General features: G+C 36.1%; 1 protein-coding gene across 1 annotated transcript; it reads left to right on the top strand.

Moving 5' to 3' along the window:
- Positions 1 to 39,909: 39,909 nt before the first annotated feature.
- LOC141649136 (uncharacterized) lies at positions 39,910 to 41,850 on the top strand. Its single transcript, XM_074457832.1, has 4 exons — positions 39,910 to 40,293; positions 40,379 to 40,590; positions 40,632 to 40,822; positions 41,834 to 41,850. Exons 1-4 carry the CDS (start codon positions 39,910 to 39,912, stop codon positions 41,848 to 41,850), a joined length of 804 nt encoding a protein of 267 aa, XP_074313933.1.
- The last annotated feature ends 30,239 nt before the right edge of the window (positions 41,851 to 72,089 follow it).

Below are 72,089 nucleotides of genomic sequence, written 5' to 3'. Positions count from 1 at the left end.
CGTTAAAGTGAACATGGATTAACATTGTATTTGCTCATAGTTACTTACATGAGGTGACGTCTCGAAGTGACTAGAGTGTGATGCGATTGATGGCAAGTTCAAGTGCCATAGAGTCATATGAGATGACTAGTCGATCACATAGGCAAACTGTTAGGAACATTTTGTCGGGCCTAATGACCGCTTATAGAGTTCTGGCAAATTTATATAGCCTGGTCGTGGCGAGAGCTGCTATAGTATTCTAATGAGTCGATTCTTTTGACTAAAGACTATTCACCTAAGATGGCACAGTTTCAGATTAACTTTGATTTGTGTTACTACGACCTTCGTAAATGGGGTCAAATGGGCATATTTTGGGTTATGATGGCTGTGGCTAGTCGAAGGGAATGAGTGCGATAGGAATTGTCCAGCCCTAGTCAGGGTTATAACAATATCTCAGGGCCACTCGAGGAGTAATGAACTGGAAATGCGTGGCCACGCTCGGAAGGTATCTATGATAGATAAATCCGGTCAATCAGTTATTCTCCAGATCGAGGAAACCACTCTTGATATGATCACTTGCAAGTACGACCTGAAAGACACCTTGCATTGAGTGGGAGATAGTAATAGGACAAGAGAATTGGTGACGCACACTTGTCGAGGACAAGTGGGAGATTGTTGGAATATGTGTCCTCCGACAATAATGCGATCACGACTGTTGATCATGATGATCACATGTTTAAATCTCATTATAAAGAATACAATTGGGAAGTAATATTTTTACTATCAACTGGTCAACATATATCGGTAATGATTGGCTGACTAGAGTTTGACATTACAGTCGTGCGACGGTGGTGATCAGTTGATCCCCTAGGTCATACCTATAGGGCAACACTCTTAATTGATCATTTAATTAATCGTATAATATTACGAGTTAATTAAATTACTTGAAAATTGACGGACGATTTTGGAAGTAAAATTTACGTATCACATTGAATTTGATTAAAATGAGATACGGTCTGAGTAATTGAATTGTATCATTACTCGGATGAAATTATTGTTTAAAGAAACAATTGAAATAGAATGAATTATTATAAATACAATTTATTGTGATTTATAAATTGGTAAAATATTTTGGTACAAGTAATTATGAATTACTAAGTCGATTTTTGTATATGACGTATTTCTATTAATACGTTGATTTTTAATATGTTAAAAATACATAACAAATTTATGTAACATATGACATGTGACATATTGACAAATTTGACAAAAAATAAAATGGGTTCCATTTTATGTAAGTGCCGAAATAAGGAGGAGGTTTAGGCTAATATTGTGTTTGATTAAGTTAATGGTAAACAAAATGATTACCTACCAAACTAGCCATCCAACCCTAATGCTCATTGTAAAGAACAATTTATGCATGCATTGGCTCCCTTGTGCCCCTTCTCCCACCCGGTTTTCTAGAGACAAAAACCACTTGGTTTTCCTCTCCTTTTTACCTTATACTCAATAATGTTATTGATTATTCATTCATTCATTCATCTCATCAAATATTTTTAGAGAGATAAAAATATTTTAATCTTCCTCTTCTCCTCTCCTAACCGGTTTTAGAGAGATAAAAACCAAATTATTTTTGGTCATTTTTCTACAAGATTAATATTGTACTAGTATCTATAATATTAATTTTAATTAAGAGTAAGCTTTGGCTATAAATCCTTGGGAGAGATCCTACACTTGGGTCTTTGTTCATCCAAAAGGAAAGCTCAAGAACAAGAGAGAAAGGTGATCTCTCTTGTGCCCATATTAACCAAATTTCCAATGTAAGACAATGATTTCTCCTTTATATTGTTCATTAGTTTGCATGCATAAGATCATTTGTTAATTTTATGACAAATTAAATTATAACATATATGAATATGTAAGTATATAGATCTACTTTTCCTTCAACTACAAGTATGGAGGAAAAGGAAATATTAACACTTGTCTTTTTAATCATACTTGTAAATAATTTTAACAAGATATGAGCATTTATATAGTGACCTCTACCCAACTATTATAAATGATTTCAAGATCCAAATTCATATTAACTTGGGCACAGTGTAGCCGATTCATCCCTTATCAATATAACTCGGTGGATTAACTCTTTAATCGATTCTACTTTTAGAACTCTTGGTCGATAAAATTACATTAACATTTATCTTTAGCCCAAAACACATCCGATAATGGTCGAGAATACTTTTGTTGAGTTCAACCCGAATTTTGAATAAATGTGTCCATGATCCAAATCCACATCAACTTGGGCACGGTGTAGCCGATTCATCCCTTATCAACATGAATTCGGTGGATAGACATTTATCACCCACTTCCCCTACGTAACAAGGTTTGTACCCCGGTGTGGCCGAGCGCACTCCCTCACGAAATAGGTTTTCATGGTTTCTACTTTTTGGTAAGGCTAAGTCTCAATTGTTTATTTTAGCGAGAGGTCATGTCAATTTATTATCTATCACGTTTTAAGTGAACTAAAGCGGTGCACTACGATAATTGTAATTGACACGGTCGATAAACTCGATTTAAAATGCATGTTTAGTTATGGCGATTTAGCGATCCATGCAACATATAAATAAAATGCAAAGCATAAAAAAATCCTAGTATGGCCTTCCTAAAATAGTAAATCTAATAAACTATTACAAATTCGGAAATCAACTCCTTTGGTCCCTTGAACTTCGGTCTTAGCACACACTTCAAGGCAACACTTTCTTTGATGGATTGCCTTCTCGAATGGCACCGTCTTCAAGGAACTCCGGAATAATAAATTACAAAATGAATTACATAATTTCCTATTATACATTTGTAATAAAAATAAAAATAAATCTATTAAGTTACAAAATGGTGATACGAGATCACAATAATTACAACCGAATCGATATTCCCATACATTTCGGGTAATATCAATTACAACTAAGGCCATACTAAGTAAAATTACATAATTCAAAAATTACATAAAATTAAAATATGACAATCATAAATAAAATGCAGCATTATAATATGTATAAACATGCTAGATTTTATGCTAAATCACCTTTTAAGAGCCAATATCGTATATTAATCGGTTTTTACGGATTTGCGTGATTTAACTTATTAAAATCACAATAATTACATAAATTCATATTTATGTACAAGTTAATTACCCTAACAATCTTAGGACTCAAAATTAGTCTCCACTAATATTTTGACAATAATTAAACTTGATTTCTTAATATTGTTCATAAATGGACCCAAAAATACAAAATTATGCTATAAACTTCAAATTAAATTATAAAAATTTCAAATAAATTCGAAATTTGGAACTTAAACTCATGAACATTCTGGAAAAATACCATGACACTCATAATGTTCAAAACTTAGGTTAAAAATTTCGAAAATTTATCGAGAAAAACAATGTTGCGGTTTATCGGATTTAACAATTATGACCATAAAATACGAGAAAAATTTTTTTTTTATCAACTTTTCACTTTTAGATCTGAAATATATGATAAAATGCAACATGTGACTTTTTGCTTTTAGTCATGAAGTATGTTATAGCATTATTACTAATTATAGTCACTATTTATGTGATATTTCATCAAAAATTCATAAATCATGCATAAAGACTTCATTATAGCCAAATATTTTACACACATCTTTTAAAATTGCATGTGACAACATACTAAATTTCCATGACCAGATTCTAAATATAACTCATATTAACCTATTTACCCATTTAAATACGATTTTAATTTGAAAAATCCATATTTGGAGCAAAACAACGCATTTTATCATGAACATTTACAGGCCATCAGTAGATAATATATGTGAAAACATATTCAAAAACCATTGAAAAATTCGAAGTTTAGCTATTTTTCGTCCAAAAATGACATTTTAATCATAAAAATCACATTTTAATGCCAATATTATATAAAATGAACAATAAAATCCATAAATAAACCAAAATGTCCTAAAAATCACTTAGGACCAGAAATTTTTAACATGCAAAGTTATTTTAAGGTTTATCTTCATAAATCCAAATTAATTAGTTTTGTATGTTAATCTTATAACTCGGAAAAACTATAAATCGATTTGCATGCAAACAACCTAAGGCTCATGATACCGCTTGTTAGATTCATTAATCTCATTCATTTACATATTCATATATGAATAGATTTATTTAGTCATAAAATAAATACAAGATCTTATGCATGCAAACTTAAACAAGATAAGAGAAGAAATCGTCTATCTTACATTGGGATTTCGGATTAAAAGGGCACCAACAAATTCACCTATTTGTTAGTTCTTGAGCTTCCTTATAATGGATGAACAAAAGGTCCAAAATAGAACATCTCCCAAAAGTATATACCCAGAGAAATCCCTTAATAACTTATATAATTATGAACTAGTAAAAATATAAGTTTTACTTAAAATATGACACAAAATATTAATTTTGTTCTCTTGTAATTTTCGGCCAAGAGAGGAAGGATTTTGAGAGATTTTTATTTCTCTAAGTTTTCACAAATGTAGACAGAATTAATATTTCTTACACTAGAAATATAATAGGTAGAAGTAGTATGAATAATAGAGGAAAAAACACTATAATTCCCTCTTAGAAAACCGGTGGGGAGGGGTCGTGGTGAGCCAATGCATGGTGCTCATTTTCTTCCCAAGAAAATAGGCTTGCATGGCTACAATTAGGTAACTAATCATTTTGTTTTCCACTTAAAATAATTAACACAATTTAAACCTTATACTCCCTCTTATTTTCGGCACATATGACATAAAATGGAAGGTCCATTTTATTTTGTCATTTGTCAATTGTAACATATGTGACATGTTACTTGACTTATGAAATTGTATCACAACTGTCGATCATGATGATCACATGTTTAAATCTCATTTTAAGAATACATGTGGGATGTAATATTTTACAGTCAACTGGTCCACACATATCGGTAATGATTGGCTGTCTAGAGTTTGACATTACTGTCGTGCGACGGTGGTGATCAGTTGATCCCCTTAGGTCATACCTATAGGAAAATACCCTTAATTGATTATTTAATTAATCGTATGTCGATACGAGTTAATTAAATTGCTTAAAATTGACGGATGATTTGTGAGTGAGATTAACGTATCTTATCATAATTCGATTAAATTAGATACGGTCTAAGTAATCGAATTGTTTTATTACTTAGATAAAATTTTTGTTTACGAAACAAATTGAAATTGAATGAATAATTTATTATAAATACAAGACGTTGTAATTTATAATTTGATAAACCGTTTTGGTACAAGTAATTACGAATTACTAGTCGATTTTGTATATGACATATTTTATGAGTATGTTGATTTTTAATATGTTAAAAATACATGATCGCATTATTGTAGGAGGACACATATTCCAACAATCACCCACTTGTTCTCGACAAGTGTGCGTCACCAATTCTCTTGTCCTATTACTATCTCCCACTCAATGCAAGGTGTCTTTCAGGTCGTACTTGAAAGTGATCATATCGAGAGTGGTTTCCTCGATCTGGAGAATAACTGATTGACCGGAATTATCTACCGTAGATACCTTCCGAGCGTGGCCACATATTTCCAGTTCATTACTCCTCGAGTGGCCCTGAGATACTGTTATAACCCTGACAAGATGTGGACAATTCCTATCGCACTTATTCCCTTCGACTAGCCACAGCCATCATAACCCAAAATATACCCATTTGACCCCATTTACGAAGGTCGTAGTAACATAAATCAAAGTTAATCTGAAACTGTGCCACCTTACGCGAACAGTCTTTAGTCAAAAGAATCGACTCATTAGAATACTATAGTAGCTCTCGCCACGACCATGCTATATAAATTTGCCAGAATTCTATAAGCGGTCATTAGCCCGACAAAATGTTCCTAACAGTCTGCCTATGTGATCGAATAGTCATTCTCATATGACTTTATGGCACTTGAACTTGACATCAATCGCATCACACTCTAGTCACTTTGAGACATCACCTCATACAAGTGACTATGGGCGATTACTATGTCAATTTAGTTCACTTTATTGGGGTTCAATCTTGTCTCCAAAACCCATTTGAATATGACAAAGTAATGGAAAAATAAAAGACAAATGTGATTATGCATATGATCAAATAAAAGAACTCTTTTATTTCATATCAAAATCTAACATAAAACTGGCATGCGTTTAAGTCCCATGGACGCAACATGTCCTGTGGGATTTATCTGTATGCATCCCTTTAAATTCAAGGATTATAACGAATAATAAAGCGATGATTACGAGTCATAAAACTAAATTGCATAAACAAAACGTAAAGGATTAAGAAATAACCTTCGGTCCTAGGTTTTATGGCCTATGAACAATATCGCGATGATATTCTCCTATCAGTTGCACCCAAGATGATATGAGATATGCACTTGTTCTTTTGCTAGAATCGATCCCCAAATCAACAGATTAATTTTAGGGTTTTTGTGTTTTTCCGATGAGAGGAGAGGCAAGGATTAGGTTAGAATGAATTAGGGTAGAAAAATCATCTCTCCTTTCTCTTTAGTAAAACCGAAAAAAGAGAATGTAAATCGAGATCTTATTCTTTCCTTCATTCGGCCCATCAACCGAAATTAATAAGGAGTTTTAATTCCTTATTTTCGGTTTCCAAAAATGTAAAATGTGTTAAATATAAATTGTCATCTAGTGAGGATCGAACCCATGACCTCTTGGTTTGACTACCCTCACTATTACCACTATGACACATTCATCTTGTTGATATTAAATATAACCGATTACATTTAATTACGAATTAACATATTAATTCGTCCAAGCTAACATTACATACATTTAATTAAATATAACTTATTATATTCAATTTACGAATTGACAGTTAATTCGTCTCAATTAATATTATTTAATCTTCATTAAATAATTGTCTCATCAACACATTGACTAACTGTTTAGTCATATAAGGCATCAATGTGATTACATTTCCATAACCACATCTCTCAAACACATCCTATAGGTGTGACCTTTAGGGACCAGTTGATCACCGCCATCTGTATGATAATAACGTCAAACTTTTTAGCAAGCCAACCGTTATTAGGTAATCGTTAATCAACTGATTAAAATACGAAGTATACCCTTGTGAACCTGTAAGAGATTTACAAATGTTATCACACTAATTTGTGGAGGACACAAGCTCCAACAAACTCCCACTTGTCCACACAAGTGTATGTGCGATCACCGATTCTCATATCCTAAAATTTCTCCCACTCAATGTAAAACAATTTGCAAAATCTGTATTCACAAAGGTCGTATTTTACAAGTGATCTGTATCAAGAGTGGTTTCCCCGACTAGAGAGTAACTTAACTGATAAACGAATCATCATTCGAGCATGGCCATGCATTTCAGTTACAACTCCTCGAGTGGCCCTGAGAAATAACTATACCTGATAAGGGTTGGATATTTTCCTCAACTCGAATCCTGCAGATGTAAGTACGATGAAATGACCCGAAAAAAATCTACTTAGCCTCCGATTCGGCAGACCGTGAGAAAGAAACCAAAGTCACCCAAAAAGGCCTTAATCTCAAGAGACAGTCGATAGTCAAAAGAATCGACTCTAGGAACACAATGGATGTCCTATCCACGACCTGGCACCGAATGTTTTAAACATTTAGGACTCCATTACGTTGTCACAAAAATTTGTCCTACGAGGTATCGTTATAATCTCGCATTTGTGATCGATCAGTCAACAGTTTGACTTATGGCTCGTTGAACCCACCATCAATCGACTGCACAATATAATAGCCGGAGTTATCAGCTCACATGGGCGATTACGGACCAAACAAATATAATGTAATTCATTCACTTTGTGGCGTTCAATATTGTCGAAGATAAATCCACATGAAAAACAAAATATTATAATAAAACGATGAAGTTATAAATAGTATATGAAAAAGATAATGTATCAAATCCATAATCAAGTACTACAACTCAGGAACACGTTTAATTCCCATGGAAATAACGTGCCCTACATGCTTATCATAATTCAACGGTTTAGTGAGAGGATCCGCGATGTTATCATCCGTCGCAATCTTGTCTATCACTATCTCCTCTTGCTCCACGTAATCACGGATCAGGTGAGCTTTCCAATGTACATGTCTAGATTTGTTGCTAGACTTTGGCTCCTTAGCCTGGAAGATGGCATCTCTATTGTCACAATAGATGGTGATCGGGTCTCGAACTAGGAACTATCCTAAGTCCTTGTAAGAATTGACACATCCATATCGCTTCCTTAGCTGCTTCCGAAGCGGCATAGTACTCAAATTCAGTAGTAGAATCTGCTACAACACTCTGTTTGGAACTCTTCCAGCTGACCACAGCACCATTAAGAGTGAAGACGAACCCGGACTGAGATTTTGAGTCATCTCGATCCGTTTGGAAGCTAGCATCTGCGTAACCGATTGCGCATAGCTTAGTATCGCCTCCATAAGTCAATACCCAATCCTTAGTCCTCCGTAGGTACTTGAGGATGTTTTTAACAGCTATCCAGTGTGTTTAACCTGGAGTCTTTTGGTACCGACTCGTCATACTCAATGCATATGCCTCTTCTTGGAGTTGGTCATACTGAACTTCTCAAGAATCTTATCCAAATAAGACTCCTGACTAAGTGATAACGTCCGTCGTGATCTATCTCGGTAGATACAGATTCCCAAAATGCGTTGTGCCTCAACCAGATCTTTCATCTGGAAATGGTTCTTCAACCATTCTTTAACCGAAGATAGGAGAGGAATGTCATTCTCAATCAAGAGTATGTCATCGACATACAATATCAAGAATACAATCTTGCTCCCACTCAACTTGATATATAAGCATGGTTCTTCGACCGATCGAGTGAAACCATACTCTTTTATCACATGGTCGAAACGATGATTCCAACTCCGAGAAGCTTGCTTAAGTCCATAAATGGAGCGCTTAAGCTTGCATACTTTCTTAGGATGTTCAGGATCTATGAAACCTTCGGGTTGCACCATGTACAACTCTTCCTCCAAATAACCGTTTAAGAAGGCGGTTTTCACATCCATTTGCCAAATTTCATAATCATGAAAAGCGGCAATCGCTAAGATTATCCGAATGGAACGTAGCATGACTAGAGGTGCAAAAATCTCATCATAATGCAATCTGTGCACTTGAGTGAAACCTTTTGCCACTAGTCGTGCCTTATAGGTATCTAGTTGCGCGTCTACAGAACGCTTTATTTTGTAAAGCCACTTGCACTGTAGAGTTTTTACCTTATTAGGTAAATCAACTAGATCCCATACGTCATTCTCATACATGAAGTCTATGTCGGATTCCATGGCTTCGAGCCATAGCTTTGAGTCGGAACAGGCCATAACACCTTTATAGGTAGCGGGTTCATTACTCTCTAGGAGTAAAACGTCATTCTCCTCGACCATACCAATGTATCTGTCCGGAGGATGAGAGACTCTACCCGACCTCCTAGGTTGCTCAGGAATATTAACAGTATCATCAGTTGGAGGAACAACTTCCTCCATCCGTTCCTCGGTTGTTGGTTATGGAATATCTGACAGCTCGAAGGTTCTATTACTCGTCTTGTTGTCGAGAAATTCTTTCTCTAAGAACGTCGCACTAGCCGCAACAAAAACTCGATGTTCGGTAGGCGAATAGAAGTAATGACCAAATGTTCCTTTTGGATAACCTATAAAGTATGTCTTGACCGATCGCGTGCCGAGCTTATCCTCGTGTCTCCACTTGACATAAGCCTCGAAGCCCCAAACCCGAATAAAGGACAAGTTAGGAACCGTTCCCTTCCACATTTCATATGGAATCTTGTCGACAGCTTTAGTCGGACTTCGGTTAAGTATAAGAGCAGCTGACAAAAGAGCAAAACCCCTTAATGAATCAGGCACTACCGTGTGACTCATCATGGATCGAACCATATCAAGTAAGGTTCGATTTATCCGTTCGGATACACCATTTAATTGAGGTGTTCCAGGTGGAGTTAACCGTAGAACGATTCCACAGTCTTTAAGGTGTTGATCAAACTCATTTGAAAGATATTCGCCACCCCGATCTGAACGGAGTGCTTTAACCTTTCTACCCAGTTGGTTTTCAACCCTGTTCTGGTATTCCTTGAATTTTTCAAAGGACTCACTTTTATGCTTCATTAAGTAGACATATCCGTATCTACTCAAATCGTCCGTGAAAGTGATAAAATATCTATAGCCATCTCTAGCGGTAATTGACATAGGTCCACAAACATCAGTATGTATGAGTCTTAATAGGTCACTAGCGCGCATTCCAACACCTTTGAAGGAAATTCGAGTCATTTTGCCAATGAGACATGATTCACACGTGCCATATGTAGAAAATTCGAATGCGGGAATAGTCCCATTATCGACGAGTTTCTTTACACGTTTCTCATTTATGTGTCCCATTCGACAATGCCATAGATAGGTTTGATCTTTGTCACCAACCTTTAATTTCTTATTATTCACGTGTAATACTTCCGTGGTTTTATCTAAGATGTAAATTCCATTCATGGAAACTGCTTTGCCATAAATCATTTCATTAAAAAGAAAATTCAGCTATTATCCTTTATAGATAATGCAAAACCGTCTATCTCGAGTACGAAAATAGAAATAATGTTCTTAGATAAACTGGGTACATAGTAACAGTTATATAAAAATAACTCAAAACCACTAGGGAGTTGGATTACATATGTTCCCTTCGAGACTGCAGCAACTCGTGCTCCATTCCCGACTCGCAGGTCCACATCACCTTTTTCGAGAGGTATGATGTTCTTTAGGCCCTGCAAATGATTACACAGATGAGAACCACAACCAGTATCAAGTACCCAAGTTCCGAAACTTGCATGGTTAATCTCAATCATATGAATATAAGATGGCATACCAACAGGAACGACGCGTCCTGCTTTGATGTCCTCACGGTACACGGGACAGTTCCTCCTCTAATGTCCAGTCTTGTGACAATGGTGGCACTCAATGTCACCGCCCTTGCTCTTTGCCTTGCCCTGTGAGCCACTAGTCTCACTAGGCGCACTCTTACCGTTTCCTGGCTTTTTAAACTTTGGCTTACCTACAGCTAGGTTGCCATGAGCCTTGCCCTTACCTTTACCCTTGTTGGAAATCGTGAGAACATCCTGCTTCATGCTCCCACTCAATTTCATATCCTTCTCGGTCTATACGAGAAGGGAGTGTAGCTCATGAGGACTCTTTTTCAAGTCATTCATGTAGTAGTTCGCCCTGAAAAGGGCAAAACCATCGTGAAAAGAATGAAGCATTCGGTCAATGACAATGCTCTCACTGATTTTACAATTGAGTGCCTCTAGATTCTCGACATTCTCAATCATGTGAAAAATGTGTGGGCTAACCGGTTGGCCCTTCTGGAGTTTCGCATCAAAGAAGCGACAGGTATGCTCATATGTAACGATTCTCGGTGCTTTTGAGAACTCGTTAGTGAGCGTGGTGAAAATCTTGTTCGCACCTTGAGCAATGAAGCGTCTCTGCAAATTGGTTTCCATTGCAAAGATGATTACGTTCTTTATCGCACCCGCTTCCATAACGAAGTCACTATAAGCGAGTGACTCGTTGACTCCTCCATTGGGGCATGGGTTTACCGATATTGGCTCAGTTAAGTACCTGAGCTTACCGTCGAATGGCGGATTCCGTAGTCTTTGCCTCCCGATCCGCAAAGTTGGACCCGTTGTTTTTCAGACGTGTGAACTGATTCATTTGGTCCATGAATATTTTCAGCCAGGACTCGCGTCCAAGTGTGGCACTAGGCATTTGGATTGTGTTATTTCCAGACATTTTGTTGTAACAGTAAAATAAACGTGTTCTACACTGCGAAAAGAAGAATAAAAATAATAAGCATGTGCATCGTTTATATTTTTACGTCTAATGAACTACTGTCATAACGCGAAGACTCAAAACATTTATACAATTGACCTCCCTCAAGAATTATATAAATGATCCCAAGACTCAATTCTCTGTAAATTGATACGCTAACCTTTTAGCTAATTCTACCGTTAGAATTCTTGGTCGATAAATTTCTGTAAATTCTATCTTTAGTCCATCATAATCACGAGAAACTCTTTGGACTATAATGTTGAGATAAACTAAGTCAACACAAACTACTTACCCAACGTAGAAGGGGTCATATTATGCCTACCGACGAAGAAGGGATTCATAGTTGTTTGCCCTTATAAAGACTAATCTCAATTTCCGTTTTAGAAGAAGATCCCATCAACTTTATTTTAATTCATTTTAAGTGAACTAATATCTAGCATGCGTGAATGAATAAACTAAGATGATGGCTTAATAAACATGTGACATCTGTATGTCTATGAAAACTAACATACAACCTATATGTGTCAATTTTCATGCATTTTAGTAGTAGGTGGTTTGGTTTTAGGCGGAAAATGATGCAAAAACTATCATGTGAATGAAAAGCAATAGGAATGAAAAAAATGTAAAAACAATAAAAGTCCTAGTGTGGCCTATCCTATCAAAAAGAACATAAAATACAAGTTTGGAATCCATCCTCGGACCCGAGAAGCTTGTCTTGATGTTCCATCTTGATCCGTGTAGCGGGAGTGAGCTCCAATCTCCATCTTTAGTCTTCTTTGAAATTACACTAAATAAATTTACATAATAAACCTATTTATTACATTCTAATTTCAAAACCCAAAACTAAAGGAAAAATAAAGGAGATTCGAGATCTCATAATTACATAAAAAATCATGTTTCCTTCATTACGAAAACATAATTTGACTAAGGCCACACTAAGTATTACAAATTACAACCGATTGCAAAAAAATACCTAAATAAATTCATTCAACGATTCATTCAACAAAAATAAAAGCATCAACTAAAAAAATTAAACATGCAAGACATAATTCTTAATTATGTAGATTAATTTTCCAAACCACCTATTTAAAAACAAATTAAGTGACAATTCCTCAATTAATCACATTAATTTCAATCTTAATTCACATTAAACTTGTAATATGAATTTAATCCATCAATATTTTAAACTGCTTTAAAATAATTAGGTATCTTAAAATTGTGAACCGTTTCACAACAATTAATCATACATTGTAAAGGTAATGTATAATTAATATTGGCCAAAACAAACAAAAAACAAAATCCCTTTTTTTTTCTATATGTCTCGGCTAAACCAAGGAAAAACAAAACAAGCCTTTTTTTTCGGCAATAACAGCAAAAACAAAAAAAAAACAGCCCTTTTCTTATTTTGTACATGGTTTTATCTGTAAAAACCGAAACAAGACAAATTTTTTTTTTTTTTAAAACCTGTCCTCTGTGAACAGTAACCACGTGAACAGTAACAGGAAAAAAAAAAATCTTTTCTCGGATGCTTTTCAAATCGGCATAAACAAAAACAGCCGCAAAAAAAACTTTAATCGGTTTTTCAGGAGAAACCGAAAGAAAAAAAAAACAGAAAATAATTTTTTTTTTTTAAAAAAAAATACTGTTCATCCCTGAACAGTAACGGAAACGAAAAAAAAAATTCCACGGCTCAAAAAAGATCCAGCCGATTATATTTTTTTTTCGCAAACCCTAATTAGTGTTTACAAACAATTTTATGAAAATCATCAAAATTAAAATTCGTGGCCTTGGCTCTGATACCACTTGTGGGATTTATCTGTATGCATCCCTTTAAATTCAAGGATTATAACGAATAATAAAGCGATGATTACGAGTCATAAAACTAAATTGCATAAACAAAACGTAAAGGATTAAGAAATAACCTTCGGTCCTAGGTTTTATGGCCTATGAACAATATCGCGATGATATTCTCCTATCAGTTGCACCCAAGATGATATGAGATATGCACTTGTGCTTTTGCTAGAATCGATCCCCAAATCAACAGATTAATTTTAGGGTTTTTGTGTTTTTCCGATGAGAGGAGAGGCAAGGATTAGGTTAGAATGAATTAGGGTAGAAAAATCATCTCTCCTTTCTCTTTAATAAAACCGAAAAAAAGAGAAGGTAAATCGAGATCTTATTATTTCCTTCATTCGGCCCATCAACCGAAATTAATAAGGAGTTTTAATTCCTTATTTTCGGTTTCCAAAAATGTAAAATGTGTTAAATATAAATTGTCATCTAGTGAGGATCGAACCCATGACCTCTTGGTTTGAGTACCCTCACTATTACCACTATGACACATTCATCTTGTTGATATTAAATATAACCGATTACATTTAATTACGAATTAACATATTAATTCATCCAAGCTAACATTACATACATTTAATTAAATATAACTTATTATATTCAATTTACGAATTGACAGTTAATTCGTCTCAATTAATATTATTTAATCTTCATTAAATAATTGTCTCATCAACACATTGACTAACTGTTTAGTCATATAACGCATCAATGTGATTACATTTCCATAACCACATCTCTCAAACACATCCTATAGGTGTGACCTTTAGGGACCAGTTGATCACCGCCATCTGTATGATAATAACGTCAAACTTTCTAGCAAGCCAACCGTTATTAGGGAATCGTTAATCAACTGATTAAAATACGAAGTATACCCTTGTGAACCTGTAAGAGATTTACAAATGTTATCACACTAATTTGTGGAGGACACAAGCTCCAACATGTCCATCATGCTTAGCCTGCGATAAAGGCTTGGTGAGCGGATCAGCTATGTTATCATCCGTCCCAACCTTACAAATCGCAATTTCCTTTCTTTCAATGAAATCTCTAATTACATGATATTTTCTAAGTACATGTCTAGATCTATTACTAGACTTTGGCTCTTTGGCTTGGAAGATCGTCCCACTATTATCACAATAGAGAGTGATGGGATCAATTGTGGTAGGTACTACTCTTAGACCTTCCGTGAATTGCCTGATCCATACAGCTTCCTTGGCAGCTTCTGATGCTGCAATGTACTCAGCCTCCATTGTTGAATCCGCAGTCACAGCTTCCTTGAAGCTTCTCCGGCTAACAGTACCACCATTGAGCATGAAAACAAAACCAGCTTGTGATTTCATGTCATCTCTACCTGTTTGAAAACTTGAGTCCGTGTAACCATTAACACGGATCTCGGTGTCACCTCCAAACACTAAGATAGAATCCTTAGTTCTTCTCAAGTACTTAAGGATGTTCTTGACGACTATCCAGTGACTCTCACCTGGATTTCCTTGATATCTACTCATCATGCTCAAGGCATACGAGACATCAGGACGTGTGCATTTCATGACGTACATGATTGATCCAACATCGGAAGCATAAGAGATCAACTTCATGCGTTCAACATCATGGGGTTCGGTGGGCGATTGAGACTTGCTCAATATTGTCCCACTCACCATAGGTACCAATCCCCTTTTGGATTTGTCCATGCTGAAACGTCGAAGAATCTTATCAACATAAGATTCTTGACTCAGTGTCAATATCCTCTTGAATCTATCTCTATGGATCCGGATACCTAATATGCGTTGTGCCTCTCCTAAATCCTTCATTTGGAAGTGGTTACCTAACCACTTCTTAACCGAAGACAACATTGGAATATCATTTCCAATGAGTAGTATGTCATCGACATACAAGATTAGGAACACAACATTGATCCCACTAAATTTCATCTATAAACATGGTTTCTCAACACTTCGAGTGAAACCATTCTCTTTTATCACATGATCGAATCGATGATTCCAACTTCTTGATGCTTCCTTAAGTACATAAATGGATCTCTTAAGTTTGCATACTTTGTTAGGATTTTTAGAATCAACAAAACCTTCGCGTTGTATCATGTACACCTCCTCTTCTAAATGCCCATTTAGAAAAGCGGTTTTGACATCCATTTGCCATATTTCATAATCATGAAATGCGAAAATCGCTAACAAAATCCGTATGGATCTTAGCATGTCTACAGGGGTGAAGGTTTCATCATAATGAAGACCTTGGACTTGGGTAAATCCTTTTGCCACTAGCCTAGCTTTGTAGACATTATCATGTCCTTCTATGCCATTCTTGACCTTGAAAATCCATTTGCATTGTAGAGGTCTTGCCCCTTTAGGCAAATCCACTAAGTTCCAAACTTGGTTTTCATGAATAGAATCCATCTCGGACTTCATGGCTTCAAGCCATAAGGAGGAATTTGGACTAGAGATTGCGGCTTTGTAGGTGGCGGGCTCGTCACTTTCTAAAAGCAACACATCGAGTGTTCCATCTTCTTCGATAAGTCCCACATATCATCGGGATGGCGAATAACTCGGCACATTCTTCTAAGTGGAGGAGGGACAACCGCGCTAGACGACGAAGGAACATCTTCTTGCGTCTCTACCTCGGTTTGTGGCTCTTGAACTTCCTCAAGTTCAAAATTTCTCCCACTCTGTCTCTTAGAAATAAATTCGCTTTCTAAGAAGACAGCCTTGCAAGACACAAACACTTTGTTTTTTTGAGGTTTGTAGAAGTAATATCCTCGAGAGGTCACGGGGTAACCTACAAAGATGCATTTTTCGGATCTTGGGGCAAGTTTGTTGTCGGTCTTTGCCTTGACGTAAGCATCACATCCCCAAATCTTCATATAGGATATATTAGGAACCCTTCCCGTCCACATCTCATATGGAGTCTTTTCGGTTGTCTTTGTGGGACTATTATTCAAAGATCTAATTGCGGTTTGAATCGCAAATCCCCAAAACGAGTTTGGTAGCTTGGTTTGACTCATCATTGATCGAACCATATCAAGTAGGGTTCGATTTCTCCTTTCGGCAACACCATTGATTTGTGGTGTTCCGGGTGGAGAAAGTTGTGATATTATGCCACAACCTTTCAAGTGTGAATCGAATTCATGGCTAAGGTATTCTCCACCACGATCGGATCGTAGTGCTTTTATCCTTTTGTTCAATTGGTTCTCTACTTCATTTTGAAATTCCTTGAATTTCTCAAAAGCTTCACTCTTATGCTTCATTAAATAGATATACCCATATCTACTCAAGTCGTCGGTGAAGGTTATGAAGTAGTCATAATTTCCACGAGCGGTGATACTCATTGGTCCACACACATCGGTATGTATAAGTCCCAATAGTTCACTAGCTCGTGTTCCATTACCGCTAAAAGGATTACGAGTCATCTTGCCAAGAAGGCAATATTCGCATGTTCCATATGTTTGATAATCAAATAGTGTAATCACATTAGTCGAAATTAATCTTTTGATGCGATTCTCGTTTATGTGACCTAATCGACAATGCCAAATGAACGATTCATTTGGATCAATTGATTTGAGTTTCTTTGATTGAATGTTGTAGATGTCATTAGTTGGATTCAAGGTTTCTAAAATGTAAATGCCATTAACGGAAGGAGCTTGGCCTATAACCAAGTCGTTCCTTGAAATAATACAACGATTGTTTTTAATGACAAAACAAAAACCGACCATGTCTAACATGGCAATAGAAATAATGTTTTTAGAAAGTGTAGGCACATAAAAACAATTATGTAAATACAACTCAAATCCATTAGGCAAAGCTAATACATAAGTCCTCTTGGATTCGGCCGCTACTCGAGCTCCATTTCCAAGGCGTAGATCAACATCTCCTTTGCTAAGCCTCTTCACGTCTCTTAACCCCTGTAAATGATTACAAAGGTGAGAACCACAACCGGTATCCAGTACCCATGTCGTAGTGGAAGTATAATTTACATCAATAACATAAATTTCCTTAGGAATTTTACCTCTTAGAACGATGATTCCTTCCCTTATATTTCACAAATATATAGGACAATTCCTAAGCCAATGTCCCATGTCATAGCAATAATGGCATTCATCTTCAACTTGCTTGAAGTTTTTCCCTTTCTTTCCCTTCTTCTTGAACCTTTTGCCCTTAGAAGCAAGAGCTTGATTTCTTGAGCTCCCACTAGTTTTGGCATCTTTCTCTTCCAAAAGATAAAGATCCTTTAGATTTTATGAGGCGGTCTTCCTGAGACCGGCTCACAAGAGATCTTGTAGTAGTAGGTGGTCTAGAAGAAGTGATGAAGTTTATGTTTCCATCCGAACCTATCCCAAAATGAAGTTATCTACTAGTGTCAAAATCATTGTTGAAGCAAACGTCGTCAAAAACATTGTGGCAAGACTCAATAGTTATCGGTGTAGTAGCGTTTGATGGATTCATTGTAATGAACTACAAGTATGGAGGAAAAAGAAATATTAACATTTGTCTTTTTAATCATACTTGTAAGCAATTTTAACAAGATATGAGCATTTATATAGTGACCTCTACCCAACTATTATAAATGATTCCAAGATCCAAATTCATATTAACTTTGGCACGGTGTAGCCGATTCATCCCTTATCAATATAACTCGGTGGATTAACTCTTTAATCGATTATACTTTTAGAACTCTTGGTCGATAAAATTACATTAACATTTATCTTTAGCCCAAAACACATCCGACAATGGTCGAGAATACTTTTGTTGAGTTCAACCCAAATTTCGAATAAATGTGTCCATGATCCAAATCCACATCAACTTGGGCACGGTGTAGCCGAGCGCACTCCCTCACGAAATAGGTTTTCATGGTTTCTACTTTTTGGTAAGGCTAAGTCTCAATTGTTTATTTTAGCGGAGGTCATGTCAATTTATTATCTATCACGTTTTAAGTGAACTAAAGCGGTGAACTACGATAATTGTAATTGACACGGTCGATAAACTCGATTTAAAATGCATGTTTAGTTATGGCGATTTAGCGATGCATGCAACATATAAATAAAATGCAAAGCATAAAAAAATCCTAGTATGGCCTTCCTAAAATAGTAAATCTAATAAACTATTACAAATTCGAAAACCAACTCCTTTGGTCCCTTGAACTTCGGTCTTGACACGCACTTCAAGGCAATACTTTCTTTGATGGATCTCCTTCTCGAATGGCACCGTCTTCAAGGAACTCCGGAATAATAAATTACAAAATGAATTACATAATTTCCTATTATACATTTATAATAAAAATAAAAATAAATCTATTAAATTACAAAACGGTGATACGAGATCACAATAATTAAAACCGAATCGATATTCCCATACATTTCGGGTAATACCAATTAAAACTAAGGCCATACTAAATAAAATTACATAATTCAAAAATTACATAAAATTAAAATATGACAATCATAAATAAAATGCAGCATTATAATATGTATAAACATGCTATATTTTGTGCTAAATCGCCTTTTAAGAGCCAATATCGTATATTAATCGGTTTTTACGGATTTGCGTGATTTAACTTATTAAAATCACAATAATTATATAAATTCATATTTATGTACAAGTTAATTACCCTAACCATATTAGGACTCAAAATTAGTCTCCACTAACATTTTGACAATAATTAAACTTGATTTCTTAATATTGTTCATAAATGGACCCAAAAATACAAAATTATGCTATAAACTTCAAATTAAATTATAAAAATTTCAAATAAATTCGAAATTTGAAATTTAAACTCATGAACATTATGGAAAAATACCATGACACTCATAATGTTCAAATTTTAGGTTAAAAATTTCGAAAATTTATCGAGAAAAACAATGTTGCGGTTTATCGGATTTAACAATTATGACCATAAAATATGAGAAAAATTTTTTTTATCAACTTTTCACTTTTAGATCTGAAATATATGATAAAATGCAACATGTGACGTTTTTTCTTTAGTCATGAAGTATGTTATAGCATTATTACTAATTATAGTCACTATTTATGTGATTTTTCATCAAAAATTCATAAATCATGCATAAAGACTTTATTATAGCCAAATTTTTTACACACATCTTGTAAAATTGCATGTGACAACATACTAAATTTCCATGACCATATTCTAAATATAACTCATATTAACCTATTTAGCCATTTAAATACGATTTTAACTTGAAAAATCCATTTCGAGCAAAACAACGCATTTTATCATAAAAATTTACAGGCCATCAGTAGATAATATATATGAAAACATATCCAAAAACCACTGAAAAATTCGAAGTTTAGCTATTTTTCGTCCAAAAATGACATTTTAATCATAAAAATCACATTTTAATGCCAATATTATATAAAATGAACAATAAAATCCATAAATAAACCAAAATGTCCTAAAAATCACTTAGGACCAGAAACTTTTAACATGCAAAGTTATTTTAAGGTTTATCTTCATAAATCCAAATTAATTAGTTTTGTATGTTAATCTTATAACTCGGAAAAACTATAAATCGATTTGCATGCAAACAACCTAAGGCTCATGATACCGCTTGTTAGATTCATTAATCTCATTAATTACATATTCATATATGAATAGATTTATTTAGTCATAAAATAAATACAAGATCTTATTCATGCAAACTTAAACAAGATAAGAGAAGAAATCGTCTATCTTACATTGGGATTTCGGATTAAAAGGGCGCCAACAAATTCACCTATTTGTTAGTTCTTGAGCTTCCTTATAATGGATGAACAAAAGGTCCAAAATAGAACATCTCCCAAAAGTATATACCCAGAGAAATCCCTTAGCAACTTATATAATTATGAACTAGTAAAAATATAAGTTTTACTTAAAATATGACACAAAATATTAATTTTGTTCTCTTGTAGTTTTCGGCCAAGAGAGGAAGGATTTTGAGAGATTTCTATTTCTCTAAGTTTTCACAAATGTAGACAGAATTAATATTTCTTACACTAGAAATATAATAGCTAGAAGTAGTATGAATAATAGAGGAAAAAACTCTATAATTCCCTCTTAGAAAACCGGTGGGGAGGGGTGGTGGTGAGCCAATGCATGGTGCTCATTTTCTTCCCAAGAAAATAGGCTTGCATGGCTACAATTAGGTAGCTAATCATTTTGTTTTCCACTTAAAATAATTAACACAATTTAAACTTTATACTCCCTCTTATTTTCGGCACATATGACATAAAATGGAAGGTCCATTTTATTTTGTCATTTGTCAATTGTAACATATGTGACATGTTACTTGACTTATGAAATTGTAATGTATTTTTAACATATTAAAAATCAACATACTCATAAAATATGTCATATACAAAATCGACTAGTAATTCGTAATTACTTGTACCAAAACGGTTTATCAAACTATAAATTACGTCGTCTTGTATTTATAATAAATTATTCATTCAATTTCAATTTCAATTTGTTTCGTAAACAATAATTTTATCTAAGTAATAAAACAATTCGATTACTTAGACCGTATCTAATTTAATCGAATTATGATAAGATACGTTAATCTCACGCACAAATCATCCGTCAATTTTAAGCAATTTAATTAACTCGTATCGGCATACGATTAATTAAATAATCAATTAAGGGTATTTCCCTATAGGTATGACCTAAGGAGATCAACTGATCACCACCGTCGCACGACAGTAATGTCAAACTCTAGTCAGCCAATCATTACCAATATGTGTGGACCAGTTGACTGTAAAATATTACATCCCACATGTATTCTTAAAATGAGATTTAAACATGTGATCATCATGATCGATAGTTGTGATCGCATTATTGTCGGAGGACACATATTCCAACAAGGGGAAACCAACATGGGGGATGATCCATGCTTAATTTAATATGTTTTCATAATTTATTTGCTTACTTGTTGTGATCTCAACTTATGCACATGTTATGTTTGATGAAAGGCGAGCCTATGAATCCTTGCATTTTTTACCCATCACTTACCTTTTCAATGAGACTTGTAAGATATAAACCAGCTCGAGTCTCATTAGACCATGCATATAGTTGAGTATGGAGGATTACGTCGACTTGTAGGTGTTGTACAATCTAATCGATTCGGCTCCGGGACCCAAAGCTTCCTAGGATTGTAAGATATAAACCAACTCGATCCTATCACAACAATAATTACTTTCTTATAATTTGAGAATATGTTTGTATGATCAATTCCCATGAATCCCCTATGACCCCATGATACCCTAGTGCTTTTAATCAATTGTTTACATCCCATTTTAGTCATCTTGCTTGTTTACTTTAATTGTTATTTAGTTTAGTGATCTTCTTATCTCAACCCAAATTGTGACACCCCTAGACACCGCTACTTGCAATCGAAAATCCTACATCAATACCCGTCCCTTGGGATCCGACCTTTACTTGCCTCTTTACTAATAGTAGAGTTGTTTGTGAAGTTATAAATATTTTTTTGGTCTAGGTGCTCCTAACGACAAGTAACCGAAATCTAAGATCAAAGCGGACCGACCAATATTACACGGAATTACAGATACTAACCTTATGAATATTATTCATACCATTACTCATGAGGTCAGAACCTCACACAAACATTTACACATCATGGATCCATAATCGAATCTAACTAGCCAATCCTGATCATGTAAGTTATCACCTGATAAAGGTTACATCCCTCCCGTGCTTAACTCGCATGCCCCTCCTATCACATTCTCCTATTCGCATAACTACCACTTCCTGACAAATGTAACCATTCCATTAATACTCAACTACTAGCACCCGTCTCTTATAACCACATTTCATACCCCTCACAACCATACATATCAATCCGTCCTCTATAAAAATCAACCTCTTTAGAATGGCTATCTTTCCAATTTATCATCACCCTTAACCACTAGTGACAACACCACAACACCATCACTGTTCGATATATCAAACCTCTTACACTCACCTATAGAATATAACGGTTCCTATTTTCGGTTAACATCCCAAATAACGGACATCAAATCCATCAACAAAAATTACCTCAACCTTCATTCCAATTCTATCCTTAATTGCATCGTCACCCAACTCACCACCAAAATCTCATATCGTGCAAATACTTTACCAACTTTTACTTTCCTTAATTCCTCGAAGCTCATGGCTAACATGTTGTCCTGAAACTCCTATATAACCATTAAATCACACCCTCTCATGATGCTATCGTACATCTCTATGATTCCTTACTTTCATGCTCCTTAACTCCAGTCAACGTTCTTTCAGCTTATTTTCATCCCTCTTTCCCCTTTTCACTCATTAATACTAATTAATAATTCATCTCCTTCCTCCTTCTACCTACCTCTTTAGTAATCCGTTTACCTTCCCGTTGCTCCACAACTCAAATTCCACTAATTCATATCAATATCTTCTTATTCTTTCTTATCACTAATCCCCTCTCATCATGCAACTCACTCACACTTGTCACCATTAAGTCCACACAACCAATGATTACTCTTCAATTAGTTGTATCTTCCTTTTGTATCCCTAGAAAACCAAAAATTCACCTCATACCATTAATTGACCAAAGAATTACACACTAGGCTCTTCTCTTAATAATCCAAATACTCAAACTCGGTCACTATCTACACATCGCGGCATAACTCGATCTCACTATACACCATTCATTTCTATCCCTCTGTAATGACCTTCCATCACATATATCCTTAACCAACACAATCCTAACCGTCTCCCTCCATAAATCCTTACACTTCCCAATTTGCCACTATTCGCATCCCTCATCTCAATCTTTGCACTCTCACGTTTCTTTACACTTACATCACCCTTGCCCATATACACTTACTTTTATATTACTCAACACGCGACTATATCACTCACCACATCTCCCAAAACATGCTCCCTGCCTCGATAAGCTCATCAATCTTCCCTTTCCTTTTCCACTATCCCTTACAACCACATATAACTCATGTCCTCGATCCCTACCCAACACATATCCTTCTTAAGCCGGCATTCTCCACATCATAGCATCTCGTAACTTACGTATCAAGGCTGTCACATATGCAAAAGAATGCTTTAAGACCCAAAACATATGTGTGAACATAACCTACTACTCAAAACATATGTTATAACGTAGCTTCCGATTCAAAACAACCGCCCTAAGAGGTACTCGGTCGAGTGCATGACATACTCGGCCGAGCACAGAACACTCGGTTGAGTAATGAGACTACTCGGCCGAGTTCACGACTCTAGAAGCTGAATAAAATTATCACAGAAAGATTACTCGGCCGAATATGGGTTACTCGGTCGAGTATGAAAGATACTTGGCCGAGTAGGGCCTACTCGGTCGAGTACCGGCACAGTTCTCAGCAACGTCAAGTTTTCGTAAAACAGTCATATCTCACTCATTACTTGGTCATTTTGAGGGGTGACATATCGTTAGAATCGTAAGAGGACAAGCTATCATCTCCAATTGGAATTACAGCAATATGATTTCTAAACTAGAATTATGACAGTTTTAAGACAGCCCTTCCATAATTGGTTTTCATACAAATCAATTTTTTTCTTAACAAAACAACTTGAACACGAATAAGGCAACAATAACAACTCAATACTTCTAAAAACCAGTACATAGGTGAACTTTTATCATACCCATACGTAAATTAAACACAACATTCATATATATAGATGCATGACCTTAATCACATGCTACTACCAACAAACCAAACATTAACATCATCATGATCATATAGACATACCCTACATCACATTACATATACTCCAATCACTTCTATTCAACCCAAAGATATACTTTATCCAATATATACTTAAAGGTACAAGTACAACACACATTACTCCAAACATATAACAACTCCCAAGACACCTCCATGTTGACCGGCTAGAAATTGTAAGGGCCTCAATGCGACTTCGGGACGTCTCCCAAGTCTTTGCAGTAGCTCCAAACAACTCTCCACGGGTTCATTTTATTTCGACTCCCTATGTTCATTTGGTTTATTGGTTTTAGGTTCCTGCGTCGCTCTGATACCACTTTGTAACACCCCCACATACTAATGTGCCTTACCAAGGACCACCTTAGCATGAGAGACTGTTACCATATCGGTTGCCCGAGGTTAGTATATCAAAAGAAACCATTCCACAACATTTATTAAAGTATATAAGTTAAAGTTTACAAGTTCCAAAACCAAATCCAAAACAAATGTTCACTAGTACTCAAACAACTGAATCTAAAATAGCTAATCTTGTGACAGCGGAAGCTAGACTCGAAGTGATGACTCCCCTTCTCGTCCCTATAGCTAAAGACCATCACCACCTGTCACAATATGCGCACCATACCCGAATAGATCACCACAGATTTTACAAAACAACAATGGGGTCAATTCACTTCATAATCAAAATAAGACAAAGTACGATAAAGATAAACAGTTGTTCCACAATCCACGTCCAACTCCCAATCACATCTCATAAGTGACTACGCACTAAAGTATGTAGCCCTGCCAGTAGGGGGCCGCAGCCTTGCTCACCTAAGCCCCCGCTCATCAACGAGCGATAACCCTGTTCATTAATGTGCACATCGACTCCTGTGGCGGGTTTCACAGAGGGCGAATCAAGGGCGTGAAGCCACTTCCGCAAGTGACTCCACTCAGCCGAGGACGCACCTCGCGAACATCATCAACCATCTCAACTCTAACACCTAAAGTACGATACACCAACGACAATCAATCACAATATCAATCAAATCGATTAATCACAACAATGCACTAAATCAATTATATAGCAAACTGAGTAGCGAAACCCTACCTTAGCACAATCTGCAACGAAACAATAAAGCAAGCTAGAACAACTCCTCTAAGAAATCTCCTCCTAACAATAACCATACAATTCCAATTACAAATATGCCAAAATCCCCTTTCCCCCAAATCACAAAACTAGGGCAAACCTTAAAAGACAAATTGACAAAACTCATAGAACTAGAGGCTTACCGACACAATCAACGCATAATAAGGATGAACAAGACTCACGTGAAATCCACGAACTTGAGAGAGATTTGAGATGATTAGAGTTACGTTGAAATTTTAGGTCTTGGTAAAAGTGATTAAGAAATTGAAAATCCCGTTTATATAACTCTAATCCTCTCTAAATCAAACCGCGGAAATAAACACCGTCAGACCGGATACTCGGTCGAGTATAGAGTACACTGGGTCGAGTATCCCTCGGGCGAGTATTCCTGGACAGTAGCCATTTTCGGCCGAGTAAGCCATTTTCGGGCAAGTAACAGACTTAGAAAAACGTAGTATTACATGTGGGGGTGTTACAATAGCCGCGTTGACGTTGGTCTTTAACCAACCAGGCGGGAGGGGGGGAAGCAACTACTGGTGTAGCATAAGACAACATGAGGGGGGGGGGGGAGGGTGATGAGGAAAGGGTGCAAGAGGGGCTACGGTCAGTAGCACACACCCAAGCTGAAGCTTGGTAAGAAACTGAGTCAAAGAATTGACGTGGGTGAAGGGGGGCAGCAGACGAGAATGTAAGGTCGCAGCGTCTCTGCCAGAGACGCTAAATTTGGAAGGAAAAGAGAGTGTTCCAGGTAGTGTTAGTGGTTGTACAATAATAGAAAATCCATTGATTAAGGTCAGAAGTGAAGAAGTCATGGCTCACGCTAGGGATAGACCATACGCTATTCAGTGAGGGAAGGACTAAGGCAGAGAGAGCAAGAAGGAGAGGGTAAAATGTTTTTATGAAAGAGGGACACCTTGTGGGGGATTGTTTTTCCCACCAAACTAACCATATAAACACTCTAATTTTAGGCTGAGAAGGGACATCCCACAACCATGACAAGTCAGAGGTGGGGGGCCTGAGAGCGGGATAGGGTCACAGAGAGAGTGGTAGGTTTCGCCTAAAGAGAACTTGCTCTTAGGAGCAAGGGAGGTGGTGAGAACATCCGGGCGGGGACCACTTTTCGTTAATAATGATGGAACTAAGTTTAGCATCGGTAGAGGGAGCGGTAAGGGCTCCAGAAATAACACCCCTAAGAGGTCCAAGACTAAGCCACAAAATTTGATAACAAAAAGAGTAGGGTCGTAAATACTAGAATTAAACTACCAAATTAACAATTTATAAGCCAAACTAAACTCTAGACTACTCTAATTGATAAAGTAATATAGTACAAGTATGGGTCGAACCCAGGAGAAGGATGTTGAACTAAGACTCGACTTTTAAACTCTTAAATAATAATTAAGACTCTAACTAGTAATTAAAACTCACTAATCAACATTATAAACACACAATGGTTATCAACAATGTCAAACAATAGATGAACATAGACAAAAGAGAGTTGAGTTGATTGATAACATGAATGTAAAACAAAGTTGCAGTCTTTTCTATTAAGGCACTATGACAAACAATTGGTATGAAAGAAAATTCAATATTAAAGAGAACTTGGTGTAACTTCTTCTTAGTAACCAATAATTAGCAAAGCTTGACCCTTTTTACTCTCTTAAAATTATCTACCCAATACTACCATCTCAAGATGTTGATACATGTAAAATAAACCATCTACATGAACCCTTCAAACTTAGTGATGAGTCATATTTATATAAATTTATATGGTTCCCCTTAGTTACTTTTGATACGGTTTTTGTGCTAGTTGATAGTAATTACATGCCTTTTATGCTAGAATGTCGATACTTTCGCTATTTGGTATTTAATACAGGAATGATGCATTTGTGGAGCAAGGGAATGGAATGAGCACCACGGAGTGGGCATGAAGGAATTCACGGAGCATGGCATGAGAATCTAGAAGAATAAAGAAAGAGAAGTGAAGAAGACAACACGAAGAAAAGAGCTGAAACAGGAAAGATACTCGATCAAGCCCAAGTGAACTCGATCAACTGGGAATGTACTCGATCCAGTGCACCCATGCTCGATCGAGTACATACTATTTTCAGGGTTTTCCCGCAATTTCCTTAAGTCGGTTATGTTTTACTATAAATACCTAATTCATATCCAATTCCTATTTACATCTATTTACGCTTTATTTTACCTAGCTACGTATATTTTACCCTAGAAAACTCTCTAAAAACTCTTAGGTTAGTTTTATTATTATTGTTTTCGGATATAAGCATTCCTCTATTATGGTACTCTTTAATCTCTCATTAGTTATTAATTCAAGTTCCCGCTTATATAATTATTTCATCGTTCATCATATTATGTCTTTAACTATGCCTTTCATTCATCTTATTATTGTTATTCCCTATAGTATGCGTAGCTAAACCTCTAATCTATGGTGAATGGGGACCTAGGTTGTTAGAAGGGAGATTAATTAATGAATTGATAGTTAAATTTCTTATTCGTTGTTCTTCAGTTTATTCTTCTAATTAGTTAATTACTGGCCAGGGTTAATTGACTAGTATAGCGAATTGAGACTTTCACTGACTGGGTTAGAATCAATACGGGCTGCGATAACTTAATAGAGATAATTTAATGATAGCGACTGCATGTTAAATTAGATCTAAAGGGAATATAGAATCGACCGATCATATAACCTTAAACAACGTAATTAACTCTGTTAATGAATTAAATCTGACCCCCGGATGACTACCTAGTGAACTTGATCCCTAGACTCTTTAATATTATTGAATTTGTCGTATCTACTTTAGTGCAATTAGTTTTAGCAAACCAAACAAACAAATTCTTCAAGAAATTGGTTACCTTTAAGACGAACTTAAATATTAGCAAATAGAACAATTAACTCGCTTCCCTGTGGATTCGACCCTTTCTTGCCACTAGCTACCAGTTAGTAGTAATTTAGGATTTATTTTGATAGGCCAACGACTAAAAATAACCTTATCACTTAGACAACAATTCATTAAACCATGAAAAGAGACTAAGCATGAGCATTAAGATTTAACCAAAAGATGAAGGTAGAATCAATTCCTCACAAGATTAAACCATACAAATGAGAAAAAGACATAAACTTTTCTATTTGTTATATGAATCCTTTAAACCAAATCAACATACAACAAATTTGCTTCAAACAATCCTAGATAGATTAAACCACTTCTCTAGGATTTGCAATAGTTGAACAACAATAAGCATGGATGGCCAACCCAAACATAAACTCATTCAATGTATGAAATTGAGCATAAGGAAAGAGTATAAGATAAATTAAGAGAGATTAGAAGGTCTTACAATACCAAAGTTGGAAACTTTGAAGAAAATTACACCAAGTAAGAAGAACTTAGCCAACCATAGTCATCTTATAACCCAATTTTTGTGGAAAGATTACAATGAAAATGGAATGATTAAGGTCTAATTATTACAAAATTAAAAACAAAGCACAAGATATAATGTTCTTCAAAGCTTGGGGTATTTATATTTTTGCACAAGAATCTAGGTTAAACCGTCTCACAAAAAACCCAATTGCGGAAAATTAGGCCCGTGTTTCATTAAAAATGCGCAGGCTCTGGGGAAAGGCGCAGGCTGCGCCCGACACGGGAGTCCTTCTTCAGAATTTGATATTAACCTTGATACTTTGCTTCCCCGTCTTCACTTGAACATGCTTGGTTAGTTGAATTTCATGTCTCGGTTAGTGCAAAATGAAATCTCCATCTCGACTCATTGATATAAAAGCTTGAATTTGCCTTGTGAGATGTGTAAACCAAGAGAAAGCTCAATGTGACCAAACTACAAGCAAATGAAATTGGTCTGTGATGTCAAATATTAGTGCAAAAAATTGGCCTCACAACTCGAATAAACAACCTAATTTGACACAATTGACACGAAATATTTGACTCTATAAAATACCCCCACACTTAAACCTTTGCTCGTCCCAAGCAAAACCCGAAACAAGCAATTTGCATGAGTCCATGGGTGTAAATGATCACTCTTCCCTTACCTCTTCCTTCTTATATCTCCCTCTCACAAATCCACCGATTACATGAGAAAATCTAGACTCAATTTTTGACACTCACTCTCCTCTCACACCCCCTACTTATGTCACCCTCATTACAAGACACTACATACCTCCAACTCTGACTCATCAAAATCACAACCACCTTTCTTGTATCACCGAGTAAGAAATGGCCACTCTCACCTTATTCCAAGGTGATAGCAAAGTGGCCTATATAACCTCCTCACACATCATCAATTCACCTCCTTACAGCACCCCCTTCTCACTCCATTCAAAGTAAGATTATGTTGCTTGGTTGGCCAAACACCGCAAAGAATCACAACCAAGCAACCGACACAATTCCACCAATTTGGAGGAAAGTTTTGTGACTCAAAAAGAAATTAAAACCTAATCTAACCTCCTTCCAAGACCCTCCTTATCGCTCCCTTCTTATCCCTCCATCTTTTAGGTATTTGTTTCAATTTTTCATATTTTTTCTTTCTTTTTCAATTTTTTTTTGATTTTTTTGGTGAAAATCCCTCATTTTGCTTAAGGTGCCCTTTCAGGTTTTCACCTTTGCTTTCCTTTACTCTCATGGTGTTTTGCTTCTATATTTTTCATTTTGCCCGGAATGTCCTTTTAGGTTTTCATTACGTCCTCGACCACCTTCCCATTTTTGCCTAGGTGCCCACCCTTGTGGGTTTTCACCTAGTCGAGATTTTCATTTTTTTTTTGTGCATCAAAAGGAACTATATACATATATTACAATGATAAATCCTCCCCCACACTTGTTTTCCACATTGTCCTCAATGTGGAGGAGGTGCCAACTTCATCTTCATTAGTTTTAGGACCCCGTGCCACCGCCATGCTCGTATGTCACCTTGCTTCTCCTTCTCCTTTCACGGTTCTCCCTGTTGGAGTAAGTGTCTTCAAAAATAGTGCGATCACATTATTAAATCTCATAATAGGAATACATAAGGGATGATTCAATATATTGTCAACTGATCAACATTAATCGGTAACGATTGGCTGACTAGAGTTTGACGTCACTGTCGTTTGACGGTGATGATCAGTTGATCCCTTAAGGTCACACCTATAGGACAATTCCCTTAACTGATAAGTTAATTGATTGTATATCGATACAGATTAATTAATTCCTTAAATTGAACAAATTTCATTTGTGAGTGAGAATTTTATCTCTTATTGTAATATGATTAAATAAGATTCAATTTAGTAATTAAAATGTTATATTACTAAAATTGATTAATGTTTATGAAACAATTGAGATAAGAACAATTAGTTAATCATAATTACAAAATATTGTAGATTATATTAACTAGACTTAATGAGACCCATTTTATATACATGTAATTGTTAATTACTTGTTAATTTGTTAAAAGTAATTTATTTGATTTAAAATGATATTTAATTTGTTAAATATGCATTAAAATGTCTAATGACATGTTAAATGTCACATGACCTACAATATTATATTTGACAAATTACAAAGATAAAATAGAAGTCTATTTTATGTAAGGGAGCCGGTTTTATGGGTAGGGATTTAGGTTTGTGTGTAGTTGATTATTTTAATTGTTAAACATAATCATTACACATAATTACCTAAAACCTAGTATATTGTTTTGGTAAACCAAAAAACAATAGCATTCCCTTTCCCATCCTATGACAACCGACCACCCCCTCTCCCCTTTAATAAGAGAATAAGTTCTCTTATTTTTGATTATGCTTATGTTCAAAAATCTCAACCTCTCTCTTCATAAAATAGTTTTATGTCCATAATTTGTTTCTTAATCTAATATTCATAATCACTTACTAGTATAGTAATATAAATTAATATTAGATCTAATTTTAAGGTTACTAATATATATTATCTAGTTAATAATTATATTAGTGTTATGGGGTTGTCTTGGGTGCTATTAAGAGGAGTGTTTCTATACTTGAAACTTGAAGATCTTGGAGGATCATCCTAATACTTTTAGCTCAATAACAAGGCTAGGAAGGAGTCCTACCTTGTGCCCAATAAACCGGTCCACTATTTTGTAAGGATAAATCCATTTTCTCCTTATTTCATTTATTTACATATTGCATGCACTAGATCTTGTAAGTCTAAATTAACAAGTAATTTAGAGATTAATTAGAAGAGTCTAATTAAAGGTTAAAGAACCTAACAAGTTGTATCATAGCTTTGTTTTTGCATGCAAATCGTTTTATAAGTTTTTTACGAGTTATTAGATGACTAAAATGAAAACGGGAAATTTGTGTCAATATAGGATATACACGAAATTTTTCTTGCATGTATACATTCTGGTCCTAAAATATTTTAGGTCATTTTAGATGATTTATGGAATTTTTATTGCTCACTTTTATCATTATTGGATAATAATAACATTTTAATGAGGAAAATGGTTGTTTATTAACTAAAAATAGTTAGACTTCGAATCTGGCCACGAAATTTTAATATGATCTCACATGCATATTTTACTCCTTGTATGTAAAATAGAAGTTAATGTGATTAATTTGCATGATTTATGATTTTAATGGTTAAAATGGAGTAAACCGAGATTATATAAGCTAAAAATAGCTAAAACACTACGCCAAATAAGACATCCAATAACGGTCAAATAATGCAAATTACCGTTTTTAAATAGAAACACGGGACTGTTATTGCAACGACGGTTGTTAAATATATACCACGGTTGTACAAATAACACGCGACCGTTATATAACATCAAGAACCGTTATAAAATCTTTTAAGAAACCGTTGTTAAATCTTAAGAACGGTTTCAAATCCGTTATCGTAGTTTACTATTGACAACGTCTTATCGTTCTAAAACCGTTGTTAAATATTATATATGATAACGCTTTATTGCGTGCAAAACCGTTGTTATATTCATTTGTTGACAACGGTATGTAACCGTTATCTATTTATATTGATGAAATTTTGTCAACGGTTCTGCTTAAATAAACCGTTGTAAAAGTTTTGAACTCGACAACGGTTATCGTTCGTTATCTTATATTTTTGGCGGTTTGAATGGGAGGGAAAATATGTCAACGGTGATGTATCTAAATAAAACCGTTGTCAAATAATTGTTTGCAACGGGTTGTTTTTAACCGTTATCGTTTTTAAATTTTTTTTTTTTTTAAAAATGATTTTAACTTTGTTCAAAGAAATTCTTTGAAATGCTATTTTTTCAAATTCTTTTTGAAAAATAGCATTCCAAAGCAAGCCAGTTGTGCGGTGCAAAAATTCAATCCTGTATCAAAATATTACACCCCGCAATCAATTAAACCCAGTTTAAAAACAGTACAAACAGGATGATCAACAGCCAAAACACAACTGCTATTGAGAAAACAAAAGAAACCAATACACAATAATGGATCTATATATAAACACTCGTACATAAAGCATGAGAAAACTATTGAGACCTCACTAATGAAATAACATAACTGGCCCACATATTTCTCATCTGATTGATGTCCTCTAGCGAATATTTCGGGGCTTTGTTAAGTATTTGTGGAAACTAAAATTCAAAATATACTTATAATCAAAATAGATATAATACATGGAAATATACAGAATTGAACTCAATTTACGTCTGAAATAGTTTTTAAATCACACTAACCCGTATCGGAATGGTAGATAGTTTTCTGTTGATAACCTCCCGCATGGACTGACAAACGTAAAAGGCGCATTGTTTGTCGTCTGGTGCTTTAGGAGACTATTATATAAATCACACACAAATCAGCTGAATTAGATAATCAACCTCTCGCATAAACATTAATTAAATGATACGAGTAATTATTAAGAATACACTTACTAATGGCGTGATAAAATTGGGAACAGCGTCGCTTTCATATTTCCCAAGTGGACATAATCTTTTTTTTTGCTTCAAAAACACTAAATCATAAATATACACACATGCCATTATTATTTGCATATATATGTTTCAAGTCATACAATAACAAATGACATTATTGAAGGTTGTAAACTTACTCAGTTATCATCCTTACACAATTGTCAGAGGGTTTGCCTTCGCGAGAGTCAATCCAAGATAATCTTTTTTTGTTTCCACTTGGATTGCCAGTAGTACCCAATGCTTCCTATTCAATTTGGGACATTGAACTGTTAGTTCATTTACACGCATTTAAGCATGTTAATAATAAATTTATAGAACCGTGATTCATTACAATAATCACGTACTATACATACATATTCTCATTGTAGGGGGCAAGCCATAGTTTTTTGGACGACATCAACCGACGAGCGATACTATTGATTTGTTCTTCGTATGAAATTCTGTGCACAGAGAACGCCTTAGGCCTCAAGAATCAGTAGGCGTGAAATGGGAACTTCCACTCAGCGATCTGATTATTCAGGTACCTATTACGCCACATGGAATAAAAAATGTTATTGTAATTGATAATTTTAACAAACATCATTATTCGTAAATGGAAATGACTAAATAGTTTTATTAATAAAACTTACTTCATCCAAATCAAAATGTGAACAGCACCTAAATTGTCAAGGTTGACAAATTCCATCAGTTGCTTCGGTCCAAGATTTACTATATCACCGCGCCCATAATTTCCTCTTCAATGTTAATCATGACTACATCCCCTCTAGGTGATTTCTTTACAGCCAGGTTGTGCAAAGTCATCAGCGAAGCAGTTTTCATTTTTTTTCTTATATTCACACGATTCATAATAAGAATCATAAGCAAGCTTGACTGCAAAAACATCCGTTGACGTAGTAGTAATTGCTTTAGCTGTTGCCATGGCTTTGCTTAACTTCTGCAAATGTACTTATGATGTATTAATATTCGTACCTTAATACATTTAAAGAATAAGTAATAATTAACATCTGCGTATAGGTACCTCGGGGATGACAACATTGATCAGGTTGTTAGGCCATTGCACATAAGAGCTCAGGGCTTCTTTCTAATAAGTGATCTCCTCATTAGGAAATGGTACTTTTACTTCCCCATACTCGTCTTTATATAATTGGGACACTTCCACTTTACTGCAATTGTGACGAAGGGGTATACCATGAACCTTAACTTGTTGAAGCCGGTCGTAAGCGAACACGTATCCCCTGGCAACAACAACTTTTTGTTTCCCCTGTAAATAGAACATGCGACAAGCCACCTTGAAATCGCCCTTCACGACAGCTTTTATCAATTAGTACACATACATTCACTACCTTTAATAAATTTCATAAGTAAAAAACGTGTACTGAGATGAATAATTATAAACTAGCAGCTATTACCTTTTTCGGTGTAGAGAAGAACGTCCGATCATCAACTACATCAATCTCTTCCTGTGTCACGGCCTTCCTAGCTTCCTCTTCCTCTTCAACTGCCTGATATCGATCCTCGATACCCACCCGAGTTTCCTTTGGCATTTCCTTCTCCCTTGCCATGTCCTCCCCGGCTTCCTTCTGTACATTAACACTTGTCCATATAACACGTACTGATTTTCCAAATCATATAACACATTGTATATATACAAGACATAAATATTATTACCTCTTTTTCCTCCTCCTCCTCCTCCTCCTCCTCCTCCTCCTCCTCCTCTGCTTCCTTTATGACTTCTTGAACCATATCCAACTCTTTTTCTGATGGCTTTTCCCCAGTTTCCAACATTCTCATCATCAACCTGGCTATTTTATGTAGCTGTATAGTAGAAATTAATGTCAGCATATATAGTTATAAATTATGTTGGTTCAAATACAGTATTTATAGATTACCTTCTTGGAATTATCACCACTTCGAGTAGTTTTCCCAAAATACTTAGTGATACCAACATGCGTCGATACTCCTCTCACATGACCTGGATGCTCTGCTTTGCCGATTGCCCTAACAAGAATGTCATCACGTTCTTCAGGCCTCCATTTTCCTTCATGTACCTCCTTCTCACAAATCCTCTAAATACAAATAAAACCATTAAACAACACACAATTATATAACTCCGACTACCAGTGGTAGAAGTGACATATTTATTCAAACTTATAATTTTCTCTTTGATGTCCTTATCATATTCAGTTTCCGTCTTTCCATTCTTAGGAGTGTGACCTTCCACCCAAACGTCGTGATGACTGAATTTTCCAAGCTTTGCCTACAATTCATTCATCACATTAATATCCTCTCAAAATATGTATGATTACTATGAACATATATAACATTCATCACCTAATAGTATAATACTATAAGAATTATGTACTTACAAATTTATTCCTAATCAATCTATAACCACCTCGGGAGCCGTAAAAGACGGTCTTTTTCTTTGAAATGTTCGCCTTGTTCCTCTCACTCATAGCCTTCATCGAATAAATTGTATCAAGAAACGTAAGCATAACCAAACACTAAACTAAGTATACTTCTTTACTTATTATTATTATTATTATTATTATTATTATTATTATTATTATTATTATTATTATTATAATTATAATAATAATAATAATAATAATAATTATTATTATTATTATTATTATTATTATTATTATTATTATTATTATTATTATTATTATTATTATTATTATTATTATTATTATTATTATTATTATTATTATTATTATTATTATTATTAGGGTAGAGTTCCTGAGAACCGGCTTATCGTGAGAACCGTGAGAACAGCTCTCAACCGTCCATCAAATAAGACAGACGGCTGAGATTAGACGCGCGCTTCTCATAGAATTTCACGGAAAACAAAAAATAAGACTGTACATGTCAGCAATATCAAGCCTACGTAACAAAATCAAACCACACGAAACAAAATCAATCAATTTCATCATTAATCCTTCCTTAATTTGTAAATTTTTGTCTTTCGATATCAAATTTAGTGATCTAAAATCGTTTATTCATCATCAATTGCCGTGTTCGAAGCGCAAATCAGAGTCAATTTGTTCAAACTTTTGCATTCATCAGCTATTCAGTTATTTCAAGATCAAAAATTTGTAAGGAAAATCGGAATTGATTTCGTCATTCATCTGGAATTATTGTTTTCTACAGTCAATATTGAGGTATGTTCATTCAATGTTATTTAATTCATTTCTGAATCGTTGTTGAATTGATTTTATGATGATGTTAAAGTTGAATTTAATCAAATTCAACTTAATTTCGGATTTGATTAAATTTAGTGTTAAATTAGGGTTTATAGTTTGTTTGTTTGATTTTAGGAGGATGATAAATGCAAATGTACTTTGTGGTGAGAAAAAATGTACTAAAAATAATGAGAAAGGAAAAGTGTGCAATTTGAAGTAACTGAAAAGTAATTTTGCATGTAAAAATAATGTGTTGTGTTGTGTTGTACACGTTTCATAAGGAAATGTCCAATCAGTCTTAGTGAAATGTGCATTATATATAATAAGGATGTGCAAGTAATTATTACCTTTTGCAAGTGGTCTTGCAACTGTTCAATATGTCAAATGACGGTTTGTAACTTGCTTAAGTGGTGAAAAGACACAACTATTCACATTAATTTGAATATTAATTCTAAATGTACATTATATTAATTATAAAAAAACATGTTCCATCAAATAAATTGTCCACTATCTATATTCATAATTTGCATTTTCTGATAATTAGGTGCAACTAAAATATCATTAAGCACTGTTTGGAAAATGTACATTATATTATATTTAAAGGTACATTAAATTATTTAAAAAAGAACATGGAACATTATTTGGAAAATAAATGTGCTTTCAGTTTAATTCAAATGTCCATTACGTATTTTTATAGTGTGCATATACTGTTTTATGCAAGAGATTTAAGTAACATAGATAACTTCACCCAATTTATTAATTACCATGATTATGTTTGTGGCAGTTGAAAAGACACAACTGTTCACAGAATTTAATCTCTTATACTCAATTAATCCACTATATAAACCCAAGAGTACACAACCACTTTTCCATCCTACCTTCATTTCTAAAACCTTTTCCAATAACCAAACCTTTTAATCTCTTCAGAAAAGTACTTAATTTTCTTAAAAAAAAACAATGGACTACTCAAAATGCACGATAGTTCCCTACAAGAATGATGCTTACAAACAAAATTTCATGGACCATTATAGGGAATGGAAAGTAAGTCAGTTTTTTCAAACTGGTTTGATGGAGATGACATTCCTGTGGTGATGGATGTACCATCTCACAGTCGTCCTTTACATCCTTTCCTTACTAATGAGGCATTCCTCTGGATTTTTTTAAATCAACTTGGGAGGGAAGAAAAGAGAAACATGGCCATGGTGTGCAAGGGCTGGTCAAAGTGGTTCCTTATAGGGACGGAGCCAGAGGTAAAGGAGAGGGATTATTACCGAGGCGCGGTTCATGGAAATGAAAATGGTGTAATAACTATCATAAAGAATTATTGGCTCCTTGAAAGATTCTGCATCTGCACGACTATGTCTAGTCGTGCAGAAATAATTAGACATCACAAAAGACAAGAACGACAATTTTTAAAGCAAAGAGAAGAGGAATATGAAATTGAGGAACAGTCTGGGGATGAGGGTTATTATGACTCCGACCGTTAGATTAGTTTAGAAATATGTTGTGTTATCTTATGTTTATTGTTATTAGGTATTATCTTGTGTTTTTTTTTTTTTCAGTATAAGCCTTAGTAGGCTTTACCATTTTGAAAGCCTGAAATGGCTTTTGTAAATATTTTTCTAATATTAATGAAATAATATTATGACTATTTCTTTGTTTAATGTCATTAGCATTCAATACATTATATATATGCTTTATCAAAATGGACAACAATATTTCCTATGAACATTAGCAGTAAAATAAATGTTCCTTTAAAGGCATGATAATGGACATTCGCAGAAATACATTATATATGAACCTTTATTTGTACGAAATAAATTGCCAATCTTTGTAGAGCATATTAGAATGGGATTACTGCATTATTGATGCAATAATATTTAATATACTTACTTACTTAACTACTGTTGAAGCAGACAATGAGTACAAGTGATGCAACTACGTCTTCTTCTATAAATAACAGCTTTAAAACACCAAGGACAAGAATTGAAACATTAAATGCACTCCAGTACATTCCATTCTGTCAAGAGGAAAAGAAACCTAGAGTAGGACAAGTATTCAAACGCTAGAATCAAAGAGAGTTATTCTACAAAGAATATTGTACAATCTGTGGGTTTACGCCAAGACTTGCAACAACAAAAAGGATTAAAGGCAATGAGTTACCAAACAGTTTTGCATTAAGGAATGTTGTCTGCAATAGGCAAGGTGTAAAGGAAAGTAGGAAAAGGAAGAGGACTGATACTGATACTCATACTGCTGAGAATGATGCAGAATCTGATGTGACAGACATAAGCCGTGTGAGGCCAATTACAAGAATTGACTGTCGTGCATTAGTGCAGTTTAAATACCAAGCAAATGGAACTTATATTGTTACCAGATTGGATGAAGCGCATAACCATCCACTTGCTTCGCCTGAATCTACAATATTCTTGAAAGGAAACCGAAAAATGACAGAGGTACAGAAGCAATTTGTCACAAAGGTAAAGGTGCTAAAACTAGGTGGTGTGAAAGCCTACAGAGGTTGGAAGGAGATGTGTGGAGGTTACGACAACATTGGGGCTACTGAGGTTGGTTTCAAAAACTTTGTCAGGGACATAAAAACCTACATTGGTAATTTTGATGCACAAATGTTTGTTGAAAATCTTATTGGGAGAAAAGACACATGCAGTTCATTTTACTTTGATTTTATAGTAGATGAAAACAAGTGCCTGGCTGGAGTGTTTTGGGCAGATCCAATCTGCATAAAGAACTACATGCTGTTCGGTGAGGTTTTATCCGCAGATGCTACATATGGAACAAACAAGTACGATATGGTGTTTGTGCCTTTCACAGGAGTTGATCACCACAAAAGGTGCATAACGTTTGGAGTCAAGTTGATAGGTGATGAAAGTATTGAGTGTTATACATGGTTGTTCAAGACATTTTTGGAAGCAATGGGCGGGTGCCAGCCGAGAATTATAATTACTGATCGGGACAAATCAATGAAGTCGGTAGTCCCGTAGTGTTTAAGGAGTCAACACACGAGATCGTGCATGTGACACATAATGAAGAAACTAAGAGAGAAAGTCGGTTATCAACTGTTTCAAGATGAGGATTTTTTGGACCAGGCTCAATAGGTGTGTTTGGAACAACCAACTTGAGCCTGATGAATTCGAAGAACAATGGGGGAAGATAATGACCGATTATCAACTTGTAGAACACGAGTGGTTTTCGATTTGTACGATCTCGGGGAACAAGTGGATCCCCGCCTATTTTAAAGATGTTTCCATGTCTGGCTTGATGAGGGTTACTTCTAGGTCTGAGAGTGAAAACAGTTTCTTTGACAGGTTCCTCACACCTCATTTGACCCTTGTTGAGTTTTGGGTGTGCTATGAGAGTGCCTTGGAAGCACAAAGACACCAGCAGTCCAAATTGAACAGTGACAACAAACACTCTGAAATCCCACGGAAAACAAAGTCAAACCTTGAAGTCCATGCTTCTGAAATGTACTCGCACAACATTTTCAAAGATTTCCAAACAGAATTGGTTGCAGCTTTGTCTGATTGCCGTTTTAAAGATGTAGAGAATATTGATGAGACAAAAATATATATTCTAACAGACTTGCAGATGCTAAATAAGTCATGAAACGTAGCATATTCACCAGATAACATGGAGATTACTTGTTCCTGTTCGATGTTTCAGAGAATGGGCTTGTTGTGCAGGCACTGCCTTTGGATTCTACACAACCAAGATTTTCGAAAAAATACCGAACAAAGTACATAATGCAAAGATGGACAAAAGTGCAATGAGTAAGCCTGTCTTTGATAAAGATGGCAAATCGATAGATGTCTCTCAAAAGTTTTCTCGACCGGAAAAGTTTGAGTCTTGAGTGGGCAAGAGGTTTATTCTTGTGTCAGCGTAGCTGAGTGTGATGATAACGACATAAAGCTTTTGATTGAAAAACTGAGAGATATTAGATTGGATATGATTAGTAACAGAAGTGTACCAGCAAAGAAGAAAGACAAGATTGAAGAAATAGAAATGTACGTGGGCTGCAAAATACCTCAGAAGTTGGTGATTCATGTTCCTAAAAAATCTAAAAACAAGGGTAAGACCAAGGGCAAGAGAATTGAATCACAAATGTTAAAAGCCCTAAAGATGAGAGGAAAAGAGAAGAGGTACTGCAAAACATGTGGCCGCCAAGGACACAACTCTAGGACTTGCAAAGAAACAAACCATCTGACAGGTATGTATATTTTGGTTTCTTGTTAAAGCATATTACATTAATGTTAAATAATTATTAAATTATACAAGCATAGCGCATAGTGTTTACCTTCCAAAATCATCAATCTTATATGGAGGCACATAAGCTCTTTGTGCAATGAACATTATGGTTGTTCTGAAGGCACAGATGAGAATTTCAGCAATGTATATTTGGTTAACATTAAATCAATTATCAATTTAGTTGTTCATTTTGGCCATTTTCTCCTTATAAAATCTGATATTTAATTTACATTTTGTTGCATATTCACCAAACACTACCATGAAGATGACGACGATAAAGGAGATGAATCTGATGAGGTGGAGGACGACGATGAAGAAGATGAATCTGATAACGAAGTGGAAGGTGCAAATTTTTGATTCAAGGATAGACATCCATAATATACACTACGAGAACATTCTTAAAGGCTTGTATGCACAATTCGATTTTACTGCCAAAGTACATTACTCTTATAGGGAAAGTATATTACATTTGTATTAAAAGATCATTATTGTTGTTCTGCAAGGAACATTCTTAAAGGTTTGTATGTACATTACTCTTATAGCCAAAGTACATTACTCTTATAGCCAAAGTATATTACATTTGTATTATAGGTTCATTATTGTTGTTCTGCAAGGAACATTCTTAAAGGCTTGTATGTAAATTACTCTTATAGCCAAAGTACATTACCCTTATAGCCAAAGTATATTACATTTGTATTAAAGGATCATTATTGTTGTTCTGCAAGGAACATTCTTAAAGGCTTGTATGTACATTACTCTTATAGCCAAAGTACATTACTCTTATAGTCAAAGTATATTACATTTGTATTAAAGATTCATTATTGTTGTTCTGTAGGGACATCATCAACTTGATTGGAATTGTTTTCCCAGAGTACAATAATTTTAAGGCGTTTTGCACAATAAACATTATTGTTGTTCAGCAAGAACATAATAAACTTTATTAAAATTTGTTTCCGGAATATAACACTCTCTTGAATTAAAATTTTTTCAAACTTCAGGTTGTACGACTCGCAGCTTCCTCAATATATGTTACATTACTCACACACATGTCACAAACGAAACTAAAAAAAGTTTTTACAGCTTCAATTCAGCATCTTCCTCATATTCATCGTCATATTCTTCCCATGGCAGTGGGTTTGAACGGAAATCCATTGCCTTCTTTAGTATAGCATCAAAACATACATTGCCTTCTGTTGAAATCATATATGAAATGTATTTCTTCCGCAGAATCAGTAGGGGAGCATCCTAGCAAAATAAAGAAAATAAGGGGTTAGAACATGTACAAATGTGTACTGAATTATGTATTAAAAATAATTGTATTACTTCTGAAACTCACATCGCCTTTTTTAAGCCCACAGGTCCAATTTAGATTACCCTTAAATGTCTCCATATATCTCATAACGTAAACACCACAATCAGTCTTGTTAGTGTTGTTTCTCCACTTCATCTTTGCAAGAATAGGCTGCAGTTTTTTAATGCGATCAACTTTTACCTTTGAAACACCGATGTCTTTCAAGTATTCTGCTAGAACATTACGGCGGCGGAGAAGGGGGGGAAGAAAACATTAGGACATTAATAATTATGAGGTACAATATCACAAAAATAAGAAAATTAAGACAGACACAAAATTTTTGGGGAAGGTACACTCTATGTAAAGTCATTGTACATTCACAATAATGAATAAGAACAAAGATGATGTAGTCTTTGTTAAGCAAAAGAGAGCATAGAATCTTACAAAAGACAGTGGTCTATCGTGGAAAAATTCTTCTGGTTTTCCGTCACGATGCACATTATCAATGATGATGAACTTATACTTGTTGTTGTCAATGACTAGTAAATGGTAATGCCTTTTATATATAATCGGGAAGAAGAATCAGAGATTTTAAAAGATTTAATTAGGCAACAAGCAAATTAAATATAACATGCAGAAAGAGTGTATATTGTCAATGCTAACCAAATCAATTCTATCTGGGTTAACCGAGAATTGGGTAAACTCTTCTTTCATTATATCCTTAATCACGATAAAATTTTCAACAAAGTGTCCAGTTCTCCATGAAGCATCATCTCAGATGCAAGACAAGTAAAGTTTTTGATGTTAATCAAGGGAAAAAACATTACAAAATTTACTTGTTGAAATAAGTTTATATAAATATTTGACTTACGATTACACAAAATGTGGTGAAAAACAATCGATAAGGCTCGGAAGAGTTTCTTCTAGATTCCTTGGCATTCAAAAGTTTTGCCCAACAATCGATCACATCACTCGTTAAATATTTAAATTGTCGTAGCGTTGCCATTTCAATACGCCGAAGAGAAATTTCACCCACATGCACAAGAAGTTCCCAGGTTCAGGACTACCAGTATTAACTCAAAACAGGATACAGAACATATTAAATTTAAATATTGTACATTAGTAGAGAGATATATATATATACCTGGCTAAATCGGTATGTTTTCCTTTACAATACGACACATAATCAGCAATGCAATTCTGAAACTCAGTAAGAGGAGTAATAATACATGTATTTGTGCTTAGTAAATTACGATTTGCAAGGTTGCTCAGAGACTCTGGTTGACTTCTTTCATGTTCATGAACATTTTCATTGTTGATGACTTCTGATCCGGTCGAGGTCGTCACTCATCCAATCAAACACATTTATAATACTCAACAAACAACTAGTTAGCGGTAAGTCGAAGTCGATCCATGGGACGGTGTGCTTTGGGTTCTAAGTCTATCTATCTCAATTTATGCTTGTGTCACAATTTGGTTGGGTTTGTAGTTGTGTCTATACTAATGCAAGCAATAAGGTAAAACAAGCAATAAAAGGAAGGATGTAAACAAATGATTAAAAGTGCTAGGATATCATGGGGTCATGGGGGATTCATGGTGTTGATCATACAAACATGTTTACAAAGTTGCAAGCAATTAATGTTGTGGAGAAACCGAGTTGGGTTATATCTTACGGTTCTTAGGAAGAGTTGGGTCCCGGAGCCGAATCGATTAGATTGTACAACACCTACAAATCGACTTACTTTCCTCCTAATCAACTTTTATGCATGGTCTAACAAGACTCGAGTTGGTTTATATCTTACAAGTCAAGTTGAGTAGATAAGAGATAGTAAAAATGCAAGGATTCATAGGCTTAGCATTTCATCAAACATAACATGTGCATAAAGTTGACATCACAACAAGCAAGCAATTTAATCATGTGAACATATTAGATTAAGCATTAATCAATCCCATGTTGGTTTCCCCTAACTACCCATTAATCCTAGCTAAGAGACTACTCACTCATGATCAAGTTTAACATGTTAATAAGGTTGTCAATCATACTAACAAAGCCAAACATGATGAACAAGTAAGAAAGATTAACAATAATTAAAACAAGGATTAAGAGAAATATACCTATGGAGATTCCAATAATAATAAAGCAAAGAATAATAGAAGAAACTTGATTGATTGATGAAGGGTTGTCAATCCTCCAATAATAACCCAATAATTTTCAATTACCCAAAAGTAACAAACTTGAATAATAAACTTGAACAATAGTTATGGAGAGATTAATGTGTAATTTGTGGAAAGATTAAAGAGTAATTTATTCTAATCTACTCCTAATCTAATCTAAGAAAGCTTGATAAGAGATCCTCTAATAAAAACTTGATTCTAATCTAATAAAACTTGATGGTTTGATTATTACAAATGGGGTATTTATAGTGGAAATTAGGTGGATGCATTAGGGTTAACTAAGGCTAAAATAGTAATTACACTTTTTAGATTGAGCAGGGAGGAGCCGGTATTTTTCGAAGGAAGGGCTTCTTTCTTTGTAGCTTGGAGAAGACGAAATTGCGCTGTACAGGAATCCGTGCGTTTTGGAGTCGGGACGGGCGGATTCTGAAGATGCAATCCGGGCGGATTTGGGATTCTAAAGATGCAATCCGGGCGGATTTGGGAGAAGACGGGCGGATTCTAAGATGCAATCCGGGCGGATTTGGGAGAAGACGGGCGGATTCTGAAGATGCAATCCGGGCGGATTTGGGAGAAGACGCACGGATTGTAGTTCACGTAGAAAGGAAAAGTTTCCTGTCCAGGAATACGCTCGTCCCGAGGGAAATATGGGCGTCCTGGGCTTCAACCCGAGCGGGTTGAATTTGACCCGAGCGGGTTGAGCTGTATCTTGAGCTCGGATTTTAAAACGGACGTCATTTTCTCATCCGGACTCCTATTAGAGTGATTCAAAAGCCTAGATCACTTGTTTTTTCGACGCCGTTCCATCTAGTATACTTTCAGAGCCAAAGGAGCAACCCTTGGTTTGGTTTTTGAGCGATTTCTTCTTGTAATGCCTTCCCTCTCGTCATTCTTACTTTTAACCCTTTGATCCTTCTATATACACTTTATTCCTACATCTTTGGTCATCATTCTTGCCTCCTCTTCATACTAGTCCATCTAATATCATCAATAAGCTTCCAAATATGCACGAAAGACGGGAATTTCCGCCTTATTATCTCCTTTTCTACAAAACATATGAAATGCGATAGAAAAGCAAATAGGAAGGTTTTGACGGATAAAATGGCCATAGAATGTTGTAATAGTATGCAAAATAGGCTCAATTAGGGGACTAAATGTGCGCAAATAATGTTCACATCAACTTCGCCCTTGGTAGTGTCACCACTGTCAACCAGATTATGCTCATTTATACTGTTGTCGTTTGTATTACTCACATCTCTCATGTTCTTATTCTTCTCTCAAGCATCATAGCCATTTGGTATAATATTCCCTTCTGTACAACCTACCTCCATTGTTCTCTTCTTAACCCTAACAGTCTCATTGTTGTCAGGGACACCAATATCATCGATACTCTTCTCTTTCTTTCCAACTACCTCATCTTCAATCTTCTCATCCCCAACAGTCTCATCACCCTCGTAGAATTCTTCATCAGACGAATCCAGTTTCTTTGGGAAGGGCTTCTCTTGATACTGCTTCACCTTTGTTAAAACGTCATCACAAACAATGTTGCACTTGGATGAAACCAAAGTGCAAAGATATTTGATTCTCAATATTCGAAGTCCATCCATCTACAAAAGTTAAAATATCTTGAGGATAGGTAACTTATAAATAAGAATGTGCTTTTAATACTTTAAGAAAGATAATTTAATTAAACCAAAAGTACATTTACAATTATTGGATATAAATTGTTTAGAAACTTACGTTGTTTTTTGTCAACCCACAAGTCCAAGATCTTGACCTCCTTGTAGACGTTTCCATGTGTTTCATTGTGTAAATACCACAGTCAACAACATTTTGATGGTTTCTCCAAGGCATTTTCAATACAGCAGGCTCCATTGCTCTTACTCTTTCCTTCAAATCACCAATGTCATTGAAATATTCTGCCAAAGCATTACGCTGCATGGAAAAATTCAGATCAAACTGTCTAGAGAGACCGTGCAAAAAATATGACATTGTAAAAGAAAAAATAACCAATGAAAGGCAACTGAACAATTACCATATTCCAAGGTTTGTTTCCATAACGAGTTTTTGAGGTTTCATCATGCTGTTGATTATCAAGAATGACAAACTTGTTTTTCTCCATATTGAATACGAACAGGTAAAAATGCTTGTCGGATATTATTGGGAAAAAAAACTGTTTTATATAAGAAAAGATTAGAAGATACAACAGACATAAAATTTGTTACGAGAGTAAATTAGCAGTAGAAAACACTTTGTATTGACTATATATATTGTTTGAGCTAACCATATCAACTTTTGTCACATCAATAATCCCAGCATGATTTAACACATTTCTAAAATGCCTATTGAATACTTCCAATTCTCTTTCAAATTTGAATTCTTTCCTTTGCCCTTAAAATGCTTGCTGCACACACACAACATAATATTCTTCTATTAATATACACTTGTATAACATAAAATTATTGTAATATAGAATGAAATAAAATTTTACATACAAATACGAGGGTTGAAGCAAAGAATCGACGTGGTGCTGAAGATTTTCTTTCAAGTTCATTGAAATTCAAGTAAGCTGACCAACAATCAACCACAACATCTGCTATATACCGAGGTGGTTTTAGAGATGCAAAAAGATACCGGGTACCCACGACATTCTTAAACTCAAAGAGCTTCTCACTGGTTCAGACGTTACACAAAACAAGTCAGTTAATTACACATATGTACATTATCTTTATTAATAATGCACATAATACCCAAACGAAATGTACAGAATGATTAAATAAAAGAAACATAATGAGTAGAATAAAATATACCTAGCAAGAACAGTGCCTTTTCCCTTGGTGTAGTAGACGTAGTCAGCAATACAGTGCTGAAACTTAGATGGCTCTGTACATGGGTCAGTGTCTCCTCTTAGTAAATCAAGTTCAGTACTAATATCTAAGCTTGGATTGGGATTGGTTGCCTTGGGTTCTTCACTATAATCTTCAGATAACATGCTACATACAAGGGTATTTATAAGATTATCCGTATTGGCTTCTTCCTCATTTTCTACGTCACTATCAACATAAAGATGCTTCGAATCATTTCATTCATTTTTGTCATCATCTTTCTTGTTGTCTTCATTCCCATTTTCACACTCCCCTTCTGACACCTCTTTCTTGTTGTCACACTCCCCTTCTGACACCTCTTTCTTGTTGTCTTCATTCCCATTTTCAACCTTGTTATGTTCATTCACATTGTAAACTAATTCACCTTCTTTTCTCAATGCACAAGGCTTCTGGAGTAGTTGAAATGTATCAAATTAAAGAACAATACACTTAAGCACCAAGTTAACATAATATAACAAAAAATATGATCAACATATTTACCTTTTTGTATGTATAAAAAATCGGCCTCTTTAATGACATGCTTTCAACCTGAATACTATTTTTTAAAGTTATGTTTACATTATTCAAAGCTTCAACAACCAAAAGATGATTACTAACATCAGTCTCAAAGAAGCAGAACAAAGATCGGAATATCAAAGCAACATTAATACCAACAGAACTTTCACTATCAATGAGTCACTCATTTGACAAATTGAGTAAACTAAATGCATGATCACGAGCTTCCGAGCAGTCTGTTCTCCTTAATTATTGATGCTCCTTTTTCTAACTTAGCCTTAACAGATGATATGTTCTGAGCTAAACTAGTTATACATTTAGCAAGATCAAGAATATACTCCTCCGTGTAGTCCTTTGTTTGATAGACAGATTCGACACCTGTATTGTCAACCACCTCCTCCATTGGTGCTTCCAACTTACCATTTCCAAACATACCGCTTTTCATCTCATCCTTCTCTCTCGATGATATCAAACTACTAGTCCAACCTACCAACGTATAATAATCTCTTTCAACTTTTCATTCCACATGAACAACGCGATCAACATAGATGAGCTGCAAAAAAAAAAAATTTAATTACAAGAGAATGAAAACGTACCTTCCAATGTTAAATTAATTTATGAACTTCAAATATATTTTTTGGGACTTTTTGCCTCCAAAAACAACAGTGGCCCGCCGAAGTGAGTCTCCTTTTCCACCCACTCAATCTTGCTTTCTTGCAAACTTTTTAACAAAAAGGAACACCAATTGTAATCTTTGATTTCATCAACGATTTTAAAACGTGATGATTAACCAAAGGCTTTTGCGTGTTTCTCATTAGCAAAGAAACAGCAAACACAACAAAGTTAACCTTGAATTCATCACCACCATGATCATGATTTATCAACCAATTCTCAAGCGTTTTGAGTGGAACTTGTCCATCTTTTATACCAAATTGTTGTTTCCATTTGCCATAAAACTCTTGAAACTCTTCTGATTTAGTATGAGTTTTGGATAATTCAACTGTTTTAGGGCCTATTGGAAATCCAAATGTTGATCTTACATCAGAAACCTTCAAGTACAACTTCTCACCATCAAGAAGATCGATACAGTTTTGGTATGGGTTATACTTTGCTTAATTAACCAAGACCCAAGCTTTAAAGGAATGGAACGAACTCTTAACCAAAACAGCCCACTAAATCCAATCTCTTCTAGCGCGCACCACTGTTCGTATGACAAACGTTCAACTACCTCAACTACTCCTGTAGGAGACATTCTCGTATATGCACTTTTAAACGAAGAGAAATCAAACTTCTGCTTACACTTGGAACCCAATACCATCTTATTACTTGCTTTACCCTTTTGAGGACTTTCTTTCTTTGCAGTAACAATTTGTTTATTAACAGAAACAATTTGTTTCTTAACTGCAAGATCATCGTCACTTTCTTCATTTATCTTCTTTGCGAAAGATTGTATAGACTTAGATTTACTTTTAATAGTAGCTGATTTACGCTTTCTTGTAAATGGAGCACACTCATTTTTACCATTAGTGGAACTTTCAGTTGGTGGAAAAATAAAAGTAACTTTTCTCCGCTTTTCAGATTTTTTATCTTCCTGCTCCATAGTCTGTAATAATAAAATGAAATTACAAAACAAGTAGAGATAATCATCAGTTATCTAATTTTAGGAAATGTACATTAATCACAAATATAATATTCGTTTAGATGATTCAGAACAATTTCTATATTAATAACAAACGGCACAATAATTTAAGCTGAATGTACATTATATTATTACCTTCAATTAAAAACCCAAAAATTCACAAGTAGAGATAATTAGCAGTTACCTAATTTTACGAAATGTACATTAATAACAAATATAATGTTCTTTATATATTTCAGAACAGTTCCTATATTAAAAACAAACGGCACATTATTTTAAGCTGAATGTATTATATTATTACATTCAATTGAAAATATAAAATTGACAAGTAGAAATAATCACCAGTTACCTAATTTTAGGAAATGTACATTAGTCACAAAGATAATGTACTTTTCGATGATTCGGAAAGATTTCTATATTAAAAACAATACGCACATTAATTTAAAGCTGTATGAACAATATATATTATTTCCTTCAATTAAAAATTCAAAATTAACAGAAACTAGAAAGTAAATGTTAAAAGAATACTTCAGAGATATAAAATTGGGGAAGAACAATGCGAATGTGTTTCTAAAGGTAGAAAAAATAATTCATGCACATTAATCCGAATTAATTTTTAACAGTAAAGCAGTATAAATATCAGAAATCAAAACATCAAAATTATACTGCTATTGAACAATTAAGTGATCCAAATTAAACATTATATTAGAGTTATGATTGAGAAGAAACGAAATTGAAAAGAAAATACCTTAGTATAACGGAGGAAATTGGGCGTAACTTCAAAATTATACTGCTGTTGAACAATTCTCCTATGACGTCTATACTGGTAATGTAAAACGACTGAGCTAAAAACTGGTTACTACTTTTATTTTTTTACTCCGTTTCTTTTTTCTTGTAGGTAGTTAGTTACTATTGTAATGTAACTGTTAAAAAATAAGGGAAATGATAAATACATTTAATACCCTAAAAAAGTTAGTTAGTTACCTTGAAGCTGGGCCACTGCAGTCCCCGAACGGGGTGGCTTACATGGTCCATGTGTTGGTGCGAGAATGCATGGACCCGGGGGGGGGGGGGGGGGGTGATTCAACCCCTCGTCAACATATAAAAAAAAATAAAAAAAAAACGACACCTGACGGACCGAGTAAACCTTTTTTTTTGTCGGGGGGGGGGGGGGGGCGGTAATCCTAAAACGGGTCGAGAAAGAGTTTAGAGTTGGATTAAGTGGATCCTTGCTTCTCATTTGAAGGCGGCAAGACAAAAAGACACCTTAGAGGGGACGAGTGAACCCTTTTTTGGGGGGCCGGGTATCCTAAAACGGGACGGGAAATGGTTTAGGGTTTAATTAGGCGGACCGCTACCGCGGATCCCCCTAATCAAACCCTAAACCCTTTCCCTTGCTTCTCATTCGAAGGCGGCAAGACAAAAAGACACCCTAGAGGGGACGAGTGAACCTTTTTTTGGGGGGCTGGGAATCCTAAAACGGGACGGGAAAGGGTTTAGGGTTTGATTAGGCGGACCGCTACCGCGGATCCCCCTAATCAAACACTAAACCCTTTCCCTTGCTTCTCCTTCGAAGGCGGCAAGACAAAAAGACACCCTAGAGGGGACGAGTGAACCCTTTTTTGGGGGGCCGGGTATCCTAAAACGGGACGGGAAAGGGTTTAGGGTTTGATTAGGCGGACCGCTACCGCGGATCCCCCTAATCAAACCCTAAACCCTTTCCCTTGCTTCTCATTTGAAGGCAGCAAGACAAAAAGACAACCTAGAGGGGCCGAGTGAACCCTTTTTGGGGGGACCGGGTATCCTAAAACGGGACGGGAAAGGGTTTAGGGTTTGATTAGACGGACCGCTACCGCGGATCCCCCTAATCAAACCCTAAACCCTTTCCCTTGCTTCTCCTTCGAAGGCGGCAAGACAAAAAGACACCCTAGAGGGGACGAGTGAACCCTTTTTTGGGGGGCCGGGTATCCTGAAACGGGACGGGAAAGGGTTTAGGGTTTGATTAGGTGGACCGCTACCGCGGATCCCCCTAATAAAACCCTAAACCCTTTCCCTTGCTTCTCATTCGAAGGCGGCAAGACAAAAAGACACCCTAGAGGGGCCGAGTGAACCCTTTTTGGGGGGGCCGGGTATCCTAAAACGGGACGGGAAAGGGTTTAGGTTTTGATTAGGCGGACCGCTACCGCGGATCCCCCTAATCAAACCCTAAACCCTTTCCCTTGCTTCTCATTTGAAGGCGGCAAGACAAAAAGACACCCTAGAGGGGCCAAGTGAAACCTTTTTTGGGGGACTGGGTATCCTAAAATGGGACGGGAAAAGGTTTAGGGTTTGATTAGGTGGACCGCTACCGCAGATCCCCCTAATCAAAACCTAAACCCTTTCCCTTGCTTCTCATTTGAAGGCGGCAAGACAAAAAGACACCCTAGAGGGGCCGAGTGAACCCTTTTTGGGGGGACCGGGTATCCTAAAACGGGACGGGAAAGGGTTTTTGGGTTTGATTAGGCGGACCGCTACCGCGGATCCCCCTAATCAAACCCTAAACCCTTTCCCTTGCTTCTCATTCAAAGGCGGCAAGACAAAAAGACACCCTAGAGGGGACGAGTGAACCCTTTTTTGGGGGGCCGTGTATCCTAAAACGGGACGGGAAAGGGTTTAGGGTTTGATTAGGTGGACCGCTACCGCGGATCCCCCTAATCAAACCCTAAACCCTTTCCCTTGATTCTCATTCGAAGGCGACAAGACAAAAAGACACCCTAGAGGGGCTGAGTGAACCCTTTTTGGGGGGACCGGGTATCCTAAAACGGGACGGGAAAGGGTTTAGGGTTTGATTAGGCGGACCGCTACCGCGGATCCCGTAATAAAACCGTAAACCCTTTCCCTTGCTTCTCATTCGAAGGCGGCAAGACAAAAAGATAAAACCGTAAACCCTTTTGGGGGACGGAATTAAAACTAGAGGGCTGAGTATCCTAAAACGGGACGGTGAAGGATTTATGGTTGGATTAGGCAGACAGCGGTCTGCCTAGTCCAACCTTAAACCCATTCCCTTATTTTAAGAGGATAATCTTTGAAAGAAATGCGGGTTTAAAGCTTTGGTACATCGTTACATAGTAATATGGACATTTGTAAAATGTTGAAGGTACATTATAGTTTATCAGTCTTGTAACTGGCTTTAAATTAGAAAGGGTCAATTCTAAACAGTTAAAGCTTAGGTAGATGATAATAATTTAGATTCAAATAAACATTCATAATAAACTGCTAAAATGTTCTGACAATAATACTTAATTAAAACGCATATGTTTCTAAACTTAACCGCATATTATAATTATACATAAATTAACATCAAAGTTCTTAACCCTTTACGGGTTTACTGCAAAATGATGGATGAACACTTTGCTCTCACCCTACGAAAAGTCCTCCTTTATATGTTTCTTATAACCGTCTATTAATTCCATAGCCTTCACGATCACGCTGGCCAAGGTATAGTATTTTCACCATCAAGAAGAGCATATGATTCTCGTACAAATGTGTGACACCGTGAGAAACGACGGTCCATGCCGGCCTACGTGTGTCTTGTTTTTGTCTACTAGCTTCAAGTTGTCGGGCTATCTTGTCTCTTTCATCCGTGATAAACTTCATCTGCGCCTCGGAATGTCCACCTCTCTTTGTAGTGACTTTGCATTCACTTCACTATGTCCGTTTCTCGTACTGACCCTTCCCGATGTTCTTCTAATACTTCGTTTTTACCAAGCACCTCAATAAGATGTTGATCCAGTGAATCTCTTTCATGTTTCGTTTCAGCGAGATCATACTCAACGTTAGCGAGTTTTTGCTCGATATCCGACATTATTTCCACATTGGTAACGGAACTCATATTCTCGTTCGTGCAAAAATAAACGTATTTTAAAAAGAGTGACAATAAACTCAAGGCATTATGGGAAGTACCAACTTCAACCATATTTAAGGCCATACTGTAGGGTAAAACAAATTAACGTGGGCTTTCACATTGTATAATCATGCAAAGAGCAAACAATGTTATTATAAAAACAGATTACAGCAAAAGGTAAAATAATCTTCTCCTGCAAATATTAAGCACATTGCCAGATTGAAATATCTACTATACTTAATTTTGGCAAAATGTTCGAGCCACAAATGCGCTTTGATTTTCGGACCAAATAACTTTTAATTAAATGGGGACTATAGTATATATTTCTTTTCACAAGATAAAAAAACATACTGATTAATCAAATAATACTTATAAATGAAATAATCTGAATGTTATATAGGCTACTATATAACATAAACCAGAGCACCTTTTCAAGGGAGTGAAGACGTTTTCCATATGATTTTTCCATAGATTTTGTAATTAGCACACTTGTTTAGACAAGTATTTATAGTGAGTTTTATATTTAAACTGATTTCGAAACAGTCTTGAATGTCTTTTGTAAGTATTTCTAATATTAATTAAATAGTATTGTGTCGTTTACTGTCATTAACATTCAATACATTTTTTATATATGCTATATCAAAGTGCACAACAATATTTCCTATAAACATTATCAATAAAATAAATGTTCTTTTAAAGGCATGACAATGGACATTGGCAGGAATACATTATATAGAAACATTTATTTGTATGAAATAAATTACCAGAGCATATTACAATTCCATTACTGCATTATTCTTGCAATAATATTCAATATACTTATTTACATGAAGATATGCATTTCTTTTGCAGGGATAAAATAATAAGAACAAAAAAAACCAGAAATTAGAGTACCTTTTTAAGGCAGTGAAGACGGTTTGTATGATTATTCCTTAGATTTTGTAATTACCACACTAGCTTAGGTAAGTATTTATAGTGAGTTTTATATATAAACTGCTTTGGATAAGAATAGGAGAAGTTACAATTTATGAGTGTAGTATTATTTGTCTTTTCACATGCATTAGTTTACAACTGCCATTTGACACATGTCTCATTTAATCAAATAATCATGAATAGTGGTGTCGTTTCACCTGAATTATTTTACAACTTGCATCTGAGAGTGTAATTATTAGATGCATTAATTTATATTATTTAATTTAAATGGTACATTGTTAATGCACATAATAGACATTCTAAATACAGTGATGGGACAATTATTTTTATGATGTATCGAAAATTCAAAAATTACAAAAGGTACTACGTCAATATAATGAAATATCATTAACAAATAAGAGAATGTACTTATATTCTTATATTCTGAATGGACATTGAAAATCAACAGTAGGTACAAGGGGTATGTGGTAAATATAAAACTTATACTCAAATGTACCTCAGCTGTTTATATATAGTATTACTCGGTTTGATTTAATAGAATAAAAGCAAGTTCGACCGCTGGTCGGGAAATTGATGTTGGGATAGAGTCAAAATCTTCTTCTTCACTGTCTACAACAACAAGATTTTCTAACTCGGGTGCCAAATGATATTGAAACAGGTGCAATGTCCTCCTTGTTAAGAGATTGTCTGTCAAGTAACAAAGACACCTTCGGAAAACCACTACATTATCCCTGGTAGTCGTTCTAACCCCAAATGAAATGCTTGTCTGTAATCTGCTTTCATATTCCTCTCTTAAACGGGCTTCCTCATTGTGTAAGATAAACATCTTAGCCCAACACTTGCATACTGCTTCCATGTTATGTTTGTCAGCTTGATTAACTTTTTGAAAGATTTGTAGCATGTAAGTTTCATCTTGTAGTATCTGTGTTTTTGCATAGTTGTCCTCCACCCCCCAATTATGGCGTCCTTCCCATTGAATAGCCATCCTAGCATTGTCTTCTTTGCGTCAAGATGATGTGCAATGAATTGTTTTCTATCTTCCTCTTCAGAATTTGTTACCAATCCCAAGCAAAATAATGACATGATTTGCTCTGTAGACAAATTTAAAATGGTTATTCCAAAATGTTCATTGGACGATAGCATTTAGAACATCATACTGTAAACTTTAAAAACACTATTAATTAAACGATGAACACTGTGAGCAATATTCGAAATTGAGTAAATTGTACAATTAGTATTTTAATTTACCTATTACTCGTATGTCATATGTTGTACACAATTTTCGTACTTGCCCCAATTATCCCAACACACGTAAAATCTCACACAATTGTAATCAATAAATAACATCCCATTAAACTTGACATGAACATCCAATTAAACTGAAAACGATGAAAATGTAACCAACAAAAGAGGCGTGATTTTCAGGTGATTTTGTCAATGATTTAAATCAACCAAGTATAATTACCTAAGAAATACACCAAAAGAATGGACGAAATTCAGGACAATTTAGTAAATGAACGTGATTACCTGGCAATGAAGAAGTATTGAAAACGAAGGTGGAGTATAACCAAAATTTAAGGAGAAGTTACCAAATACTCCGTAGTTGAAAGAACTATTTTCTTTGGAAAGATTGTTTGAAAGAAGTATTCCTTTTATCTATTTTAGATTTACACCTAATTGTGTGTTTTATAATTGAACATAAATTGGCTATACTTCCATAATAGGTATTATTAGGTCCACCCTAGATTTACGTGTGTTGGGGTTATTTGGGCAAGTAGGAAAATTGTGTGCAACATATGATATAGAAGTAATAGTTAAATTAAAATACTACGTACTAATTGTACATATTTACTCAATTTCGAATATTGCTATTAGTCTATACGGAGTATTAGTGTATACGGAGTATATTTTTTTGTTTTCCTTAAAATGAACATTCTCGTATTAAAATGACCACGCACGATATAAATTAATTGTATCAATTGTGAGATCCTAAAGCAAGAAAGTTACACAGGATGTAAATTTTGTTTCCTTAAAATGAACATTCTCGTATTAAAGCAAGAACATCATTGATTTTGGTGAACATTTGTTTTCCTTAAAATGGACAACTGATCATTATAGAATGTACATTATAACAAGTACCTTGGGTGAATGCACATCCAGTACAACTTCGATGTACATACGCCAAAGATCAAAAGTACAAAAGAAAACTAATAAATCATATTCAGGAACTATTTGTGAATGTCGTTACACGTTAATGCATGTCTAATAATGCTGTTACGATGTTTGTTGTGCTCAAATGTTAGTAGCGTGCATAGGTACTTGAATCTCGATTGTCAACGATCTCATCCGCAAAAAAAAAAAAAAAAAAAAAAAAAAACATGAAATTAGAATTTAATAACCAACAAAATAACATTGATTTGTTCTAAATAAGTTACAATTAAAATGTAAGACTCACATCAATTTTGGACACCCACGGTCCCAAGTGGCTATTCCCATAAATGTTTCCATGTGCCTCATGGTGTAAATACCACAGTCAAAAATATTTCTATTATTTCTCCATGGAAGCATTGCTATTGTAGGATCCATGCCCATTACTATATTACTTTTCTCCATAGTTGATTGATTTTCACCTAAAAACCGTGCAAAAGCATCACCCTGTAACACAATAATAAAAATTAGACGAGATGAACCATAATATACATGAATTTACCAATGCAAGTGAACGATAATAATTCATAGTTGAGGAGAATGTAAATTTACCAGTTCAAGTACACTATCACCATACTCTTCTAAGACACTCCCCCTTCTAATGCGATTGTCAAGAATAATGAGACATTTCCTTGGCAGGTCGAAAACGTACAACACAAAATGATTCTCAAGTGCAATAGGGAAGAAGAACTAGCATCAGGGAAAGAAACAATTGTAAGGTCACTGACAAATAAAGGTTAATTTCATGTTAAGTAATAGCACATTTTGAAAACTTTGACAAGACATTCACCGATTTCTATTCAAATAGACTACTACAAAGAATATCTGAATTTAATTTCAATTACTAAATGAAGTGAGGGACTCACTAGTTCAATGGATGGAAGATCAATCCACTCAAACTCATTTAATTCTACTTCGATGCGACGCTTGAAAGGTTTGTAACGATGATCATCAACAGAAGCACCTGTGTTCTTCATTAATAACAACTGCACAATGAAGATAAAATTTTAGTAATGTGAAAATGTTAGAAATTGTAAACTGAAATACATGAAAACAATGACCAAACTTACATATGTAAGTGTACTAAAAAAGAATCGTGTGGGATTGGTTGGATTCCCATCCTTTTCTTTGTAGTTTAGATATGCCGACCAAGAATCTATGACAAAGCTTGAGATATAGTGATACGGTTTTAATGACAACAGTTGATCCCAACCAAGGACATTATTTTTGAACTCAAATAACGTATTCTCGCACAAAAAACAAGAAATAGCATTATGATTAGCGAAAGATATGTAAAGATGAACTATGTAAATGAATATAAAATATTAAATCTTATGTATGTAATTACCAACTGTTATCCACAGAGCCCTGGCCGTGAACACATAATTTGAAATCTGATATTGCATTGATGTCAAAGGTATGAAGGGATTCGTGTCATCAATAGCATCAAGGAGAGGTTCACAGAAGGACTCTTACTAAAATGATATTGATTCCCCTGTTTTCGGATATAAAGGTGGACGATCGTGACAGACAGCTTTCTTTCTTTTTTTACCCCGCTCTGGTGCTGCATAAACAGAAGAGTCATCATCTTCTGGGAACACACCTAAACCGAATGACACAAAGCAGCGTTTGTAGGCGCATCCTTATTCCTTTCGAAATTAATTTTCTCACTTTACGAAGAGCCGCTATGTGTTTGCTAGCGAGAAGTGGGTTGTTTGTTGAAAACCTGGTCCGCTTGATATGACGTTTGAATTGGTGTTTAAGTTAAATGAGCAAGAATTTCTATCGGTGGCACTTCTTCGCACTGACTTGTTCCTAAGGTAGCCCTAACAATGTCATGTTTGTCCCTCGCATCTGCTTAATGCGTGGCCAGTTACAAGATGGATCAACAATCCCATCTTCAATGAGGCTGTCAGAACATCAATCAACAAAGGATAAGAGGAGTTTTTTAAGATGCTACACGAAGTGCGGCGAACTCTAGGACGATTAACAATGTCTTCTATTGTAGGGGGTCATCGGGAACATCAATTATCGCAATGAGAAGAATATTTTTTGTCAACTGTTTGTAAAGTATGACAAATGCTAGGATGATGTACTACTCCTATTGTAGGACTGTCAGAAACTTCAATTATCTCAGAAGAAGAAGAGTCTGTGGTGAATCTTGATGGAGGTTGACAAACAAAGAGGTGAATCGGACAGATTTGCACAACCATAGTGACATCTGTGTTCTTGATTTTAAATGTTGTTTTTTTTAAAAAATAAAAAGAAAAAAAAACATATAAGACAGAAACATAAAGCCATTAAAAATACAGATATCCAGAAAGAACATGCTAAACATTAAGAAAGTACATGAAGAAAATACATCCTAAATATTAAGCCATAGCAAAGAACATCAAAATTATTAGGAAATAATGTGTACAAATTCCGACATATTAATATGAAGCACAGGTATCGAGAAAGTAAATGCTAAACATTAGTAACAAACTACATCAAAATCATTAGCAAACAATTCGTATAAATTCCGACATATTGATATGAAGGACACGTATCCAGAAAGTAAATGCTAAACATTAAAAAAGTACATAAAGAAAATACATCCTAAACATTTAAAAATATTAAGCCATAGCAAAGTACATCAAAATCATTAGGAAACAATGCGTATAAATTCCGACATATTGATGCACCTGAGAAATAATATTAGGACTGATTTATAATGAACATCTTCGAACATTAACAGCTAAGGAAACTATGTAAAATTCGAAGCAAATGAAAAGTAAACACAGTTGTTTTTAGCAAATAATTAAAGGCAAAGAGTATAACCTTCATTCCGATAGAGAGCGATAAGAGTAAGTGAACGATCTGAGAATGAGAAAACGTGCAGGTACAATTTAATTGACAGGTTTATCAAAAAGTAATAAGATATTAAAGAGAAGAAGTTTAAAGTGGCGGTTTTTTTTTTAAAAAAATTGGGTCATACTATAATTCCACAAGTCCATTTTTTTTTTCTTTTTTTGTTTATTCCAACTACTAGAACCATTTGAACCTCTACTTTTATATACCCATTTTATAATTAAAAACTTCAGATTAGGTCAAATTAGGATATATGACCATTTAACACAATGGTAATGTTATAATTTGTCAATGTATTTTCTAAAAGTTCTAAATGTACTTTTTCGACATTCATAATGTACAAATTAGATCACGTTGTTGGATTACGAACGACCACAAGATCGAAAGACACCCTAGAGGGGCCGAGTGAACGCTTGTTGGGGCGGGATTAAAACTAGGGGACCAAGTATAATAGAACGGCATGGGAAAGGGTTTACGGTTGGATTATGAACGGCCGCAAGACCAAAAGACACCCTAGAGGGGGCGACTGAACCCTTTTTGGGGACAGGATTAAATCTAGGGAATCAGGTATCCTAAAATGGGACGGGAAAGCGTTTAGGGTTGCATTAGGCAGACCGCTACCGCGAATCCACCTAATCCAACTCTAAACCCTTTCCCTTATGTGTGGTTTGTATAGCCGCAAGACCAAAAGACACCCAACAAGGGGCGAGTGAATCCATTTTTTGGGAAGGGATTAAAAATAGATATTTGACAGTTTATTAAACAGGTTTTCCTGTTTATACTGTATATATTATGTAATTTATGTAAACAGTTTAATTAAAATGTCCATTATCTATATTCATAATGTGCATGTTTTGATAATTAGGTGCAACTAAAATATCATTAAGCACTGTTTGGAAAATGTACATTATATTATATTTAAAGGTACATTAAATTATTTTAAAAAGAACATGAAATATTAATTAAATTGTAATGCATGTGATCGTTTAATAAGATAGAAAACTTCAAAAGTTCATTCATATACTTAGATTATGATGTCGCTATAGTTAGATCTTTAACGTGATTTTAGACCTATTTTCTTGTTTTCAATGTATAATAGAAATAAATGTGCTTTCAATTTAATTCAAATGTCCATTATGTATGTTCATAATGTGCATGTACTGTTTTACAAAAGAGATTTAAAAGCAGACCTGAAATGTACATTATATTATTTTGCTAATTCAGTACATCATAAGTCGCTATTCAAGGAGAAAATAACGTTTAAGTAAATAGCACGCCAAAAATAGACAAAAAAGTACTTTAATTAAGTGCAATAAAACATTGGTTCACAAATTCAACATTTTGCTTATGCAATTACAAATCATTACACATACTAACGTACACTAGAATTTAAAACATCATACTACATGAACAGGGATGTCATCAGACAAATTCTAACATACTGCGTAGATAATATCTGAACATTAAATGTAATCACTAGCTTTACAGAAATGACCCTTCTTCGCATGATCAGCGACAGTTTCATGGCAATCGGTGTGCTCGAACATAAGTAATGTGCATAGATATTTGTATCGTAACACTTTAAGCACGCTCCACTGCAAAATAGAAGCCAACAATTAACAAGATAGGCAAAACACAATGAACATGAATTTCTTTAAAATAAGAACCAACACTCACATCATTTTTCATCAGGCCACATTTCCAAGAGATTCATCCCATAAATGTTTCCATGTGTCTCATTGTGTATATACCACAGTCATCAACATTGTAATTATTTCTCCAACTAAACTTTGCAACAATGGGATCCATAGCCAACGCAATGTTGCTAGAGTCAGAAGTTTCTGGGTTCTCACCCAAAAACCAGTGTCAAGCGTGACTAATAGTCAAAATTCAATAGAACAACAAAAATGTGTCAAATTCAAACATACTGTTAATAGTGGAGATACACCATATTTCTTGATGGCGTCTTCATCTGAGAGTGAGTTGTCAAGAATGACGAAACGCTTCCTCACCAGGTCAACCATGTATAAGAAAAAGTGTTTCTTGTATACAATTGGGAAAAAAAACTGAAATTACAAAACAAATGACGTACAACCATAAGTACAGTCAAACTCTTCAAAGGGTACATTTTAACTAATCATGAGGCACATATAAAAAATGAGAACAGTACATTGCAATATAAAGTGACCTTATTTAATACAAACGCAAAGAAAATTCCCTTTGACTCAAGCAGTTGAAATAAAACAAAAGCAGAATGCAGACATGGAATGATAGTATGACTCATGGTCTATGTTCCCAACGTGTGCATATAGTTGCAACTGCTCATGCATATTAGATATTCCCCACATTGAGAAATTACAACATTAACATTGTAAATGTTTAAAAAGTACATTTAGTACGTTTAGAAAGTACATTGAGAAATTATAGCATTAACATTGTGTTAAATGGCCATTTATCCTACTTTGGCCTAATCTGAATTTTTTTAATATAAAATGGGTATATACAAGTTGAGGTTCAAATGAGTTTAGTAGTTGGAATTAATCAAAAAAAGAAAGGACTTATGCGATAATAGTATGTCTCAATTTTTAAAAAATGCAATACAACAATGGCAAAGAAAATTGCAAAGTATGTCAAGCAAACAATAACAACTTACGAGTGCGATTGAAGCTATGTCTATTCCCGGGAAAAGCTGCAACTCCATTTTTACACGAGCCTCGAATAATTCATAAATTTTTTCATCACTTAAACCTGGGTTGGGTTTCGCTAATACAGACTGCATGGGAAAGTAACGAAAGAGGGAAGTACAATATTTCAAAATACATATTACACACGAAGATTTAAGAGTGTATGTAAATGTACTTACATGCACAAGCGTGGTAAAAAAGAACCGCTTCGGAGTACCAAGATTATTTTTTTCCTCTTTACAATTCAAATATGATGACCAACAATCAATTACAACACTCGAAACATGTTCAGACGGCTTTAATGACCACAAATACATTCGCGTTGCAAAATAAGTCTTGTACGAATATAAGTGCTCACTAGAGCAAAAAATATAACAAATTACTTGTCAGGTGTGAAACACTGAAAATGACATACACAAAATGGTAATTTAGCAAGTACACATTTTAGATTACCTGCAACGACGATTGTTAGTGCCCCGGTCACTGAAAACATAATCAGCCACTTGAAGGTGCACCGCAGTAAGAGGTGTTAACACATTGGTGTCATCTTGGATAGCATAAAACAACGGATCAAAACGAGATGACTGTTGCTTGTTGCTGGATAGAGGTATATAAGAAGGACTTGCCATGAAATGAACCCTTTTGGTAGTTGAAGAAGATTCACCAGTGATAGGGCGATTCCGTTTAACCCCTTTAGCTGCGGCTAACCTTGCCTCACTCTCAGCAAAGTCTTTCTCCAACCCTAAATCGAACGAAAATTTAACAGTGACAGGTACAAATGAATTTCTCCACATAGCACATTGTTCTCTGTGTTTAGCACGAGCAAGTTTCAATTTGTACGCTTTCTCAGCTGCATTTGCTACAGCAATAAACTGTTCATCCTCATCTAGTGTGCTGGATTCCCACGGCGGTGCACACGACACATCTTCGGTACCACCACCATATGTCAAATATACAAATTCAGTTACTGAATGGGCCTGTTTGACACACTCTTCACCTGGGAAACATTGCAAACTAACCGCGTATTTCTCATCTAACACAACCATATCTTCCATGACTCTCTTTGCTGAAGCAGTGTAGTTATCTGCAAACTCCTGGACAAGGCACAGTATGAAGGTACATCTTTAGTACTATGAAGGTACATCTTTAGTACTATGAAGGTACAAAGAAAATATTTCAAAATGAATCTTGAAAAGGAATAGTGAATACTTCGAGAATCAATGGATATACCTCTAGAGACGAGTACGAAATTGGAGATTTTGTATCAGTACTAACATCCCTCGACACTCTCCGCACTTTTTCAACCACTTGTTTACATGGATTAGAAAATCTAATTATTTCCATCAATCGACCTTTTACACGACCAAGACCAAACTGACCAGCTTCCATCTCCTGCTTTTCCCTTGAGAAAAGTGCAGCAGATGTCCAATTCAAAAGAGTATAGTAATCTCTTTCTACGAATCGTTTTTCATGGACAACACGGTCAACATAAACAAGCTGCAAGTAAAAACAGGATTATGACTGGAAAATGGCAGGTTTTAAAACCATAATAACTAACAATAAATGTAACCTAGAAGATTTGTACCATTAGAAACAGGAGAGGTCCACCAAAGTGATTCTTCTTCCCCTTCTTGACCCAATCCTTTGTGTTATACCGCAAACTCTCCATGACAAATTGACACCAATCAAGCTGACCAATGGCAGACACATTCCTCAGCGATTTTAGTACATGGTGATTGACGAACGGCTTCTGATTGTTGCGCATTAACAAAGACACAACAAGCACCACAAAATTAATCTTAAATTGATCACTGTAATCATCATGACAAATAATATGCTCTGCAAGGGTCTTGATATCCACTTGACCATCAACATGAAATTGAGCTTTCCAATGCGCGTAAAACGCATCACATTCTGCATTTTCATCACAACAGCATGAAAGTAAAACAGGTTTTCCTCCAATTGGGAGGCCAACAAAGATCATGAATACAAGAAGCGAAAACACGAAAGCGCTGTTTATCGGGTAGAATGATGAAATCCGAATACGGGTTGTAGTTCTCAATTAACCAATAACCAAGGCGTAAAGGAAGCCTTGTAACCCTTAGCCAAAACAATGAAGTGTTCCAATCTCTTCCAGAGCACACCATTGATTGTAATCAAGGTATCGAAGGACATCAACAAAACTTTTAGGTGACATCCGGGTGGTAATACGGGAGAACGTTGGAGTAGGATCATCAACAGTAGGACTGAGGTTGTTCAACCTCGGAGAAATACGGCGTGTAACAGTTCCAGGATCGCCTTTGCGCTTCAATAACTGAAAGTAGTTTTTCATGTAATATTAATCAGTTCTGTTGTGTTGTACACGTTTCACGAAGAAATGTCCTATCAGTTTTATTGAAATGTGCATGATCTACAACAATAATGTGCACGCAATTATGACGCTTTGCATGTGGTCTTAAATTGATGCTACTTACATTAAAAGTACTTAAAATTCAACAAAAAATCAAAAAAGCACAAATTAGGTCAAACTAAAAAACAACAAACAAATCGAAATGTATAAGCAAGTTACGAAATCAACAAACAATGCGACAAATACAAATTCCGATAGCATGCAAATGAAAACGCAAATTTCGATTTTAAAACAATACTGAACTCAAAATTCATCAATAAATGAATAATCCGGCAAAATGAACATAAGAAACATTAATTTAGATTACAGTAGAGTTACATAAATTAAGGACGAAATCGAGAAAAGTTTGAAGCTAAACAGTATATACCTTCATGACGAAATAGGTAAGAGAAAATCCAACAGAAAGACGAAAATGCAACTCCACAGAGAATAAGGAGAGAGAAATAGTTGAAAGCTTAACAAAGAAGGTCGGAATCCATGGTTGAAAGCTTAACGAAGAAGCGCGAGGTAAATTTCAGGGAAAAAGAAAGACAAAGCCCTCAAGTTTTGGTAAAGGAGCGCGCGTTATAGGCCCTTAGATTAGCCGCGTCAGACAAGATACAACGACTGACGCGCGTTCTCATGGTTCTCACGCTTGTGCCATTCTCATATGATCCAAAATCTTATTATTATTATTATTATTATTATTATTATTATTATTATTATTATTATTATTATTATTATTATTATTATTATTATTATTATTATTATTATTATTATTATTATTATTATTATTATTATTATTATTATTATTATTATTATTATTATTATTATTATTATTATTATTATTATTATTATTATTATTATTATTATTATTATTATTATTATTATTATTATTATTATTATTATTATTATTATTATTATTATTATTATTATTATTATTATTATTATTATTATTATTATTATTATTATTATTATTATTATTATTATTATTATTATTATTATTATTATTGTTATTATTATTATTATTATTATTATTATTATTATTGTTATTATTATTATTATTATTATTATTATTATTATTATTATTGTTATTGTTATTGTTATTATTATTATTATTATTATTATTATTATTATTATTATTATTATTATTATTATTATTATTATTATTATTATTATTATTATTATTATAATAAGGATGCGTGCAGCTTTTATTCAAATAAAAATAAAAGTTTACATGAAATTGGTGGGGAGCCGAGAGACAATCTGGGCTCCCACACCCTTAGCAATAGCAAAGCTAAGTCTAGTAAAAATGTAAGCGGCCACCCGAGCCCCGCATCCTGAGATACCGAGAATTTCTGGATCCGCTTGAGCAAGGCAACAGCATCCGAACCCAGCTCCCCAAGAGAAGAGAAAGAGAAAGGTAGGAAACCATAACCCGCTACCGCGCACAAATCCCCATACTTAGCAGACTTTCGTTGAGCAAAGATCGGGCCGACAACCCGGCCCGGCACAAAATCGCCAACCCAGGTCCCGAGTCAAAGGTGAAGAACCCGTCGTCGTCGACGCACACATCACGCCCCTGTCCCAAGAATAAAGCAATAAATCCGCAGGACGAAGAGAGCCACCATGTCCATCAACCAAACCGATATTAACCTCCTTCCCCGCAGTAATACCAGGTCTATAGCAGATGTCGAAAAGAGTGTCCTGGACAAGGTTATGCCAATGTTTAACGCCCACGACACCGAGACAAGAAACATCGTGGTCCCCAAAAACATCCCCAAAGAAAAACCCGAGAGCAAGCAGACGGGGCCTAGATACCGTGAATAACGGAACACCCGACGTTACCCCAAAGACACTACGGTAAGTCCTCCCGTTCATAGTCCGCCCCAACCCCGAGATAGGAACCGCACGTAACCAATCGTAGGAGTGAGAACCCCGCCGAGATCGCCATAAAGCAAGCCGGCGTGGTGTCAAAGAGAAAACAGACTACGAGGCAAAGAAAGAACCGTCGTGAAATAAATGTCCGCCAATTTCTTCATAAGTTTGGGGGCGAGAATTTCACTAGGGTGACCTAATATATCGAACCCGTAGTCACAAAAACACCTGTGCGGCATCATCAAAAGGAGGGCCAGCAGCTACAATACCAGAAGTGCCGAGGAGCTTAGCCTGCAAACCAGCAGACTGCAAGCGGGACGCAATAAAAGCATAAAATAAAACATCTCCCGCCGCATAGACACCAAGACCACCAAGATGAAAAGGGAATGTAGCAAGGCGCCACTGCCAATCCCCAAAACCCGGCCCTGACGCGGTGACAATACGTTCCAAGCTAGAACGAAGAGCGGCATCAAAAGGTAGATGGACAGACCCAAAAACACTAGGGGAGCAAGTACGAAGGGAGAAATAGAGCTTAGAAATACCAGTACAAGCTCGAAGAAGAAGCAACTCACATTGCGGGTCCTCAATCCTCGCAACCAAGTCCATTAGCTCAATGGTCTTAGTTACTCTCGTCGCCACAATCTCACTGCTAAAACCAGGACAAGTACTGACAGGTCCTCCCAAAACTGTAACACCGCGCAATGGACGAGAAATAGAAGTGAGGAAAACCCCAGGAAGCCGACTCTGTGGATCCTCAACAGGCCAAAAGACCTCCGTCTTGGAGACATTAAGATATAATCCAAAACGAGGACCATCTAACATAATCAAGTCCAAAACCTTCCCCACCTCCAAAGTATCACCCACGATGGTGCCATCATCTAAGTACCATGCCTGCAAAGTGAGGTCAAAAGTGTCCCGGATCTTGCAGACCAAGGGATGCAAAACCAACGCAAAAAGCAAAGGCCCCAACGGATCACCCTGCTGAACACCCTGACAAGACCACAAGCAGTGCTCCCCATAAAAAAGGCGGGCTGGGCTGGAATAACAAAACTCCACCCAACGGGAGAGAGCCGGGCAACGACGGCGGACCTCCTGAAGCATGGTTGAACGGTCAACAAGGTTGAACGCATTCTGGAAATCAACCAGCAGCATAGAAAGCCCCTCCTGAGTCCCCCGAGCCTCAATGAGCCGGTTCAAGGCATGCAAGATAGCCTCTCCTCCACCGGACACACCCACCCCGAACTGAAGCCCATCAAAATAAGAAGATAAAGACGGACCAACCATAGAAGCACCAACCTTAGAGACAAGCCGTCTCCAGACCGTACCAACAACAATAGGACGAACTCCACCACCCGGTTTAACAAGTGGTGTGAGAGTGGCGCTGGCAATGTACTCACCCAGAGTAAGAGGACACCGGCCCTCAAGAAAAAGATTAACCACCCTAGTAATAGAAGTGATCAAATCATCGGAGATAGCCACAAAGCAGCCGCCACTCGATCCCATAAGGTGTTGGGCACGAAAACCATCCCTCCCACAGGAAGTACCACGAGGGAAGCTTCGAATCATATCCAAGACCACCGCCGAAGAGGCAACCAGAGGATGATGATCCCCAGACAGAGGAGGCAATGAAGGAGGCGGGGCGACAGGATGCTTCTCACGCAGGGCCACGAGAGTGGCATCGTAGTAAGGGGCGACCCCAGAGGAAGAAAGCACCCGTACAGCAGCAGTATAATGGCCATCAGATATCTTCTGCCGGCACTGGCGGAGGTTAAGCTCACTGTAATACTCCGTATTTATAAGTCTTGGGGTACTCTATCGAGTAGGCCTTACTCTGTCGAGTAAGGGTAAGTGGCGTTTTAGAAAAGTTTCTGACCTGTTGGGTACTCGATCGAGTAACTAGGGTACTCGATCGAGTAAGGGGGTAGTCGATCGAGTACCTCGGGTACTCGATCGAGTGTCCGGTTTTACGGGGAGTTTTCTCGGGTTTTGTTAATTGTGCGATTAAGGTATATAAGCTTTGTCATCATTATTCTAAATCACTTTTGCAAAACCTAAATTACTGTTTAAGAGAGAAAGCAAGCAAGTTCTTCATCCTAATCGCATAATTAGCAATCCCCGGAGTTTGGAAGGTCAGTTCTTAGCGTTGGTTATACCGTTGAGTTCCTTGCGTCGAGGGTAAGATCCATGTACCCTTTTTATTGTCTCTTCTTTGATTTGGTTAAACCCTAATTTATAGATTTGGGGGTTTATGTGTAGTATGTGATTTGGTAGCCTTTATATGTTGTATGATAGGAGGAGGGTTCATAGAGAAAGCCTTTTGATTCAGCAGTAGAGACCGTCTGATAGTGTGCTTTCTAGGTAGGATTTCCTACTCAGTATTAGTCCCATAATGGGATGATTGTTGATGTGTTGAGATTGATTGTTTGCTATAGTAATTGTATTGTGACGGCTGTGATTATGATTGTGATTGGTTGTCTAAGTTTCTCGAGGCGTGTCCTCGGCTGAGTGGGGTCACTTACGGGAGTGGCTTCACGCCCTAGTTTCTCCTTCTGTGGAACCCGCCACAGAAGGGATGTGCACATTAATGGACAGGGTTATCGCTCACTATGTGGAGCGGGGATTTGGGGTACGGCTGCGGTCCCCACTAGCGGGTCGGTCCAAAGGGACGATCGGTGATTGAGATTGTTGGAGTTGGTGTGGTTGTGTGTGTGACAGTTAAGCTGTCTGTTTATCTTATTGTTGATATATATATTGAGTTGTGTGATTAGTACTGACACCTGTGTTGTTTTGTAAACCTGCGGTGATCCATTCGGGGATGGTGAGCAGATATTGAGCAGGTATTGAGATGAGTACTGGGATAGCTGGGATTGCCACGACATGATGATAGGAGTCTTCCGCTGTAGCCTATTAGTTATTTACATTTCAGTTAGAACAGTCAGTTTGAGAACATGTATCGTACTTTTGGTTTGGTTTTGAGAATTGTAACTCTTCGCTAAGTATTTATATTTAAACGTTGTTTCTTCATTGTTATTTGATTATCATTGCCTCGGGTAACCGAGATGGTAATGTCTTCATACCTGAGTGGTCCTGGTAAGGCACTTGGAGTATGGGGGTGTTACAAATGGTATCAGAGAGACGATCCTGAAACATGTAACAAATGAACCTAATGAACATAGGGAGTCAATTAAAATGAACCCGGGGTAAAGGTTGTAGGAGCTAATGCAAAGGCTTGGGAGACGTCCTGAAGTCGCGAACTCGCCCTACAATTTTGAACCGGTCACATGGGGGGTGTATGTCAAGGTCGTATGTGTTGTTTGGTTAACTTGTGTGTGAATGTGATGAAGTGTGTGTAACCGTTGGGTGTTTGCGGTAGGAAGTTGAGAATGTGAAAGAAAGGTTGATGATATATGTAGAATTGATGTTGGAATGAAAACATGTTGGGTGTTTACAATGTGGCATTTAATAACATGATATAATGATTTCGTAGATCGTATGAAAAGATGCGTAGCATTATATGCTTACTTATGATATAATGTTGGTTTTATAAAGTTTTTAGCATGTTAGCATATGATATAGCATGCGGGTAGCGTTTCTGAGTTAGCATGACTCGATCGAGTGGGACTGACTCGATCGGGTGGGTTTTTGACGATTTTGAGTCCAGAATCGCGTTTTTGGGTACTCGATCGAGTAACTAGGGGTACTCGATCGAGTAGGGGGGTCACTCGATCGAGTAGCCTAGCTACTCGGTCGAGTATGTAAGAGATCAGAAGGTCTGTTTGGGGTCTGATGTTTGGGTACTCGATCGAGTATGTTGGGCACTCGATCGAGTAGCCCGTTACTCGATCGAGTGTTTGTTGGAACTCGATCGAGTAGGTTCTGGGCAGCATGTTTTCGTGTTTTGAGGTTTAGTACGTGTGTTTATGTCTACCCTTTCTTATATATAGTTTCAAGATGCCGCCCAAGAAGACTGTTTTGTATGCGAGAGCTGAGCTTATGAACATAGATGACATCGTTAAGATGTTGGAGCATCAGGATGCTCTCACTGAGGCTTTAAAGACTGTGGGGAAAGATAAGGATAAGGATAAGGAGAAGGAGGTTGATCATTCTAAAATCAGCCTCTATATAGCGAGGTTTAACCCGAAAGAGTATAAGGGAGTTGGGGAGCCTAACCTTCTCGATAGTTGGCTTAGAGAGATGGAGAACATATTAGATTTGGTTCACTGTCCTGATGAGATGAGAGTGGAACAGGCTGCGTTCTATCTGAGGGAGGCAGCTGTCAAGTGGTGGGATACAGTGAAGGTAAGTGCTAAGGAGATATATACAAACCAAGGTTTACCTGCTATACCTTGGGAGGAGTTTCGTAGGGCTGTGAGAAAGGAGTTTGTACCGGAGCATGTGAGGAGTAAATTGAGAGAAGAGTTTGACAGTTTTAAGATGACCGCTGAGATGTCTGTGGCCGAGTACTAAAAGCAGTTCAATGATAAGTCTAGGTATGCTGAGGATATGGGTTTGAGTGAGGAGAATTTGGCGTTGAGGTTTGAGAGGGGGTTGATCCCTAAGATTATGGATAAGTTACCCGTGGGAGTCCTTACTGATGTTAAGGAAGCTTATGAGAGGGCTGGAAGAGCTGAGAGGTTGGTGGAGATGGCTCAGGAGAGGTCAGGTGGTGAGAAAAGGAAATCTGAGAGCGAGGGTGGTGGCCAATCTAATCACAAGAAAGGCAACCACAATCAGTCTAAGGGGTTTTCTTCTCGGGTCGGGTTTAGTGTTTGGGGCTTCCTTTGGGCGTGGCCGTGGAAGTGTTAGTGGTAGTTGGGGAGTGACCTGCTACAGCTGTGGTGGTGTAGGCCACAAGAGACATGAGTGCACAAGTGCACCGGGATCTTTCCAGAGACCTGCGCAGAGCTATGCAAGCAACAGACCGGCTGGATCATGGCCAAACCGGGGAAGTCAGAGTTACCAGAGTGGAGGCAACCGCAACGGCGGTAATTCTTATCAGAAACCACCGACGAACATCAACAACAATCAAGGGTCGGGTGCTAAGCCGACCACCTCGGCCCGAAGATCTTGTCCGGGGAGGTGGACGGAAGACCGATGGAAAGTTATTCATGATGGAGAAGAAAGCAGCTGAGGAGGATGCTCACGTTATCACCGGTACTTTTCTTGTTAATGGCGTTCATACCTTTGTTTTGTTTGATTCGGGGGCTTCTCAGTCGTTTGTATCTTCGAGTCATGTTAAGCGGTTGGGTTTGAGGGTATATGAGTCTGTTAGTGAGCAAGTTTTTATAGCTTCGGGTGAGTCTGTATCATGTGGGAGGTTGTTTAGAGATGTATCTATGATAGTTGGGCAAGTTGATCTACCTGTAGACTTGCTAGAGTTTCCTTTTGACGGTTTTGAGATGATAGTCGGGATGGATTGGTTAGGAAAATATAAAGCTAAGATAGACTGTCATCAAAAGAAAGTGTCTTTAAGGGGTCCTAAGGGCGTTAGTGTCTTACCGTGGGTTTCTAGTCAAACCCAAAGTTAAGTTGATTGCAGCAGTTACTTTGAAGTCTTATCTGAGGAAGGGATGTCCTTTGATCTTGTGCCATGTGAGAGATAACCGGATAGAGAGTCCGGCAGTGGATGAGATACCAGTGGTGAGAAGAGTTTGCCGATGTTTTTCCAGAGGAGATTCTGGGGTTGCCGCCGGGAAGAGAGATAGATTTCACAGTAGAGTTGAAACCAGGGACGGGGCCAATCTCTAAGGCACCGTACCGCATGGGTCATAAGGAGATAGA

Source organism: Silene latifolia, chromosome 3, assembly GCF_048544455.1.
Source record: "Silene latifolia isolate original U9 population chromosome 3, ASM4854445v1, whole genome shotgun sequence".
Taxonomy (NCBI): Eukaryota; Viridiplantae; Streptophyta; class Magnoliopsida; order Caryophyllales; family Caryophyllaceae; genus Silene; species Silene latifolia.
The sequence above is the reverse complement of the archived record's forward strand: the minus strand, read 5'-3'. Positions and strand labels throughout refer to the sequence as shown.

Excerpts from the sequence above, each read along its gene's own strand:
- LOC141649136 (XM_074457832.1), top strand. The coding sequence starts at position 39,910 with ATGACCGATTATCAACTTGTAGAACACGAGTGGTTTTCGATTTGTACG. Across the intron at positions 40,294-40,378 it reads CTGATTGCCGTTTTAAAGAT|ATAACATGGAGATTACTTGT; the intron begins GTAGAGAATATT and ends CATATTCACCAG. Across the intron at positions 40,591-40,631 it reads AAGTTTTCTCGACCGGAAAA|CGTAGCTGAGTGTGATGATA; the intron begins GTTTGAGTCTTG and ends TTCTTGTGTCAG.